This window comes from Manacus vitellinus, unplaced genomic scaffold (assembly GCF_001715985.3).
Source record: "Manacus vitellinus isolate BGI_N305 unplaced genomic scaffold, ASM171598v3 scaffold_31_pilon, whole genome shotgun sequence".
Lineage (NCBI taxonomy): Eukaryota > Metazoa > Chordata > Aves > Passeriformes > Pipridae > Manacus > Manacus vitellinus.
Window position 1 is genome coordinate 8,811,638 of NW_021940379.1, and position 71,423 is coordinate 8,883,060.

General features: G+C 43.2%; 3 protein-coding genes across 5 annotated transcripts in view; 1 reads left to right on the top strand and 2 right to left on the bottom strand.

Moving 5' to 3' along the window:
• Positions 1-2,354: 2,354 nt before the first annotated feature.
• Positions 2,355-37,135, bottom strand: LOC103754863 (septin-2). Of its 3 annotated transcripts, none has more exons than XM_029961123.1 (13): positions 37,104-37,135; positions 31,955-32,006; positions 30,801-30,900; positions 29,243-29,329; positions 28,531-28,654; positions 24,306-24,440; positions 23,726-23,843; positions 19,401-19,502; positions 18,475-18,620; positions 17,397-17,480; positions 16,432-16,489; positions 10,225-10,318; positions 2,355-3,295 (listed from the first exon to the last, which is right to left on the bottom strand). In XM_029961123.1, exons 2-12 carry the CDS (start codon positions 31,979-31,981, stop codon positions 10,250-10,252), a joined length of 1,050 nt encoding a protein of 349 aa, XP_029816983.1. In that variant the 5' UTR covers positions 31,982-32,006; positions 37,104-37,135; the 3' UTR covers positions 2,355-3,295; positions 10,225-10,249. The 3 variants fall into 3 exon arrangements, with proteins under 3 accessions (XP_029816983.1, XP_029816982.1, XP_017931913.2); XM_029961122.1 differs by having other exon boundaries at positions 2,355-3,298; XM_018076424.2 differs by lacking the exon at positions 37,104-37,135 and adding an exon at positions 36,632-36,653 and having other exon boundaries at positions 2,355-3,298.
• Positions 37,136-46,482: 9,347 nt separating this feature from the next.
• On the top strand, positions 46,483-47,168 carry CLDN5 (claudin 5; the record flags this gene model as incomplete). The annotated part of the gene is given in 4 exon segments (XM_029961222.1): positions 46,483-46,529; positions 46,531-46,879; positions 46,882-46,957; positions 46,960-47,168. Coding segments are annotated over 4 exon segments (639 nt in total), but the record flags the coding sequence as incomplete, so codon positions are not given.
• A 16,397-nt stretch (positions 47,169-63,565) lies between these two features.
• CDC45 (cell division cycle 45) overlaps positions 63,566-71,423 on the bottom strand; it is an 11,161-nt gene continuing 3,303 nt past the window's right edge. The window contains exons 7-18 of the mRNA XM_025895525.2: positions 71,163-71,224; positions 70,690-70,740; positions 69,924-70,043; positions 69,054-69,185; positions 68,587-68,685; positions 68,176-68,337; positions 67,840-67,978; positions 67,397-67,480; positions 66,809-66,927; positions 66,303-66,379; positions 64,831-64,897; positions 63,566-64,507 (exon numbers count right to left, since the gene is read on the bottom strand). Coding sequence (XP_025751310.2) covers positions 64,833-64,897; positions 66,303-66,379; positions 66,809-66,927; positions 67,397-67,480; positions 67,840-67,978; positions 68,176-68,337; positions 68,587-68,685; positions 69,054-69,185; positions 69,924-70,043; positions 70,690-70,740; positions 71,163-71,224 — 1,110 coding nt within the window. The 3' untranslated portion in view covers positions 63,566-64,507; positions 64,831-64,832. The remainder of the gene's footprint in view (positions 64,508-64,830; positions 64,898-66,302; positions 66,380-66,808; positions 66,928-67,396; positions 67,481-67,839; positions 67,979-68,175; positions 68,338-68,586; positions 68,686-69,053; positions 69,186-69,923; positions 70,044-70,689; positions 70,741-71,162; positions 71,225-71,423) is intronic.

Below are 71,423 nucleotides of genomic sequence, written 5' to 3' on the forward strand. Positions count from 1 at the left end.
CCAGAAGAGGGAATACAGCGTTAAAAAAATAAATAAATACAAAACCCAAACACAAATGGAATAAATAGGAAATGCGTTTCCAGATTTAGCGCCTCGAAATACAGTGGGAAGTCCTGAATCATACTGCAACCATGCTGCGTGAAGTAGGAATGTGTGCTCTCTTTCCATTAAAAAATTTTTAGAGAGGTTATATGGAAAGTTATTTTAGGTAAAAGCTGTCAGTATAACTCTTAAAGAAAAGGCAAGAGAGAACTCAAATGAAAAGCAGCAGTTGCACATGATTTGAGAACGGCTCATAGAAACCTCAACAGCAGAGGAGACAGGAGAGGGGGATGTGAAGACTCGGGACACTCAGATCCTTCCCCTGCCTTCCACGGCTGCAGGGAGGGCTCATGTCTTCCACATTTCAAGGACAGGTAAATTATCAAACCTGAAACTCTTCCAAATACAGGACAGAATAAGCTTGGCAGGGTGATGGCCGCACAAGTGCAAGGGCACTGCCCTGCCTTGGAACAAATCTGACACCAATGCCACAGTACTAACTTTTCAAATCCTTGTAGTTATCACAGCATTTATCTTGGCATTTCTTCCACCTTCTCATTCAAAACATCCCTCAGATCTAAACAAGGAGACACTTTCAAGACCAGAGATTGGTAATCCCAGGCACATACATTTTAAAACCCCATTAGCTCATTCTGAGTTCACTTTTGGCCATCGATTCAATGCATCAGAAAAAAATAAATCACGTAATTGTCAGCACATTTTCTTGTTTTTAAACACTAGAGAGCCAGAGAGCATTAGAGACCCTGCACCATAGTTAAAGGCACCAACGAGCCAATCAGCCTTTCATGAGTTGGTTTATAGTCTGCCACAGTGTTCAAAGCTAATGAAGACTGAAAGGACCACAGTCAACTCTCCTTGATCCTGCTGAACAGTCATTAAAATAGTTACATATGGGCACTTTGTCTCAGTGCTGGAAAATGTCAGCCTGGAGAAGGCCAGGGTGGAATTCCGAGGAAGTGTCTTGTCTTCCATGGCCCTGGCACTGCTGGCACCATGGGAGTGGAAATGCAAGGTCACAAAAGCAGGTTCTAGGCCATCCAGAGATCTTCAGACTAGCAAAGACTTGGCTTAACAAATATACATTCCCCCAGTAAACTGTGAAGTATTTTAACAAAACCAAGTTCAAATGTAACTGAAAATTAACATCAGACAACATCAAAGAAGTGGTAGAAAGCATATGGGATCAGTAGCACTGCAAGCCCTTCTGGGACAATTATTAAAACAGATTTTGAGCCAAAATGCTCCATCTGGAATCCACAAGCCCAAAGAAGGTAAAGACTACAACTCCTAATCAGTATCCACTAGTAAAAATCTGTTCACTAAGGCTTCCCACATGAGAATTGTGACAGTGACATTAGGCACCTTGCTTTGAAAAGAGGGAGGAAAAAACCCTCTGTTCTCAACAAAATTAAAGACTAGATGCTTTTGAAAGTGCACTTCCCCATTGTCCTAGCTGGCTTTGAAAGGTGGAGCTTTCATGTTCCCTTTGCTCAGAGCTAATCCAGCCCTAACCAAGGTCTGTGACTGCAGCCTGGGTTTCTCAGGAGGGGTGTGGCTGCTCCAACTTCCACAAGCACAAACGGACAGCACATCATTTTCTCAAGGTTGCGAAATATCATGCAAAATTCTGGAAGAAAAACAGTAAGAAAGGTGCAAATAACAGCAAACTACTGATGAGATGAAGTTTCCCATTAAATCTCTCACCTTGGCCCTCTGGACAGACACACTTAAATTCAAATCTTCAAAAACATGAAGAGACTTCGTGTGAACACAAACCTGTCACTGAATTTCTTCTGTCACCTTCATGATAGCAGCCACTGTGGTAACAGTGAAATGTCCAGTTTATGCAGTTCAACTCCAAACAAGGCAAATATGCATCCCTGTGTGTTTGTGAATCCTATCCTGATTAAACACTCATTGCTAGACAGCAAAATTAAGGCTAATCATTACATGAGAGACACCCCAATTTAGTACAGAAGACAAAGTGTCTCAATCCCCCTATTTGCAAAGTAATTTACATTTATGCATATATAAAACACACAAGACTACAAAAGCATGCAGAAAAGAGCTACACAGTCAGTAATGACGGAAAGGAAATACTTTATAAATTCATGCATGTTGCTAAGATGTGCAAACAGATTTTCCAAGGTATTTACCCACCTAAAAGACGTCAGTAGGTGCCTAATGAACTTTGGGAAAAAGTGGATGCAAAGCCTTGCTACCCAACTTCCAGGTAAAACACTTTTAAAGTTGTTTTGAAATGAAATCAAAGCAGTTTATATGCAGAGAAATTTTAGAAAATGCCTTCATTCCTCAGAGCAAACATCACAATTCCTTTGAATACACACCGTGCACGACAGCATTACAGCACTTCATAGATTAGCTTGAAAAAGCCAAAATAAAATAAAACAAAAAAAACCAACTCCCCCAGAAAAAAAAAAATCCACATTTTCCACATTCATACAATTTATTACAAAACTCAAATGAAAATTAGTGTTATGGTATATAAAAAATTGAGTACATGCCATCGCTCAGCTGACAGATAGAAATGCCTGTGACAGTTGTTGCCATCAATACTTGAGACCCTCAGCAGACCCTCAGAGCAGCACATGAGCCGTGGTGTGTGCAGTGTTCATGGACAGTAAGGCACACGAGTCAGAACAGTCAGCTTTGCTGCACCACTGCTGGAGCATCAGCGCTTTGGACATTTTCTCATACAACCACACAAATGCAAATCACCAGAGATGAAGCTCCAAAAGTAACAAAAGCAGAGAGAAAGTTCTGAAAAACTGATATGATACATAATGACTTAAAATGGCAGGTGAAAGTTATGATACTGTGCAAACACACGTTTTACTGTAAACAGGCCACAAAGTCTTAGTATTAACCAGGAAACTGTTCAGAACAACCTATCAGGTACATGATTAGCTCCTTAAACCCACCACAATGACTAGTCCATACAGAGTACTCTTATCAGCTTCTGATAAAAAGATATAGGAAGGATAATAAACCCACATTTATAAGTACGAAGACAGCATTACCAAAAGAATCAAAAAAAGATACACTGTAAGTTGAATAACATTGGATATATAAAACAAGCCGTTTTACAACACGTTCTTCAGACTTTGTGTTTGTTTTAGCAGGTCTTGGTCTGTGGCATCCAGCTTTTGCATTTGAACGGTCCCATTCGGGCAAAGAAAACAGAGCACCCATCCACTTAGAGACCCGTTTGCTGCTGGGGACAAAATGGAAAACAAAGAGCATTAGAAAGGACAAACTGTCAGCACTGTCAGAGCATTTGGGGCAGCCTGAGCCCCTCCAAGGAAAGCAGCATAATCCAGGGAACGAGGAGCGACAGTCCCTGCATCACAGGGACCTGCCTGAGAATGAGATCAGCTGAGCAGCCTGGCCCCAGATGTTTATCACAAATGTCTAATCAGAGCTAATAAATGAGAACTTATTTTTAGCTACATACTTTGTTCAGCACCACCCCCCTCTGCCTGCAAGAACACCAGAAGTGTGTTACAGCTCATCTCCAAAGCACTGCCCACCAGGCACCAAGGTGAGGCAGCACTGCTGCTGGAGCACAAACCACCCGACAACAGGGCTACAGGGGAGCAGCAAGGCTGCTGTCATGCACCAACACTCCTGTGACACTGCTTAGGTAAAACAGGAAAGAAGATTTTTTCCCAGCATTTGTACAGCAGTACTCCTACGGCTGAAAAAAAGGGATACCAGTCTGTACTTTCAAAAGGAACTTCCAGTTTTGGAATTTCTACAGCTACTTGCCAACCAAAAAGGCTGCTACAAAGAAAGCAGAATTCCAGCTTTCCCTGAAAATTGGGTCTTGCTTAGGAAGATGTGTCAGATTTGGAACTCAGGGAAACACCTCAAATTCTCCAGTCCCAAAAATACTCATTCCTGACAGGAAAAAATAGCTTAAACATTCATCTGGATAGAGAAAAAGAAATATCCTAGAAAACACTGTTGTGTCAACTCACTTATAAAATACAGTGCAACACTCATCCAGACTACACCTGGGATAAGGAGCAAGGAAAGTTGCCAACAGGGTGCATTGCTCTTGGTCATTCTCACTATGGGGATTCTGCTCAATGCACAATTCCTGCACCTTGTGAGAAGTCCACCTAAAACAAGCAAGCCAGCAGTAAGGCTTTAAAGCCAGTGCCCATAAACTGCTAAGCAAACTCAAAATTAACTGTTGTGCTACACTGCTGCTTCGAGTATGAAAGAGAAACTTGATTTCTGCCACTGCCTGCCCAGCTCCAATCTGCTCCAGGTACCTCCAGAGGAAACCGTGCCTGGTGTGTCAGACTCACAAAAAGACTGGAATTTCCAGTGAATGTGAAGGCTCAGGTTATAGGCACAGCTGTGCATTTATGTTTCCAGCATCAGCTACACGACACCCACATTTATGTGGTCATGGAACACACTTGGGTGTTGGCAAAGGATGTTTGTAGCGTTTTAGTGTGGATTTGTTTCACTGCTCTTGCTTCCTCATCTCCTTGTGAGACAATATTTCATGATGCAATTCGGTTGGTATCGTTCTTGACAAGTTTGATCTGCATCTTTCTTAGACCAACCTTACAGTCCCCCATGCTCCTTTCACCAACACAGTGTTAATAAATGCCTCCAGCTGCAAAGTGGATTCATCCCATCCTTTAAGAGAGAGGCTACATTTCTGCAGTGTGCCATTCAAACAAGACTTCCTCAGTGAGCAGTGTAACCAGCAAGCACTACGTACACCTGCTCCCTGAAGCACTTGGTCACACTGCTCAGAGTCTTGTATTTTAAACATTTCAAAAACCTGGGAAAGAATGGGTTTGCCTCCCCCTCGGCTGTTTCCAAGAACACGACTACAATGCAGGGCAACTTGACATCTCTACATGTTCACTTCTGAATTCCCAATGAGAGAAATTTGCTTTCTAAGCAGCTACAGTTTCTCACTGACCTAAATTGTTTTTCTTCAAGTAGCACCCATTTTATGTTGTAGGTGCACCCCTCTGAGTGTCCCATCATCAGCAGGAACTTTGGGAAATGGCATCTTCCCACAAGGCAGAGGAGTACTGGACAGCACCAGTGCCTGCTGTGAGGTAGTTTTGACTCATTTTGTTACCTGCACCCCAAACGTTTTGAATTTCTGCTATTTCAGTCACCCTCAGTTGACTTCACTGCTTCAAGTTTGTTCCCTTTCCTTTGCTGGTCTGCAGAAGCCCTTGTGCTTCCCCATAGCAAATGTCATCACCGAGTTCACAGGCAGTGACAAACCCAGCCTCTGAACTCTCTCTAACGTTCAGCAGTGAGGTTTGCTGATATTGATAGCCAGGAATCACACACAAATACCAGACTCCAAGCTTCAAAACTGTAAATGTTCCTCTGTTTCTTTAGCACAAGGTGTCTCTGAAGCATTTTCAGGTTCCCCATGATACCACATCAGGCTTTGGTACAGACCTGGTAGGTCTGTGCACCCATCCCTCGGGCACACTAAATGCCCAAGAATTCTGGAAGCAAGCCAGAAGCCATCATTCAATCAGCCCATGCATCCAGGAGCTGCAGTGGATACAGCAGTGTGTCACTGGCATAGGGGAAGAGGTGGAATATGTCACTTGTAACATGCCTGGGCAATCAAGGCTCTAAGAGGCAGAGTGCCAGGTGCCACTGCACATATGCCCAAGAACTGGGAATGCCACTGCAGCCACCACACTGGGGATTTCATCCTTCCCAAGGCATCCACACACTACTGAAAGCAAATAAACGTCATTCCATTCACCCCTGACAACAACAGTTGCTCTCAGAAGTCTGTTCTCTAAAGGAGACAACCCCTGGTGCCAGCCCATCAGTGCAGGGTTTGCTCAACAGCTCCACAGTCAGAAGAGCTGGAGTACAATGGTGCCCTCCTGCTCTAGTTTCTAAGCCAGAGAAACATCCACTGGCAGTGCCAGGCAGTTGTTCCAAATATTACAAATTTGCCCAAGCTTCACATTCTCCAGGTTCTCAATTTCAGCTGCCAAAAACTACAGCATGATCTCTATTCCCTCAAATGACATTTCTCATCAGATCAATTCAGCATTCAGCAGCATCGTTTGAAGGCTGGTTGCTATGACAATGCTTTTGTGTTGTTCTGTTAAATGATGTCAATTCATTGTCAGAAAGAAGGAGCTGTTTAGTGTCTTCAGCACTGTTCTTACCAAGGATCAGTGTCAGCAAGCTCAGGAGGCTTTAAAATAGTTGTGGAAATTACAACCTATACTAAAAGAATTTTCAACATCCTACAGATATTTGAAGTGCAAGATGCTTGAGTTTCTTTTTTATATGAGCATATTTCCCTAACTATAACTACATTTCCAGATGGCTGTATTAGCTCTCCATAGCCTGGATACTGTCACTGGCTTGTCCCAGTATGATCTTGACGTTGAGTGAAGACAACAAACCAGATTTGTAAGAATAATGAGAGGAAAACAGATTGCAAAGAGATACACTTTCAGAAACAGAGAGGGAAAAGGAAGAAATATCCACCAACAACCACTTAATTTGATAAAATAATTCCAGCTTTTCATAATAATCGCTCATCTGAGATGGACAAGTTCAGGAACTAGTCAATATGCTCCTGGAATTACTGCAGGCTTATTTCAAAAGCATTTTGTATTGGAGTACCCAAATAAAATTAAGCCTGTTTTAGGTTTTGGTAACTTATTCCCCCTTCCATCTTTCTCTTCAAACCTTTATTTGAACTGTCAAGTATAAGAAGCTTTGACCCTTTAGAGCAGTCTTGTGCTTTAGAAGAAAAAAATCTGAAAAAGATTAGTAAGGTGAATCTATCAAAAGTTAGGGTAAAAAAAATTGTTACTGCTTATTCCAAGAATATTTTGGTGTCCAGCTGTGCTCTCATTGCCTCCTACAATCTCCTCCACTGCACTGTCTGTACACAGAAGCTATGAAATGTTTAGAGCAAACAGGTAAAAGGGCAGGTCAGCACCCCTGTTAGGCTGCACTCAAAGATCTTATTCAGCACCCTCTGTGTTCACAGGCCTTTGCCAAGGCTGCAGCTGGGAACAGGAGTGATCAGAGTGCCACAATCACCTTCCCTTCCCACCTCTGACCCAGGCTCCACCAGCGCTCGTGCTCCTCCCCTGTCAGGATTCTGCTTCTCCAGAGCAGGAGATCTGTCTGTCCATCCATCCCTCTGGAAACCTGGGGCACGTTCCCTGTGTGTGATCTTTGCCTCTGTCACCCTCCTCGTACCTCAGCCTTGAGAGCAAAGGAGACTGCTGGAAGGAAATTCTCCCTCTGCCCTTCCCATAAACCCTTTAAAGCTGCCCCTATTCAAAAGGGATCAGGCAAACCAGACCTTCCAGTCATCCCATCTGTGCAGCACCTCATGGGAATACAGACTTGTCAGGCTTTTTGGCAAGGTTTTGAGCTTAACACTTTTTAATCATTCTGCAATGCCCGACTCCTTCTAGAAAACCCCAAAGCATCCAGCAATCTCCTCCCCACCCCAAAAGACATCTGAAACCAGAAGTGGGTATTTCACATACTTGGATATCAGCACATTTCATTACCCTACTGCTTATTCTCCAGCTCTCATCTCTGAAGGTTTTTACACCATACTTCTCTTTTCCCAAAATACCTGAAAACATCTTTATATCTGTGCTTTATGTAGGGGAAAATATTTTAAGGGACTTTTGAATAAAATAAAAAAATATGTATGTATCCAAAATAAAAAGGAGTGAAAATAGTAAATTTTATATAAACTGTCTATAGAGTCACATATTTTTCTCAGTATAAAGATAAGTAAGGGTGCAAAAGAGCAACTGGAGAAGAGACTGTGGATTCAGTAGCAGAGCTGATCCTTTAAAGTTGTCGTAAAACTAGAACCCAAGAGATGTTCAAGATAAGCTGTGATAGAACAAAAAGATTGATATCAAGTATATTTAAATTTGTTGTCAGTTTGGTTCTGTTAACCACTGTGTTAATTACAAGTTTCCTGGTTTCTCTAGAAATAGCGAGTTAAATAAAATACAGCAAATAAATCTGATGGGAATGCTGGAGGTTGAACTCGTCATTCCTCCTGAACTGCAAAGTCACTTAACATGCATGAGAGAAACCTGCCTAAGGGTAAGTTCTGGGTGAGGATTCACTTCAACACGCTGCCAGGATCATATAGCAACACCCTGGCTCAGCAGGACTGCAACTGCAGTTCTGACTGTGCATACTGGCCAATAACTTACACCATCAGCATCTCAAGGGTAACAAAAAATAAGTTCAAAACTCTTTCCTGAAAGCAATCTGTCAAACATGATTTCCACAGCAGCTGCAGAAATGGAGCTCAGCGAATTCCAAAGAAACAGCAGGACCTCCATGTATGAAGATCTCATTCAAATCCTTCCCAAATTTGTCCCCACTCGGTATTTCAGACCAATTAACTTCCTCGAGATTCAGTTCCAACTAAATCACAGCAAGATCATGGGAACACTCAGTTAAATCTGCAAATCTCCCCTGCTTAGCACCCTCAGTGGTCCAAGCTGCACTCCAGGTCAGCAGTGTGAGGTACCCCCAGGGTAACACTGCCCTGGGCACAGCAGCATGGCCTCAACTCTGTTTGCTTCCGTAGCCATGGCTGCAAACTCAGCCTGGGACAAACTGCTCCAGGTCAGCTTTATAAATACCATAGCCAGTACTGCAGAAGCTGTGAAACACAGGGAATCTGGGGCCATCACTGGCTAGCCATCAGTGGGAATACTACATCCCATCAGCCCCCAGAGCCTGATTTCACAGCAAAGCCAGCATCTAGGAACTCAAGACAGAACTCTGAAAGCATTTGCCCCACTTGCCATCCTCTGCTCTGCAAACAACTATGGACAAGGTTATTACACCTACAGTGGGTTTTTTCTGACTGAATACAAGTGTAAAGGTGCCACGTGATTAAACATGATTTGTGAGTTGCACAAAGATTGAGCTCCTTTGCAAAAAACAGTACCAACCACTTACACTGCACTAGCTGTCCTGCAGCAAACAGCCACTGCTGTGCTCAGAGTTTGGCCATGTGATGGCAAAACAAAGTCACCATGAAAACTTCAGTGTTCAGACTGAAACACTTCCCAGTACTGAACAGGCTCCTGCCCAGGGAATGAGGGCTGTGTCAGACACTGCTCCTGCACACACTGCATGGTCAGCCACAAAATTATCCTCAGGGTTTAAATTCCAACTCTGGGAAAGCACATCTTAGATGGAAGTTGGAAAACATGATGTGAAGACTCCTCTATCTTCAACAGTTGGAACTGTGACAGTAAGAAACCTGAGACTGCATTACTTCTTTCCCTTAACTACTTCACTCAAAGATCACAGTGAACATACTAGTAAAACCATCAACTTCTGCTTAAATCAGAATCCAGTGAATAAGTTTATTTCTTAAACTTTTTTTTCTTCTTTATGTAAACAGGAAGACTGAAGGTTCAAATAAAGGCAACAAAAAATCTCCTTATTTTAGGCTTGGAATGTTGGCAGCTGCCACGAGGTCATAAGGGATAATATAATCCATTTTATTCAAGCTTTACATTCCACAAGACCAGCAATCACAACTAGAGTATTAAGCTGAAGTATTAAGCAACAAGACTCCTCATATCCTTCTGTTTTTCCTTCTTGCATTTAAAAGAAGAATTATATCAGAAGGGCTGCATTCTGAAGAAAGAATTAATATTTGCTACAAGAATTTTTTTCTTTGCTCGCTCTGATCCCACCTCATACATCACACACACCACCAAGGGAGTCTGTACTCACTGCACATGACCAGCTCGTAAAATTCTGTTTGGTTCTTTGAGAAAACTGTTATAAGTGCAGCAGCCTGCATACCCCAAAACACCCTAACTTTTGTTTACATAGAAACAAATCAATTTTCTGAGCAGCTTGTGCTAACAGAAACAAAGCCACATGATTCAAAAATAAGGCACTGAGGATAAGCATTTACAGGTCTTAAAAACAGCTGCAAAGGTAACATTTGCACAGATCTTCTTTTCCAGTCTACCCAGAACACCACTCATTTCTCCTCTGTAAGTACTGTGAAAGCAAGTCCAAAGTGCAAAATTAACAATAACCACTGTGCAAGTCTAATGTAAGAGGAGGAAACAGTGAGAAGAGCAATACCTGATGCATCCAGGTGTCAAACACCTTAGTCATCCCCGGGCTTCATCCTCATCTGGGCTTGCATCTGGGCAATCATCTCCTGCATGCGGCGCAGCTGCAACAGAGACACACCCACTGGTTAAACCACGGCAGGAGGAGGCCAAAAATCCAGGACACCAGACATCTTTTTCCTCCATGGTACAATGCAGATCCTGTCTTCTTCCTCACAAGCTCGAAATGTTCAATAATTCACATAACTGAATACTTTGGGTTTCCCCCTCTCACACTCTTCAGTTCATTACATCTAACTTTCACAGAAGAATACTTATAATGAAAATTAAGCCATAAAGTCCAAATCTTTTGCTGTTTACAGACCTGTGAATCCCCATTTAATCTGCAGTAAGAAAGGCATGTCCTTTTGGCATGCAGACATGCACCTGAGCGAGCTGAAGCAGCTTTGCTCTGATACAAGTGCTCAAAGCACAAGACCATGCAAGAACACTCAGCCTTTGGCTATCAAAGAACTCTGCAAATTTTTAGCAACAGGAACAGCTGAACATGCAGCCTGGATTTAAAAACTACTTCAAAAGAGAAACAGAAAGATGTTTCTAAAATTTGAAAAGCCAGACTAAACATATAAAGAACCAATATTTTTTACATCTAAACAATGATTTTTCATGGAAATAATTTTTTTCTTAAGGTATTTTCTTATAACACTTATAAGTTAGTTTCCATCTCATAAAAGGCCAGTTATACATAATGGGGTTTTTTTGTTTGGTTGGTTTGGTTTTTGTTTTTTTTTTTAAATAACATTAATTGGAACAAATGTTCCTAAGAAAGAAGAAAGATCACTAATAGAGATTTTCAAAATGTATATGCAAATACCTCTAATTTGGTTTACAAATGACTGGTACTTCCTTCCAAATGCAGGTGGGGAAGCTTCACATACAGAACTACAAATGTCCTGTTACAAACTGGGAAGGAAATAGGCTCCTATTTCCATGCCCATTGTATAAAGTATGAGTCTATCTCAAATTGGAGGTCATGTAAAAATCTGAGGCTTGTATAGCAAATTGTCATCTTATTGAAGTAGAGAATTGCTTTCAGTTATTTGCAAGGAGGTCAGGGGGAATTCTAACTCAAAACACAATGTTTAAACAATCATACTGTACTTTCATCCAGTGAACCACATTAACTATTGTGACACTCATTACTGCATCAGATTCAATACAAAACAATCTGAGACAAATACTTGATTGCATGTACATGGTGTTGAGCTGTTGGTTTGGGCTGCTTGAAAAAAAAAAAAACCCAAAATAAAAACCAACCACAAAACAAGAAAAACCAGAAAGAAACATCACAGAACAGAAAAAATAAATTGCAGGTGCCCATATCACTTTTCCTTGCCTGGTCTCAGATACAGATTTAGGAAATGGTAAGGAACTGAAGATTAACTAAGGAGTAAAAAACAGATTGCAGCATAGCCAGCAGTAACAGAGCTTGCCCAGAACTAGCTGGCTTATGTACTTATCCTCTTGCTGCAGCACAGGGTTCAGGAGAGGCTAATTCAGGTTCCTGTGACTGCAGCAGAGATGCCCTCTGACAAAAGGAGATTCACACAGCAACAGCATGACATACAGCTAAGTCTGCAAGGATTATTATAAACCCATCTACATCTTTCTGCTAAATACTCAAACCAAAAAGCTCCTGATCAGAAAGATGGCATAATGCTGCAGGAAGGAGGAAAAAAAAGCAGAAAGTTTCAGAAGTGAGAGCTGCATTGATTCCATGATACAATAAAAAAAGAAGTTTCAAAGATCCATCTGTAAAAATGTAAGACACCTGGTCTTTTGAACTGCCTCTCTGCAGATTTACCACCAGAATAAAACTAGCTTTTTGGAAGCTCTCCTACTTGAGCTTTCCCAAGAGCACTCCAAGCAGAGCCATGAAACATTCCCAAAATAGCCACCCAACAGTAATGACAGGGGAAGATATTGCTGCCCAAGTACTATGGGGATTGCTCAAACACAGAACTCTGCTAATAGCCAGCATCACTGTAGGACTTAAATACAGCACTGAGACTTGCATTTTCTTAACCTTCATGGATAAAAATCTGCCCCTACCATGAGAGAAATCAGATGCTGCACAGGACACAAATGTAGGCAGCACAAAAGCCCCATGAGACCTACTCTGCTCTAACAATATTGTAACAAGATTGTCCTTTTCCATTCTCATGGGGAGTTTTTGAGACCTACTGGTGAAGTCTCAGTCTCGTCCATTAGCTAAGTAATGGCAAGTTTCTGAAGCTATTTCAGTGTAATTCAGTAGAAAAACTTCCAGGTACAAAGCCTGTGAAAAAAACTAGGCAAAACCAGGCACACTGTTGTCTCCTATAACCATTGGGAGATAAGTTTCTTTTCCATAAGGAAAGCTGGCAAAAAAAAAAAGAAAAAAGAAAAACAGAAAGGTACTCAAGCACACCTATTTTTCAATGCATCCTGGGCTGCATCAGCATTTTGATTTGGTTTTCACTGAGCATTTCCTATGCAAATGATGGTTGCTTTTTGCTGTGAGACTGTGGTTCTCAAGCTCTAATCAAACTTACAACTACCAGTTTCACAACAGTATTCTCAGCAGACAGCCTGTGAGCAACGATAGTTACCACAGCAAAACCTGGTCCCATAACTACAGGACTGCAGTGCTGAACTCAGGGAGGATGCACACCTTGGGCAGGACATGGTTTGCACAGCAGGAATCCTGGCAGCTCGGGAGTGGAGTTAAAAAAAGAGAATCCAGCTGTATTGTGCTCGAGTGGTAACAATTCCTCAAGTAGAGGATGGACCATAAGAGCTGCTCCTCCACATCACAGTACACACCAAAAGCAGCTCATGTTCACCTTACTGGACCTCCTGCACAGACAGAAACAACCCTGCTATTAATAGAGGAGAATGTAAAGAATCACACCAAAGACTGGCACTGATGTCACATCCACATCTGTGTTCCCTTTGTTGGGGACTGCAAGCATCAAGGCCATAAAATGACTTTGATCTTGCTCAGCAGCAACTCCTCTCACTTGTAAGAGCAGCATTAATAGATTCACATTCAGGCCCTGAAGAACAGATGCTACAACATGACAGCATAGGGCCAATGCACACCATGGAAAGGAAGCCAGGAAATAATGTTTGGAGATCTGGTAAAACAAATCGTTCCTGTGAGTTCTCAGATAACAAAAGGCAAAAGAATAAACTTAACCTTGACATAAACACCTCTTAGTTTACTTATGTCAGGACTAAAATGTAGTTCAAACTGTCATGTAACTACTGCAGCAACACAGAAAGGAAACAAACATTTAAAAATAAGAGTTAAAAATGAACCATGCACCTCCTCAAAGGTATCCGTGCCCCTCACAGGAATCACGGATACACAGCCTGCAGCAGCACTCGTGCTGTCTCTTCACATAAAAGTTTCCACATTATCTTTCAAGAAAATGCTTCCACATGTCCCTGCACTTCCAGGCAGTGACCTGCACACACTCCTCACACCCTCACCTCCCCCAGGCCACTGCTGTGCCCTCTCTGACTCCCACACTGACCCAGAGCTCCTCATCTCAGCTGCCAAAGGGTTAAACACACTCACAAGGTGGAAGGACAGGAGCAAACAGTTTCAGCAGTGTGGTTCCTTCTACCACACTCAGCCCAGTGCTGAGTAACTGCACTGGAAGCAGTGGAGAGAAGACTTGCCCAAAGCCTCAGAATAGCTCACTGGAGAAACCAGAGAAAGCTCAGTCCTTGCTGTTCTCATGTAATCACAGCCCTAACTGTTTTCTGGAAGAACTACCTCTCGAAACTTTGAAAGGTTTTTGTTACGAGATGTTTTCAGAGTAGGAATAATAGGGCACAAAACTACACACCTTAACTTTGTGCCCATTTGCACTACAACATGAAAATAATCTGTACTGCATCTTTACAGTAAGGAACATGAGTATCTTTATTCTTATTTTCACTTCCCATCTCAGAAAAACAGGTCATCACTTGCAAATGAGCAAAATCACAAGAAGATGGAGCAGTAAATCCAAAATGACAGATTAGCAGTTCCAGACTGCTGAACTGGGGACCACATCCTTTGGCATAATAAAAGATCATTTAGCAAAAGTGATGCCTTGATAAAGATGATCCTGGCACTTGCCCAAGCATTCATTCCTTCCAAGGTTATATAAACCTCACAAAACTGTAAATAGAACTGCAAGCACCGTTACTGATGGGAATGCAAAACAGGAGGGGAAATGGATATTTGTTTTCTCTGTGAAGGCCATGGAATGCAAGCCCATTTCCTCTGTGCCTCTTTCCTCCACAGATTTTTCCCAGTCTGAACCTTAGGGATGATTTCGAGATGAAGAGACTTCATACCAGCTTATCTACAGAGGATTCAGCAAAGCCTCTTGATCTCCTTGGGACAGCAGAATGCAGAAGTTAAAATGTATTTGTTTTTTCAAGTTCTAACCTAATCCTCTGCGACTTCAGCAGCAATTATTCAGAGATGATTAGCCCCAGAGGAAACTTCCAAAGACTGTCCTCCAAGAAATTCAAAATTTCACCCCTTTAGCCATGTTACATAAAAGACACATTGTACATTATATATGTATATGTGTGTGTATATACATTTAAAACTCTAGCTATACATTCAGACAGAGTGGTCAGAATAGACCAGTATATAATAATGTGCCTGCCCTATCATGAGTTTCCAAAGGAAATGATTATAGGAGAATTTTTTGAGACATAAATCTTAAAATAAATAGTTCTAAAGGATACCCAAGTTTCTACTTAACTATTAGACATGTATGATTTATAAAGTTCAAATAACAGGAGAAACAGCCATGACTTAAAATCTCTAAGTCTACTGCCTGAATCTCGGAAGCACTAAGGAGAAAAAAGGAAACCAAAAAGCATTTTCCCAAAGTGCTCCTGAGAGTGTGCAGGCCCCTGGACTGCGGGACAGCTGCTGGGGCTGCTGCTCTGCACACCCAGCAGGCACAGGAGGCACTGACTGGGCACACAGCACTGCACAGGAGGCACTGACTGGGCACACAGCACTGCACAGCTCCCACTCCTGGGGGGGCACAGCCAGCCCAGGGCTCGTGCTGCTGGAATGGAGTCATACAGGGATAAACACACAGCTCATTCAATCTCCACTAATTCATATCATTAAATATGGTGATAATGAGCTGCTTCTGCATTTCCTTTTAGGAACATTTCTGCTATTTATGTCAATATGCCATGGTTAGCCAACAGCTAAGCAGGGTTAGCTATTTTTAAATATGGATGCTATAAAGGAAGAAGGAAATGCACAGACCAAAGCAACATCATTTCAAAAATTTCCATGTATGGGAGTCATTCTTTCACCTCAGAAACACACAAAACTGCTTGCAGCTCTTTATTTCTTACTCCAACTCACTGCACATATGCACTGATCTTCTAAATCACACCTTCCTGCATTTATGGACTTGGATCCAAGCTGAATTGCGTAAAAGAAGGATAAACACTAAAAAAACCCCACTATCTTGCAATTGGCAGAAAGCCTTCAGTTTTCACATTGCACTGGCAATGTACTCCTTGAATTTAAATACTGGGCTAAAAGTTTGAGTCTTTACAACTTTAGCATAAAAATACTAAGTTGAAAAGCCTAGCAATAACTTGGAACCACAGAGTGAGAAATCAGAGTTTGGAAACACCAAATCCATAAGTTGAAGATGCAACAGAAATACTATTAAGTCAGGATTAAGATGAAAAAACATTCACATTTATTTTATCATGGAAGTTTTGAGACCCAACAGCCTTTTTCTACTCCATAGCCACAAGCCATAAAAGAAATGTCCTGGTAACATGCTTGCAGTGAGTACCTGCACATCTGAAATGACCTCAGCCTGTCAGTCTGTCCCAACACACTGTTTAAAGCAGCACACGTAGCTGACAAACATAAATTGATTTCAATACTTAAAACAGCAAATATTCTTATGGAAAATCAGCACAGGGATGGGAAGTGATAAATATCCTGCCCAGCACCAAAAGTCCCCAGGCCAGCTGCCACCCACAGTGCCCCTGACTCTGACCCAAACTGTGCCTGGGCAGCTCCCCTGTCCTGCTCTGGGCTGTTCCACAGCTCCAGCTGCACACACTGACACTGCAGCACAGCATGTTACATCAAAGAACAGCTTCACAGGTTCCCTCTTACCTCAGCCTCCTTCTGCTGCAGGATTCTGTCCTTGTCTACCACTTCCTCTTCAACAGGCCTATTGAAGAAAAGAATGCATTGATAGTATAAAACACAGAACTAAAAACCTCTAAGAACAGATTTAAGGCTCATATTTCAATTAATGTAACATTAAAAAAGGCTACATGTCTCTGCACAGGGGAAATTGGGACATTCTTAAACTCATGCTTCCCTTTTGTAGAAGGCCATCTTTACCTCACTAGCTCCTGCTGTTCACTCTCCATTTCTTAAAATTCCATTTCTTCACTGCTATACGGATTTTTTTGCAATTTAATGAAGAGATTTCCCCCACTATCTACCCATGGTACAAAAATCAAACCAATAAAAAGCTGCGTAGGTCATTTCCTTTCTCTTTAAGATCAAAATGCTTTGCTGAATACTTAAAGAAAAGTGGAGTATGGACCAGTTACTATCCATAATGATGCAGGAAAGGTACATGCATTTTTTTGGCATTAAGTTGCCAAGGACAAAAATCTTACCAGGAAGAAAAAAAGAAAAAATAAACTCCATAAAACCCACAGACATTATCAGAAAATTTTGATTGGTCAAAACTTCTCTCTTCAGCTATATATGCAGGAGCAAGAGAACAGCCACCATGGCAGTCCTGCAGGAACTGGAGCAGCAGTGTCCTACCTGATCAGGTAAGCTGGGGCCTATTTAAATGTGCCCACTCGTGTTTAGTTACATCATTTAATAAAAACCTACCTTGCCTGCAGCCCACTGCACAGAGCAAAGGGAATGGGTACAGAACAAGCAGCCATTTGTAAGCACAGCACCCTGCTGTGCATTACTCCTCCTCCAGAAGTGTTTCATACAAGTTTCAGTAATTCCATAGATTGGAATTTCATGACAAACAACGAGGGATTAGCTGGGAGGAAGAGCAAGTGCAGTGTCCCAGTGGAAGGACTCCCAGCAGACCCACTTACTTGCCAGTGTGTTTGAGCCGCTCCGAGCGGAAGTTCTCGTAGTGCAAGTCTTGGGTCACCTCCTGCAGGTCCTGCATGTGTGTTCTGGAACAGGCAAAGGGCCATTGAACACTGTCCATCTCATCACAGGAAAGAAAATCACCCCTTTTATCTTCTATTTCTGTTTTATCCAACGGATGCATTTCCCAGAAAAGTAAACCCTTCCAGAGCCAGCCTGCCACAGAGCCACCAGAGCTCCCTGGTCTTTAATTCACAGCTAAGGGCCCCCAGCATTGTTCTTCCCAGACCCAAAGCACGCTGTCCTGCTCTCAGTCACTGCCTTAGGTCACTTGTTTACACCAGTCTTTGCAGCATTAACAACCTTGCAAAGACAGTTATTCAGAAAAATCCTGTAATTCCTGGAGTATGTTATGAGTCTGAAGTGCTGTTAAGTCTAATTTGTAACAGAACTAGGTGGAGCTGCTTGGCTCACACAACACTGACATTGCCTAACACCTTCCAATTGTCAGGGAAGAGGAAAACCCGTTTGCTCCCAGTGCCCAGCAGAGGGCAATCCCTGCCCAGCCAGACTGACTTGGGAACGACACAATGGAATTCCATGTCCAACAACAGCAGAACATCGTTTATAAAAAAATCCCTGGAAGCGATTTACGCAGGCAGAATACCCGTATCAGCTCAAATCAGAAAGGGGCGGGGCATCACATCTAACAAAGCACTTCCTGCACCGCCAGGAAAATTGCACTTTGCTTTTAAGAATACTTTTCACTTGGAATAATATTTTAAAAGCCTCCCTGCCCACCAACTGTACCATAACAAAACTTCAACTGACAAGTAAAGCCACCAAATCAGTTCCCATAAAGGTATAAACCCACATATATCTGGCCATGTAAAATACAGAAAATATTTTCTGAAGTTGGAGATCAGAGGGTACAGCAGCCCAACAAGCTGCAGGGGACTAAAATGTCACTCTGCACTGCCATGAGAACCAGTTTTGAGTGAAGGATTCCTGCTGTTGTAAGTGCAGTCACTGTCCCAGTGACGTCAGCCCCAGAGAGGGGACCATTGTCCCGTTACTCACACGAGCATCGTGCGCAGCTTGAGGAAATCGTTGTGCTCTGGATTTTCAACCTCCACAACTCCCCAGGGATACAGGCGGCCTCTGATTTTTTTCCCCTTCACCTCAATAAGTTGATTGGATCCAATAACAGCAAAGGGAATGCTTGCCTAGTTGAGACAGAAAAACAAGTTACTGGTTTGATTTCTGGTCGGTTGATTTCTGTACTTTTGTCTTTTTTTTTTTAAAGAAAGCACAAAGACTTAAATAACAGACAGGAGAGAGGGGAAAGAAATGCTCTCTGCTAAAACCCTTCCCCATGAGGAAAGCAATCAATCCTATTCTAGGCAAGGCACCCTCTCCAATGAACACCTGTAGCTCTGTGAGGCTCAGCTGTGTGAGCAGAGGCCCAGAAGGAAATGACGCTGTGCTCTGGGAACACCTGACTGTTCCAGCACAGTCTGGGCACGATGTGTCATCTGCCACAGCCAGCATGGAGAACAGCCAACACAAACACACTGCACACACACTGGAGGAGCTGGAGAGAGAACTGCAGATACATTCTTCAAGCACCTTTGCAAATACCACAGCACAGAGAGGAAATTACTGCAGTAAAACCTTTATTATCTCATCTAACGGGAGGAAAGTTGTTAATCAGTACAGCAACCATAACACACACTCTCTCCCTGCGTGCTGAAGCATTTGAGTCAGAGCACAGACTGCAAATTATAGTTCCTGGTGAACACTGGCTTTTCCCTTAGAAGAGAAGAGAAAGTCACAATACTACCTTTGGAATTCTGATGAAACAGAGATTGGAATAAAAAGAATTATAATTCAGAGTCAACATCCAAAGATAACTGGAATTTTCAACACCTTGTAAAAGTACCCTTAGGCATATTGTAGATTGAAGAACTACTGCAGCAAAATAATAAATTAGGAGGGAAACTTGCCTTTAAAACTCTAGTTTGCTCTTTAAACTCCTCATCTTCATCAGAATCTGCATCAGGGAGCTGATAAATCCTAATGCCGTGTTCAGAAATCTCATCCAGAACCTGAAAGTTCACAAAAAAGGAAGAATAGTAAATTCTTATTTTATGAAGAGGTATTCAGTTAAAAACATCTATCATTGATTTACTAGTCTGTCACAAATAGGCACCTGATTCAGTGTCTAAAGTACCAAACAACACAGGTTTAAAGATTTTTTAAAAGGTACAAAAGATAAATGCATTTTTAGAAAGCATGCCAAGTAAATCATTACAAAATGCCAGAAGATTTACATGGCACATAATACAGAGCAGACAAAAGCAAAGTGAGGTTATATGAAGGAAGAATAAAAGTGATGAACTTGGAGAAGGGATTCGTTAGTTACAGCATCAAAACCACTCAGCCCATGCCAAAGTATATTTTTGTGCATTTAATGTGTACAAAAATTTAAAAGACAGCTTGTATTGCCTCTCCAATCAAAAGAGACAAAAGCTCATTATCTACTTAAAACTGGAGAAAGTCATTAAAAATCCACTAAGAAAAAAACCCTGTTCTTAAACAGTTTTCTTTATTGTAAATCTTTACTGAGATTTACATTAAAATACTGTATCCATATTCCTGTGTACATTCTTTTCCTAATGAAATCACCACAGGGGTGAGCAGCCAAAATAACTCTGGGCCTTGGGCAGTTTCAAAAGGTGGCACAAGTCAATCCTTTCTTCAAAACTGAAGAGAATGTTTCTGCTGCCACACTGCTGAAAACATGACAGTCAGCTCGTGTCCCTGCACCAAACACACTGACAAGAGTTTCTCCCAGTGAAGGGTATGAGGAGAGCATGAGGAATGCTAGGACTCCACAATGGCTCTCTGCACAGGTACCTTGGATGTTTCAGCAGAAAAGGTGGACTCTGCAAACTTCCTAGAGCAGTTTTCCCTAATGAGCTGCTACTGGAACCCCCAGACAGCCCCTGACCCAAGCAGCTGCACTATTGCACTAATGGACTCAGAGAGAGGACAAACTTTGGGAAAATCAGGGAGGGCTTTGAGGTCATTGTAAAAATATTCAGAAAAGTCTGTGTAAGCACTTGTGATGCCACTACTACACATATGACTGGAGATTAACTCAATAACACAAGTACAAGCAGACTTCAAACAGATGAGAGCTCTTAATGAGCTTCTTGGCTGTTGTTGGGTTCCCCCATCCTCTGTCGTGATGGCAACCAACAGCTACAGTATAAATGAAACTTGTCCAACCAGAATGTGATTAGCAAACAGCTGTTTAAAATCAAACAATTCTCCAGACTGTTAGAAGAGGAAAGACCATGTCTGAAGCACAGCTATTCCCCTGACAGTGCTTTCCTGCCAGGTATATAAACATCCCCCGCACTCAATAAATATCATGAGCCCCCACCTACACAGAGAGCAGCACTTTTTAAAGCAGAAAGAAATTTGGGAATAAGTGCTGCCAAGAAGCAATTAACAGCTACATTGACACAATGGCATTTAACTCAATGCACGTTGCTACTTTCTGCAAAATGGAAGAGAACTAAATTGTCACCAAATGATAATAAAAGATGCACAGCTGGGACAGGTGGGGCAGTGCTGCAGTGTGATGCCTTTAAGCTGCATAAAACAAGAAAGCACATTTAACCTGGCTGAGATCTTGAAGATAAAATGCAAGTGAAACAATAACGGGAAAGCCAACAGCAAGGGGTGCTAGAATAATATATTACAGCTGTTAAACCTAGTGCTTTCCTGAAAGGAAAAAGAATTGCAATAAAAACAAACTGTATTTTATGGGCCTAACAATGAAACAGCATTTTGCTTCTTCAAATCTGAATTTTTATTGGCCTCGGAGGATTCTGTGTTCTTAAAGATTAGCCTTCCCATGGGAAATTAAAAAAGAAAAAGTCAAAATATTAGTTCCCCTCTCATGAAGTCATTCTTTTGAGCATGTTTCCTTAGCAGCCTTGCATGGCACAGCTTGTGAAACTGTCTTGCATTTCTTCCCACTCAAGAGTTTTAAAAAATAACTTTGAATTCCAGAAAGACCAAACAGGAATTACTCCAAGCTGGGTTTCCTCTGCAAGCACCATAAGCTAATCTTGCTGCTCAGTCCACAGCGGCAAAACAAAAACATTTGCCCTCAGATTGACGGCCAAATGGCAGAAACATCTAAAAAGGGACGGCTGGAGCTGCGTCAGCACAGCAGCTTTTGATTCCTAGGCTTGATTAGAGGCTCTGCTGGCCAAGATGCTTTGAGTTAGAACAATATACAGTAGCTGTGACTTTCAAAGCTTTGGAACCACATTATACATTTGACTTAATATAAACTCAGTTTGCAGAGTGACCTTTGCCAGCAGTATAAAAATAATGAAAACTTGTTTACCTGTTTCCTAACCACTCCCTCACACTACATCCAACTAGCTGCACTCAGACAATGCATAAATGTGGTGTCCATATGTCCAAGGTAAGACTGTTTTAAAGATTAGTTAGTTAAAAGTAACTTTGCTCAAAGTAGGAAGAGCTGGACATGGATTAGCACTGAATATGGTCACAAGAAGTTGCCTTCAAATCAATCTGTTCATCACAGGATATGTACAGTGGGATTCATCTCCATCTTCCACAATAAATGCACACCGTAAACCCTCAATCTAACATTACTTCCAGAAGTGTACTGAAAAATAAGCAATTCCCAATTCACATGGGAAATGTAAAATGTTTGTTTGCACTACTGCCATGTTTTAGCTAAAATCCAGTGTTAACAACACAGAGAAGTGACTGTCAAACAGCACGTCCACCATGCTGGGCTGGACCCTAAGATAAATCATCCAGCAGCAGATAAAAAGAGCACAGATTGGAGTCCCCAAAAATTACAGCAAGTATTGAAACCTAGAAAGACTGAAAGATTGTGTTCCTCTTCATTTAACCTAAGAACTGCTGTTGTGAAAGATGACTGTAGCTAGAACCTATTTTATTCAGTTTATTTTATGTATTTGAACTGTTGAAGCAGAACATTCAAATTCCCAGTGAATTATACTGGAAATTATTAATGTTCCACTTAAATGCCTCCTTAGAATCTTTCAACACCATTCTGGTCCCAAGTGCTGAGCTAACAAGTAAGCACCTATGAAAACTGAGTTGGAGTTCCCTGCTGAAAGACCAAATACAGTTTCTTCATAAAAAGTAGCAGCTCTGCAAACAATATTACTGTGAGATACAAATCTTTCACCAAGTCGGTACAGCCACAGAAAAAAGAGGCAAAAACCCAGCATAATCAGCCACATTTCTGCTTTATTACTTCCCTATGACTTCTTTCAATTTGCACACAGTGCACCTGTCATCTCCTTACAGCATTTGTGCAGGAACACAATAGAAGCTCAAGAGCCTGGACAGAATTTCTCCCAGCAAGACCTAGAGGTCCTTTTTATCTCAACAAATGGACTGTTTTTAATTTCCTTCCTCTTTTCACCTCGTTCCCCATATGCTGGTCACTTCTCTATAAATACCTCTCCCCCCTTCACTGGATGTTTGTCTTTGCAGACAAGGTTCATTCAGTCACAACTGTCCCCACTTTTAACTTCCTCAGATAGAGGGTTTATTCCATTTCTTGGGCAAGTTTTCTGCCATCACTGAGCTTTATACAAACACAACTGCAGTTGTTTCCAAGCCCATACAAACCATGCTCACACCTGTCACCGTGGCACTGGTTCACCCAAAAGAGCCCCAGACAAATCCTCTAACTTAGGGTGAATTCAGATCATGTGCTGTTTTGCAGGCATGATTTTAACTATACTGTTTTTCCAGTTAAATGGAACTGTAGTCCCCCTTCAAGAAAACAGAAAAGCACTCCCACAGGAAAACCCCTGGAATAAAGATCCAATAACATTCTAAAGGCCCATGGGAAGCCAGAGGATCACAAAACAACTGTCATGAAAAGGTAATATAGAAGATTAAGATGTAATCTTACCATGAAAAGGTTTACTCTGGTGTAAAATACAGACTGCATTTTAGAAGTACTAATTATCTCTACACTACTCAAGGGGTAAGTCATTAAAGCTGTACAAATTCACAGGATTGCAGGGTTCAAATCTGTTAAGACTTCACAAATTAATGCACTGGGTCTGAATCAACTGATAAAGCACATCAGACTCCAGGGAAGATTTCCCACCTCACACTTCCTGAACATTATGTCCTTGGCCAATATCATTCACCCCTCTTTAGTCTGAAATGACTTTCTGTGTGGCTTTAACACGGGTTGCTCTGTTCTCATGACCAGTGTTAGACCTACTCTTCTCTTCAGCCTCTCTCTCTCCTTCAGTGTCAGCGTGTCAGCCTTGGCAATCACAGGCACAATGTTGACTTTGCCATGAAGGGCCTTCATGAACTCTACATCTAATGGCTTCAGCCTGCCAACAAACAGGAGAAAAAAAGATTTAAAAAAGGCATGGAGTTTTGTGTTGTTTGCTTTTTTAACAGACCAAATGTATTAAAGATTATTTATTTCAAGTGTCTACATAAACAGTATCTCCATAACAAATTAAGTCAGAGCCCTTTGCTTATCACCTTGGTCGTGTAAAGCTTGAGTTGTAATTAAAATTGTCACTATAAGATAAATTGCATATTAAAAGTGCTTATGTTTTGTGAGACAAACAATATTAACACTGACTGATTTAAAACAATATTAAAAGTCAAAAAGGGGACAAAGCAGAGGAGAGTATTAATCCCCAAAAGACCATTTTAATTGCATTGGCTTACTGACAGGCTGGGAAGCAACTCAATTAACAGCTAAGTTACCAGTTCAGGTAAGGAACAGACTTATGAACAAGCTATAATACCCTAAAAACCAAAGTTCCAGGGCGTTTTCTTACCCATGCCCAAAAGGAGAGATGAAGTAAAAGCAGCAGTGGACTCTGTTGTCTATGATGTGGCGCCTGTTCAGGCCACTCTCGTCGTGCAGGTACCGCTCAAACTGGTTGTCGATGTACTGGATAATTGTTTTGAAGCTGTGGGATGGCAGGGGAGAGAGAGGCACCTTACATCAGCTTTAAAATAATGAAAGAAGAATCATGAAAAGATAAGAACAGGAGGAGAATCACACTTTTATTAAAAACATTTCTGTTACAAAAAATTCAACTTCCTAGCATTGTATCTAGTACTGAGGAAAAACATTTTGATAATGCCAAAAGATATTTCCCTACTTCTGCCTAGAGCCACTGTGTTCACTGGATAAAAAGTTCCAGTGCAAGCTCAGAAAAAAGCACTCAGTGCGGAGACAACAGAGACAGGAACAGAAGACTGAGGATTTTTCTGCTTTTTTTTCTGGGGGCAGGGGGTGAGGATTTGGTTTTAAACCAGCTGACAAATGACATATCCCGGATATCCTCTTCATTTACAACCCTGACCCTAGAACCAGGTTTCTATAGTTACCTATGAAAATTCTGGTATTCTAGTCTGCTTAAATACAAATACATTTGCAAGTCATGGGCTCAAGCATCACATGATTTATTAAGCTATTTTTGTTACCTTACAGAATCCTTTTCTGTTGACAAAGAAAAGTAATTCCTACTTAGTTGAAGGCAATTTAAAATATTCCCTACAAAGAAGTAAAGGAACACAAAATCTGATTACACTGACTATTGAGGTACAAAGAGCAGTGACTAGAGAGCGAAAACACAATGCATTACTAGGAAGATGATTTTAAGCTATTCCAGAGCATGCAGACACCTGCAAACATCATTAATACAAAAGCACACTTTATATTAAATACTGCAGGGGAAGGGAAATGAACACACAGATGTAGATAAGATTAGGCAGATGATTGTGTGTCATGAACATGTCTTAAACTACTTGGGGAAAAACTACGTAGAGAGCTTGACTTGAAAAATAGGATCATCCATATTTCTGCTGCTGAGAAAGCACCAATTTGACCAAGACATTTAAGAGGGAAACACACAAGAGAACAGAAGAAAAATCAGTGATCTGGCAAATGAACCCAGAATGCTGGCAAATACTGCAACAGGTAGCAGTCAACCCAGCGCTGCACGGCTGTAAAGATGAGAAACAAAAGGAATAAGAATGATGGAAGAGGTCCTGGAGGGAATTTGATTTTCCAGAGTTGAGTAAGCTTTTGGATGGAGAAGGAATAAATCCAGAGCAGCATATATATATATATATATATACATTTACATCTTTGCAAGATCTGGCTGTTCTAAGTCATACTAGAGGACAACACAGCAAAACATGGAATTTACGGGGTTTTGACCTTAGTGCTGCTCTTTGAAAAGCCTGCATCTTGATACCTAAACGGGTTGAAATACAACAACATGGCTTATGTTCCTGTTGATCTTTGATACTTCTCCTCTTAGCTGGTAAAAGGTAATGAGACTGAAGACATACAGGTCAGAAACCAAGCACTAACAATGGGAAAGAACTATCACACATTTCTCTGGCAATATCATTGGTTTACGTGCAGCTCTCTAGCTCTAACAGCTATAATTTTCCCCATAAATATGGTGTCAGTGTCCTGTACCTCCTGACTGCCAGGAAACACCTGGCTGATACCCCGTGCTGTCATTGCTGAGGAGACAGCACATCCTGGATTAGAACAGCAAACAACACAACGCTGCATTTAAACCCACAGGGGGAAAATGAGCCATATTATCAAGCTGCCAACACCCACAGAATATCATTTAAGACAGCTTAAAAACAAACCCAAAAATTTAGCATCAGCCAGAGAGCAGCTCTCAAAGAATGACCTGTGACACTGCAAGGTGACACAAAGCATATGATCAGCAGCATCTAACAAGTTCACCTGCAGGCTGGTTTTGTCAGCCCTCCTCTTGAGGCCAGATTTCACACCAAATCTGTGCATCAAGCAATTTTGTTCCTCCCCGATTAGATCCTCTCTCTTCTATCTCATGAGAGATGTTACTTCAAGGACATGCTCCTCTCATGACCCCTACATACTCATGTATGGAAAAGATGCTGAATGTGTCAAACCTCCAACCACAAAAAACTCTGTTCTCCAAACATGCTTAAATTGCTGCCATGAGCAATTCTAGGTGTGGGTTGATTGTACAGTACAGAACCCCAGCTAGCACTAAAGCTTCACACAGCATCTAAAAAATTATCACTATGGTTAACTGTGGTTCTCCTTCACCTTCCCTTACAGCCTGTTTTAGGTACAAGGACATCTGTTCAAAAATAGCCTTAGTAAAATTCATCACCCTGACATACAAATAGTCTGCACAAATTGCAGCCTTCCCAAAAAAAGGGCTTTATAAATCTTGGCTCACGACAGGCACCATCCACCGGTTACCCATGACTGCAGGAAATGCTCCTGAACACAAACTGGAGTTCAAGAACACAAACTTGCTCCTTCCTCTGAACTACCAAGGAAGGAAGGTGGTTGCACTGAGTTTGCCTTCACTGCAGTTCAGAACAAAGAGTCTGTCCATCCGAGTCCCTGGGACATCCTGGAAAGATTAACAGACTTTGTCAAATGACACTTGCCATGACTCACTGTCTTTTTGTGTGACATAAGAAAATTAGACTAAAGAGCTGTCATTAACTACATCTTCTTGTTTTGCAGTAAGCAAGCACTATTTGTTCCTGTCGTGTATCTTGACGTTCAAGATTTGTCCCAGAAAACCATGTACAAAATGGTAAATTTTTCTCCTGGGTCTGAATCACCATGGACTGACTCTATTCAGCAAGCCTCCAAAAAGAGAGGGGGAAAATCCCAACACGTAGGTCTCTAAGAAACATCTGAACAGAATAAACAAAGGGCATTAGAACACAATCAACAGGAAGAGCTCTCAGTAACACAATGCACAGGCTGCTCAGCTCTGGCTGCAGCGGAAGGAAGCTCTAGTCAACAGTGCACAAAATAAGCAGGACCATGGTGCAGTCCAGAGAGATGCCTTTGTGTTATTCCAAAAGTTCAATTTCTTTTAACTTACTAAAGTAGGAAAAGTGGGAGGAAAATAAAAATCTCACTAGAGCTTCACTTTCAAACTTTCATTTCGTGTCTTATGGAACTTCAGTGCCTTCACTTTTGCTATGTTCCTACATACACACCCTAGAAAGAAGAGAAAAACCCTGGTAACTGTGTTCTTCTGAATGCTCCAGATAACACAGCATTCTGTCAGTGAGAGACTAAAACACAGTCTATTAGCATTATAGATGTTTATTTGATCAGGTATTGGTCTCTTTCCTGACCTTTAACTCATACTGAAGGACTCAAATCAACCTGTATTAGTTTTATGCTTCCTCCCTCTGCACAGTGACACTGTTTGCCTTTGATTTACCACCACCACCAGGAAAAAAGTGTCAAATGTCAATATTTAAGCAAAATAAATATTGTTAGCACTTCTTAAAAGACAGTCATGTGGACACTCAAAATTCAGCTTCTAGTTGCACTGGATTCAGGCATCCTCATAAGCACAGTAATACATCTCACCTTTATTTGAAAAGAGTTGTCAGTTTTCCACAGCAAAAGAGAATTGCCTGAGTATGATTATTTGGAAATTACATTTATGAACTAATTTTGTTACAACCTGCCCAGTTCCTTCCTTGTCTTTTTTCACGACCTTTATGCTAAGGCAATTCTGTATGTTGTGTAGTGGATCTGTTGACAATTACTTCACCCTTGAAAGACTATCAGCAACATTTAGGCCAGAGAGAGTTAAGCAGCTTCATCATAAAAAAATAACAGCAGCTACCCAAATTGCTAATAGTACCTATGAAGGACAGGGAGTGAAAAGTACTGTCTTAAAAACATGGAAACCGGATGGCCAGAGACACAGAAAGTAAAAGACAAACAGAAAATTCCTGCCCCCCATAATTCCACCCTACTGGAATGGCCATGGAGACAAAAAGCTGACTGCAGTTGTCAGAGAGCCTTACAGGAGGAAAGGCCATTGATTCTGGGGCAGAATCATACAGAGCCTAGAGAACCCCAACCAAACCTCTTAAAACCAGGAGAAAGCAGTTAGAAAATTGAAAGTGGAAGTTGTAGAAGGGCACAGACACACTGGAGTGGGGTTTGAGAAGACACACACTCTATTAACAAAGCAGCATTTCCACACATACCAGTCCTGGCTGTTAATGGCATCTCCATATCCTGGTGTGTCAACTACTGTTAAACGCAGCTTCACCCCTCGCTCCTCTATCTCTACTGTGGAAGCTTCGATTTGAACTGTCCTCTCTATTTTCTCTAAAATAAAGGAACATTTGCATTGTTATTATGCCTATCAATTGCTGCAGAAAGCCCTGCAGGATAGAGCAACAGAGGAGGAACTGCCATCTGGAGTGTATTGTAACCTACACAACATCAAATATTTTAGAGGAAAAGAACAAGCTGGGAGGTAAAATTTAACACCACGTCTTTGTAAATAAAAAGCAGCAATAAACTAAAAGGGGGGTTACTCATAACAATATGCAAAAATAAAACTTGAATACTCAAAAGCATGCTGGACTGTCAAAACCAGGATTTAAGGCATTAGAGGCAAAAAGCAAGAGAGGAAATGGGAGCAAAGCCACATTTAGGTATATGGACACCTAAAAGGCTTGGGTGGTGTTGTTTTTAATAACAACTGGTGAAGAAACAAAAGCTGAGTCTTTGAAAGGAAAAATAAATGAGAAAATGACAACTCAACAAAATACAATTTGGAGGATTAAAATACATGTAGACAGCATGAAGAAAGGGTGTCACGGGTGAGGCTATCAGAATGAAGCAATGTTAACTGAAAGAACATGAAGTTTTGTAGGATGTGTGCTGGAGGAACTGCAAAAGCACATTTACCTGCAGCTCCAGGAATATAACGCTCTGGATATAGATCAGTCAGGAACAGACTGTTAATTAAAGTGGATTTTCCTAAGCCAGACTCACCTACAAACAAAACAATTCAGGTTATTAAGCACATAAATGTCTTACTCCAAGCTTTTTAAAACCCCTCATCCTTCTTCAGGTCCACATTATGGAGGAAAAATAATTTGTTCATCAGGATCCACCCTAGCTTTTGATATAAAAACATCAAAGGTTCAGCTAAGCACTTTGAAAACACCGGAAAAACAAGGCTCCAGTGTTTTCATGAATGTTACATGAAAATTTTAAGTTTACTGTAATAGATGTCACAATAAAAGCTGAAAGGTCATGCAGCACTTTGGCTGTAGACCTAGAGACAGTTCAGTTACTTAAGGGAAATTAAAACTTTTTCATCTAAACTTACAAAAATCGGGAGCTGTAGCTCTCCCATTGAAAATTTCTGAGAGCTTCATGGTTTTCCTAAGCTAGGAACTGAACCTGGAACAGTGTTAGGAAGGAGAACGAGTAAAGCAACCCCAAACTAAGAGTCAGGGTTTGCACCCTTACAGCTGAGCCTACGTACGTTCTATGAAACCCAAAACCATTCAAAATTCACCTGAGAAGTTTCACAATTCTGTAACTTCAAGTCATACATCAAAGTAATAAACTTGTAAATGTGACTACTAAATCTGAGTTTCAAAAAATCACTTTTTTCCTAGCCCAAGGAATCAAAGGAGTCAGCATTTAGAACAACTGGCCATGTTATTGTAGATGCTACTAATGTGATCTTGGAGATGGAAAAGTTATATCATCACAGACTACATGAAACAAGAACTCTACACTTAACACAAATTACCTGTTTATCTCACAAACACTGCTGAACACTGCCACCAAATAATCCTAAACAGTACTACAGAGCACAGAGAATAAGATGGAAGTGTTCTGCATCTCTTCTCATTTTCATTTTCAATAACTGCTACAGAACAGTGACAGTACTGTGGGTTCCCTTTGCACTTGGATAACATTAAACTGATTCAATGCAGATATAATTCAACATGTCACTTGGGAGACCTTTGTGCCTAAAGGACTCTCCATCAAAGACACAGGTGCTCACTGACAGAACAGGCAGGGTTTATTACTATTTATTATTTCTTAAATTACAGGTTTATCTCTGACACAAAAGTGAGTCAGTACTGAACAGCAGCAAACACAACAGCAGCATCACCATTTCAACAGCAAGATACTGACCATGTGCATTCATGCCTTGAGTTGGGGAAAAAGAGTCAAAGGAAGATTAAACAACCCCCCCATCATCTGACAATGAGTCAGGAACACAAAAATGTCCTGCTGGCTCAAAGTCATCACCTCTAATCACTACAAATACTCCCTCCTATGAAACAGGACAAAATGGTAAGAGATTTAATTAGAAAGTATAGAGGTTCAAAGCTTTTCTTCTGTGTAACAGTCAATTGCTAAGTAGGAAGAGAGATACACCTCTGAAAGAAATTTCATTGTTGTTGTAGAGCAGTCAAAAACACTTAAAGAGGTGACTTACCAACCACCATGAGAGTGAACTCAAAGCCCTTCTTCACAGATTTCCTGTGAACCTGGTTGGGCAGGTTAGCAAAGCCCACATACCCCGCCGAGTCAGAGAACTGCAAGGAAACAAAGGCTGGGAATAAATGAGATCCTTCTCCCCCTTCAAAGTTGAAAACAACTTCAGCTGATTCTACACAGTAAGGGGCAGAGGTATAAAAAGCACATGGAAAAATAGAGAATGAAACCATTTTTTGCTGCTGTAGCAAGGCAGACCCTGACACAGGCCCATTGACCAAGGTTGATGTATCAACAGAAACCAGTCAGTACCTTGGGCTACACAAACAAAAGTCTCCCCTTCCATAAAATCAACATCCGCAAGCTTGCAAGAGCACACTATTATCAATCTTAAGATGTAAATACAGTTAAAAATAGAAAAAAAAAATCTGTTAAAATTTAGTATTTGCTGCTACTATCTTCTCTACAAACAATGTATATGCTCCCAGGTAAAACACAGGAACATTGTACTCATGTAGGGATTTCCAAGACACAGTTACACAGAGATGTATCTTTGGCCTGTTAAGGTGCTCACCTATCTTCACCATCTTTAACTTCTAACACAAAAGCAGGAAAAAGAAACATGCCTGAAAAACTTATCAAAGAGATTTGGGCTATAAACAGAGCAGGCTGCTTCACCATCTGTTATCCATTGACTGAAAACCTGGTAGGAGCCTAAACAAGAACTGCAGCCACTTGATTTAGGGACCTATGAACTACCTGGAATCAGAGGTTTTCTTCACAGATGAATTTATGATGAGAACATTTTTTATACAATGCCAGACATTTCCAGTGGGGCAGAGGGGATACAGCTGAAAAGGTAATTATTTATTTGCTAACAATCCAAAAACATTAGAAATGAAGGTTTGTCAAATGAAGTTTCCTGAGGTAAAAGTACCAATTTAACTGTGTAAGCAAACTCAGGCAAACACCAGGAAGCCTATTGCGAGAATCACATGCAAGCTCTGTTTCTACTAAACAGTTCCTTTTAAGGAACACATCTGCAGCAATAAGGTATCATTTATTCACAATTTTACCACTTCATTAAAACCAGGAGTATTTTCAGAAGTTGAACAGATTCTAAACAAAATTTTGGCTATGCAGCCATCTCTTTACCTTCACTTTTTCACCTGACTGAGACATGTTTCGTCACTCCGAGTTTCAGACACTGTGGAAAACAAAGCCATAGTGCATGTTAGCTGACTTGAAGATTACACTGATTTTAATTCTGAACTGATCATCTGCTTATAAAAATCACATTTTATTCTAGTAGAATGAAATGTCACATACTCAAGGGTTGCCACAATAAAGAGGCCACAATCAAAATGTCTGCTTCTGAAAGAAGTTACACGGGATTGTCAAAACCAGAATACTTCATTTCAATACTTAAAAGTTTCGAAACAAAGATATTCCTTTAGAATGCAAAATACTAAAATTCAGTATCATAACAAACTTTCATCCATCCTGTCTTTAAAGAAGGAAAATTATCTACTGAAAGCTAATGCTGAGTATGCATGGCACTCCTGATGGAATGCTTTTTTAAGTTCTCTGATTCTGCACTTAGCTAATGAAACCCAAAATTCAAATATTCTCTGTTCCCAACCATGGCTGGGATATAGCAGCGCTAAGGAGGTCATTTTTCTTTCAATTTTTACCCTTTTGACTTATTATATTTCTCTTAAATATGGTTTACAAACCAGTGAACGTAATGTAACTGTTGTCTAAAAATTACACAGTAATTCCCATGAGAACAGGACACTCATGTGATTCCCAGGTAAGGGTCAGAACATAACATTATTCCCAGTCACTTCAAAGTCCTGTTGCTGAAAAGGACACACTTGGCTGACCCATTCTGGACACGGAAACTCACCCTGAGGTGAAGAACTCTCCAAAAGCTTTGTTCTCTGGTTCCAGACACCCCGAAGAAGGGTTTTGGCAAGCCCTTCTCTATTTACAGCTGAGCTGTAGGTGAATTCTCGGGGCAGCAGAGAGGCCCCTTCACCCAGAGCAGCCCCTGAGCAGGGCAGGAAGTGCACAAGTGGCAGGAGCACTTCCCAGCCTGGTCTGTTGGCAGTGCAGCTCCTGGCCTGGGGAAGCAGGGCAGTGACCTGTGCAGGCACCTGTGTGCTCAGACCAACACCTTCCTGGGGGTAGCAGGAGCCATTTCAGCAGGATACAGGCCACTTTCTGAGACTGGCATTTTGACAGTCCAATCCTAGCAGAGACACACTCTGGACTGAGCAAAAGCAAAGTTAGCATAATTACCACTTGGAGTTTTAAAGAAAACATGTTTTCAGCTCCCACAGCATTTCATTTGCCCTGCAGCAGACATTTAAAGTCCTGGCAGCTGTGCAGATGCCAGCCACCCTGGAAGAAAACAAGGCCTACTTTTCCCCCAAACCCAGCTCAGTTCCTTGCTATGAAAGCCTAATAAAACATCCACTGCCTGGAAAATAGGGAGGTCCTGATCCTAACCATCTGCTGGCAGCCCCTAATTAGGTATTCCTCAAAACAGTCTGGGAAACTGTTAAGAAACCCTTAGGAATGGTTTTGAAAAAAAGAGAGCTTATTTTTCTTTGACCAATATGCAAGGGCTCATTCCAGCCTCCAGCCAACCCCTGCTCCAGATCCTTAAAGACAGTCACAGTCCCACTGACAGATGTAACCCATTGCTCTGGCCACAGCTCGTTTCTAAGTTTGCAAACCTCTGCTGTCACTTTGTCTATAAATTCAGTAACATAATTCAAGAGTTTAGAAAAGCTCATAAAAAGCCACTGAGTGCTAATGTAGATAGACCTGGCCTATCTCCCACAGTGATGCCAGATGAGAAACCCCCAAACCAGCTGCCTGCAGATAGGAGGGGGAACAATTCAGGTTTCAATATGTATGCCAAATTGTCTAACTGCTTCTGCTTTAAGCTGACAGGAAAGTCACATCCATTATGGCATCACCCAAGTTACTTGATTAAGAAGCAGAAGAGTCAAAATCATTGTCAGTTGACTATGACACGTTTGGTTTCAAAATCAGTCTCTCACAAGAAGCTAAATTTACAATAATTTGTTCCATAAATACAACTTACAAAACCTGCTTCCTACAGGGCAAACCATATTCACCTTGTGCCTTCCTCTGACCAAAAAGTTTCTGCAGCCAAAGCTGCAGCACAGCTGCTCTGATCACATCATGACTGCAGCCACAGGCAGCCAGTTGGTCATTTCCACTGTACTATGTTAGAATAGAAATATTCTAACTAAAAGTTACCTCAACAACAACCATAAAAACAAACACACAAAAAAACCCCACCCACAGAAAACACCTGCTGTTCCACAACACTTAATAAGGCACGGGGGTTGATTTGGGAGCTCAGCTACTCAGCCACGACACACTTTGCAGTTCCTAATACTGCCCTCGTGAGGTTTGCTCGAAAATCATTCAACCAACCACCCTCACGGATGAACACGTGCTGTCCTCCCGAGGCTTTCCCATACAGCACAAATCAGAAGTTTGTCGCTAGCAAAACGCCACATGTTAAATCTCCTTCCAGCACCAACAACCTCAGCATCGGCGGCGCTGCTCCCAGTGAGAACGTGCTGCTGACCCAGCCCATGCTGGGCACAGTGAGCCCTGAAATCCAGAACTCTGCCTGCACACAGCTGAGGCAAACTGCAAAACCACGGCGAGCTGAGCCTCTGACTACACTCAGGGCAGGCCCTCAACCGGAAATGGGAATATTTCATTTCTCATCAATTTTCCAGAATAAAACGTATAAAAAACATAACTAAGGCAAACCAGAGCCTGTTCTGTTCTCTTTAGGTTTTCCGAGTCCTGTTTCAATCAGTACAAGATAAGCCAAGCAGCACATGCAAAATAGTACACAGAGAAAGGAACAGATAAGATGCAACTGCAATAACTTGCAAAAAGCAGAGAAACTTTATTTGTAAATAATTCTGGGCCCTATCTAGCAGGCCTAGAAGGAGAAAAGGACACTGTGCTCCAGTAGAGCAATGTCCAGATCTGTTTTCCAATGGGGCATAATGTAGCAAAGTTTCATTTCGGATCCCAACAAATTCCTGCCCTGAACAATGTGATGTCTGGCAACCAAAGGGAGCAAACTGCCACTAAGTTCAGTTCCAGCTCCTCCTCTGCAAACACAGAGCCCTGGAACGTGCCATCCCTCCCTCTTCTGCTGAGAACACTATTCCAGTGAGAGAGAAAGAGAGGGGAAGGAAAATGGGTCATTTCCTTTGTTCCTGTCAGGATGCAAGAAGTAAACTGTTAGGAACAGGCAGACTGGGAGCTTCTTAATAAGAACCACACAAAGAAAGTGCCACGAAACATGTACAAAGAGTGTTTCCATATAAGGATATCAAACAACATTTTTAAATCATCACTTTAGAGCAACCTTACAACCATCTCTACAAGCAGAACAGCCCTCCTGATTTCTCAAATGAGGCTTTTCTTTCCATCTGAGATTATACAACTCTGATACTTTTTCAGAAGTATTTAATAACCTAACAAGGAACCACAACAAGCAGTAAAGACTTTAACAGGTTTCCCAGGGCTGGAAATGGTCTCAAAAACATCAGCATTCTAAAGTCACTTTTCAGACTCAAAGCAGACAGAGAAACACCAGGAATATGTCAGTGAAATACCAGTATTTGTGGTTTCTCACAAAAGCACTACAAAACCCCAGGAAGAAATGTCAGAGTCAAGCACTGAAGCACATCAATAAGAATGAAAAAAAAATATAACTTTGCCAAGTGTCTTATACATAGAGAAACAAAGAAGTTGAAAATTAGACATTTTCTCACTGTATTCCAAGCTGGATACAGGGATACAAATACAAAGCAGTTAACTTTTTTTTTTGGTAGCTTACTCATTCCAAGTTGTGTGAATCACTGAACTCTATCAAACAAGTGTGTCCAGCAGAGCCTGCTCTGTGTGCCGTGCTTTGTTCCTGCCACATCCTCATCTCTGAGGGGGGAAACCCCCCATCACTCCCCCTGGATCAACAATCACAGATGATTTCATTTTCCTCATCAGAACCAGGTGTTACCAGTTGAAGGAATTCTCTTTTAAACATTAGCAATTCTGCATTACTCTCACTCAGGAAAATGACTGTATCACTTCCCCCAAGCACAGAACTCACAGCAAATGCCACAACCCAGCTGTGACCTCTGCAGACAGACCACTCCAAGCAGGAGCCACTGCTCTGGCTCTGCACTGGAGCTCAGTGCTCACAAGTCCCACAGACTTCACTCTGGTGCTGGATTTGAACCAAGGACACTCCACACAGATTATTACTGGGAATGCATCAAAACCTGGAACATGCCTGTGACTTCCCAGCACACATGTACAGCAAAAGGAGCAAGGACTGGGCAAGTTAGGGGGACCCACCTGTGTGAGCACTGGTCGAGAAAAAGCAATGTGTGAATCTAAAGCTCTGATCCCAAATATTTTATTTAAAGTTCCATTTCAATAGTAACATTTTACTCTAGACACCTTCTTTCCTTACTGTTATATCAGTGAACACAGTGACTTAAAAAGCACAAAGGAGGCAGTGATACTGTTCTCATAAACGACCAGCTTTAGGAATGATGTGCTTCCTGTGCAGGCAGCTTTGGACTGTATTTTTGCAGTTACTGTGTCAGAAAATTATTGGGTAACAGATCTGAAAACGTGAAAAGCAGGGGCTTTTTCAAACGAAAAAGCCAAACATATTAGCTGCAATCACTCATCAGGACACAGGTAGCTCTGCCTCACACCCACAGAATTTAGGTACAACTGTGTACATACTGGAAACGCATAGCGAACTGATAAGCTGGTATTTTAAACCACTTCCAAATCACGCTTAAGTCCCGTGACACGACGAAGTCTCCGACCTGCACGTGAACAATAACGAAGGACTAAACAAACCCAAACCCAAGCAGCGAAGCCGTGCTGGGTCTGAGGCCGCCCCGGCCCCGCGCTGATGCCCTTGCGGCGAGCCCACCTGCCCGCGTCGCACCCGGCGGGTCGAGGCACCCCGGGACATGCCCGCGGGGCGGGCACTGCCCGCTCCATGCCCGGCCGAGGCCGTAAGCCCGCTCCCCACCGGCTAAACCTTCCGGCCCGAGGGGGCGCCGGGGTTGCCTGCCCCGCGGCTCCTCAACTCCCACAGCGGCGGCACACGACCCTGCCCCTCCACGAAGCACGAGCCCGTGCGCGACGCTGTGCGTCGAGAAGCCCAGCGCCCGGCCGGGCCGGGCCCGATTCCCCCGCTCGTCACCTGAGCTCTGAGCCTTAGCGCTAGAGCGCTCAGCCCCGCAGCCCCGAGCCCAATCGCGCCCCGCGGCCGACGACTCCGCCGCCGCCCCGCCATGGCCGCGCATCCGCCCGCGTTTCCCACACGCCACGCGGCCGAGCGCCCGCCTCCCCGCGCCGCTTTGGTCCGCGGCCGGGCGCGCGGGAAGCAGCGAGAGAGGACAGAGCGGGGTTCCCTGCCCTGGCTGGCGGGACCGGGCCCGGCGTCATCCCGCAAACCGGCAACCGGACCCGAGCCTGCCCTCGGTGCGAACCCTGGGGTAGGCGAGTAGCCACGGGGAAATCCAGCTTTTGGCTGTCACGCCGTGGGGAACATCAGCTGGTTGGTTTTCAGCTGCTCATTCACAGCACAGGGAGCAAATTTCTCTCGCAAGCATTGTGCAGAAGTTCCAGTGTCCTTGTTTTACTGCACTGTGGCCTTTCCTCGCGGCATTCCCTCGGGCTCAGGGCCGGTGTCACCGCCCAAGGGGCTGGGGGGGCTCCAGCAGAACCACCTGGGCTGTCAGCGATACCCGCAGTCAGCACACAGGAATAAATCACTTCCTCACGGGGAAACTGTCACACAGCTCAAACACTCAGCACTGTCCAAGCTAAAACACTGTCGCCTGAAGTTCAGGAAAGGCTTTTTCCAGCCTTCCACCTGCAAGAACTATGTCCAGGAAAGTTCCTGGCAGTCCATCCACACGTTTTGCAGAGGGCAGTTTGTATGTGTGACCCCGCAGGAAATCCTTTGACTTACAATTCTGAACACCAAGCAGCACATTTCTGTTCTTTCTGCATTTCCATCCATAAAGCAAACAGGGTCGCAGCTCACAACAGGAAAACGTGGAAGTGAAACAAATGCTGCTGAAGGCAGACTGGCATTATTTGCTAATTCACATTGTGCTCATATTATCAACGGTGCATTGATGTAATCTGAGTAAGAACCAGATAAAAGCCAACGAAAGCACAACCAAGTCCCATTTCCTGGGACAGTGTAATGTTGTAACACCAAGTTCTGTTACACAGTACGTCCTTGGGGGAGTTAAAAGACGGAATTTCGGTCTTCTTTAGAAATTAAGGTATGATTTAAAATTACTCCATGGATTTCCATACAGGTGTTTTGTACTATCACCAGAGGAACAACCAGGGCAGTTTTTTTCTTTCCCTAAGTTAGAACACTGTGATGGACACAATGTTTTGCACACATGCACTGCTATTACAAGTAACTCCCATTTGAAGAAATTATAAGATATTAACACAGACAATGCCAAACCACAGACTGCCATTGACCCAGAGTCAAGTGGAAGTCCGTGCTTTCCCATGACTGTCACTCCTTTCCTGTGGCAGGATTTAGTGCAAGGGGTGAAGCAGCCCCCAGTGGTTCCAGCAGCCTGTTATTGAGGCAATAGGGGTGGTGTTCCCAGGCCCTGGCTGGATCAGATCACTGACCAACTGTCACACAGAACCTTCAGGGGAGTCCCAGTCCTCCCCAAAAGTGCCACTGTGCCGGACAGTGATGTGAGGGGGAGCAGCTGGGGTAAGAGCAGAGCTCAGCTGCAGGCTCTGCAGGGCCCAGGAGCAGATGCTGAGGAACAGATAAAAGCAGCTCCGTGCCTGTTTCCTCCCTGCACTCTGGAGCTCGGCAGCTTCCTGAGCCAGGGGTTTTATCTTGCTGGTTCCCTCTTCCATGAATTTTTCTTCTTGCTTTTTGAACCCATCTCAACTTCTGGCATTGCAGAGCATCCTGTGACAGTGTTACAGAGTGTTTTGCACTTGGAGAAAATGTGCTTTTGTTATTTTGTAACCTGTTACGAGACTCGTATGAACCCACAGTTGTAGGAACTCCAGGCAGCAGAACTGGAACTATTTGGGGTGTGTGGCTAAGAAGTGCTGAGAACTGCAGGCACCTACAGCAAATGCAGGCCCACAAAACACATCCTGCATGTTCCTTGCTTCTCACCCCAGTATTAGGGGTGAGTCCAAACAGAAGAAATGGTTCTGTTGGAGGCTGTTCTTCCAAATGGTTAAATAGTCTAGAAAAGTTCATGCTGTGAACAGCAGTGACTGTGAGTCACTCATTCCCAGAATTATTATTTCTGAAAGAATTTTGTTTAATTCTTCCCTTGGAAGTTCCAATGCCTTTTATAAAAGTTCCTGATACATCTGGGTTTACATTTTCAAAAGCACAATTAAAGTCCTTCCTTGAATTCAAATATTAACTTTGTGTGGAGTCACATCTTAGCACATTAGAAATATCTCATCCATTCAGCAAAAGACATTATGTGTCTTTTGTTCTGGTCCTTACCAGAGAAAATGGTGTCTTACTGATTATAATAAAATAAATACAACCATATAACTGAAAGCTAAATTGAGTTTTAACAGATAAAACAACTCCACATTCCTTGGCATTATTTCTTTTACATTGAAGAAAAAAAAAGTTATGCTGCTTAGACAAAATAAAACTGTCTTTTTTCAGTTTTAGGATCCCTTTTAAATTGATTATCTTTTAATTCAGTCTGTTCCTCACATAGCTGGATGTTTGAAAGTTGAGCCTAAATTTTGTGTGATTGCTTTGATGGCTGCACTACAAAAGCAATTCATGAAGATATTGGCCCACTACTGTAAGACACTGAGCATCTTGAACTCTCCCAATCCTCCCTGGAGATAAAAATTACTCAAGTCCAGATTAAACAACTTATTCTTATCCATATGCATAAATTCTTTTCATTTCCATAAGGTTTCAGTTGGTGTTTGATTCAGAATATTTGTGTGTGCTTTGCCAAGTTACAGTACATGGCTCCAGGTCCAAGCCTTTCAGAAATAAATACTCAAGAGCTGCACACTGTGGGTGACATCCTCTGTTAAAGGATTACCAGAGAAAAAAGTAGTGGATGTCAGAAACAGTAACTTAGATATTCCCTGGGTTAATTTTAGGATTTGGGTGTGCTGATAGGCAGAAATTTAAGGGCAAACTTCCCACTGTCTGTTCATCTTTGGTAAACTGCTGATTTGATCAAAATGCTCTTCTGTGGGCTTTATCTGGAATCACTAACAGGAAGAACCACTCTAACATCTCACATTTTCTGTGTTTTTACAGATGTGCTGTGTCAGCAATCAGAAATATCAGGCCCACAGAAAGCTGGTCTCTGCTGAGCCCTTTTGAAGCCCTCAGCTCAGAGCTGGAGCTCTGGCAGGGCACAGACAGGAAGCCCCTATCTGTGGATGCACCAGGATCTCTTGACACAAGCTACTTTGCAAGTTATTTACAAATCCCTAAGAAAAGCTGCAGCAGATAAGTATATTCCCTTGCTGCAAAAAGAATTCCCAAACCTCGTTTTCAGTGACACACTACAGGAAATGAAGATTGTGTTTGACTTACAGCACTCTCAGAGTGAGACAGAAGTGTTTCTTTTGCATTTACAAGCATGTACAAACCCTCCTTCTCAAGATGTTACTTGTGGCAATGAAGAAGCAGTAAAAAGAACCTACAAATACTCTCCAGTGTTAGAGACATTTTACATCTTTTCACCAGTGACAGCCAGTGACTTTCCTCTTACTGGTAACCACCTTCACTTTCGAGAAGGAAATCATGATTGACCAGACAGATGTATGTTTTTCCCAAAACCAGGGCTTGACTCAGACATGTCTTGTGAAGAATAGGATCAGCACTGCTGAGCAGTAATCACTCACAATGAGAGGAGATGTGCCAAACCTCCCAGGTGTGCTCAGGAATGCAGATTTCCTGGGACACAAGAGAAATGTAGTACCTTTCCCATCACTAACCCTGAATGGGTTTCAGTAATTTCATGGTCATGTCTTTACCAATTACTTTCAACATTTGCAATGTGTATTTAAAACAATGGCACTTGTCCTTGCTGACTGTTGTTTACAGACTGACATCTGTCTGTCAATCACCATGCAATTTCCCAAAAATTCCATGGGAGAGAGGTCTGCCAGGATCCTGGTACACCACCATCTGTGGAAGGAGGCAAACCCTGGAGAGGACAGAATCAGCCTGCAGTTCTCCTGAAGGAAACGTGCAGTAGGATGGAGCATTAGGCATGAAACAATGTGTATTTCCTACAGCCCCTACCCTGCCTATCCAGGCTTTAACACATTCCCAGGATCTGTCCATGGCATTAAAGAGAACCATTTGAGTGGCATGGCCTCAGCACGTGCATTGTGATCTTTTGGTGAGCAGGATGATCAAACCTTTTCTGCTCACCTGCAGACGTGACATTCCAGGCTTTGGGAAAGGGCTCTCATTCACCACATCAACTGTCCTGAACAGCCTTGACACAGTTATGGTGTCCAGTGACACTGCAGTGTTCTCTGGAAACAAGGAGCTGAAGAGGTGTGTGCACAGCTCCTCACCAGTGCAGCCCAGCTGGTCCTGACTGGGGTGACAGAAAGGTTCCCAGCAGGGCCTGCTCTTAGAACACAGAGACACGGAGATAATTCCAACACTGGGAAGCCTCAAATGCTGATCGAGAAGTTCATGTGCAGAGGAATTCAAGTAGGAAGGTGTGGAACTTGGTCCTGATGATGGTTTAGCACAATTAATTCCCTCGTTCTGTGAGGAAAGTGCTGTAACACTGTCTCAGTGCTCCCACCGCGTGTGGCCCAGCCAGACCCAGGCTCCTGCTGCCTCCAGGCAGAGGGGGTGTGTAAAGCAGGGCTGGGGCAACTGTTTGGAAAGGGATACAAAGCAAATATATGAAGGCTGGAAGCCTTTTTCACCTCTTTCATTACTTTCCCAACTATGTATCTGTTTCCTTCTTTTCTTTTACCTGAGCCTTGTCACATCACCACTGAGGGGGAACAGCAGCGTGGGCACCCACTTCCCAATCCTGAAGGGCAGCAGCAACACTTGTACTAAAAAAAGTGTTGGATTCTTCATCATTAGCACCAGTCATGGAGCACTACTGGTTCCTCTTGCAAAATTCTGGCCTGACTTTTAAATCACTGTTTCTCTTTGCTCAAAAGATGATCTAAGAGAGGAAGTAACAATTTCATGTAAACCACTTCTGCTTGTTTCCAAAATAAATGATCTTTACATAGGTACTATGGTGAAATTGTGCACTTTCATTTTGTAATAACCTGCTCATTTGACAAGGACTCATTCCTGTGTGCCAGTCTTCTGATGTGTAACACTGGTCTGAAGACACGTTGGCACTGCTGACATGCAAGGACTTCCTGCAGCCCTATCTTACTGTGGAATGTGCACTCAAACTCCAACTAAATCTCTTCTCTTAGGAAAAGAGTTAGAGTTTAAAGGATAATTCAGAAAGGAGTAATCTTCACTGAGAAACCTCAAGCTTTCTAAATAAAGAACAGCCCTTGCCTAACCACTCTGTATTTGTAAATCTCTTTGCCTTTATTCCAGCACTAATTAGAATACAAAATATGGCACAAAATCAATCTCTAATAGGATTTCTAATTCTTCACCTTTGCTTATGTCTGATCCAAAAGTTATGGTAAGCTCTCTCGAGATCACTGGGCTTTCAATTAATCCTTTGACTCACACTCCATCTTATTCACACAAACAATACTAGGTTTGTGCATAAGTTTGATCCTAAATGTCATTTTCCTCTCTGTCTTCTAGATGCTTAATATTTTAGGGATGAGAAGGAGCAGAAACACTTGGGTAAGGGACACTCCAGAAGTCATAAACCAAGTGTGCTCTGCAGACTACATTTCAGGTGCCCAAAGGCAAATCTATGCCAGCATTGCTGGTGGGATGCCTTGGGGCTGAGCACAGCCCTGGCAAGGCTGGAGGGCACAGCACTTCTGTGCCATGGGACAGGGTTCATACCCCAGGACAAGCAATGTGGGGAGAGCCCGGACCCCCCTTAGCAGCCCTCCCAGTTACTCTGAGCCTGGTATTTGTCCTGATTATGTCAGGAAAAGAGCAAAAACACAATCACCTCTAATCCCAAAGCCCCTCTTGCTATAGCATGGCTCCTGTGCAATTGTTCCCAGCTTGAATACCACTTCCGCCCATTTTCATGGCTGTAAAGCCCCTCTAAGCATCCCCCCAGAATAATTTAATTAATACACAGCTGGAGCAGAAATAGATGGAATTACATGAATGGTCATTTGTTTGAGTTATTTTGCTGCAAGAACATTGTGCTTTGGAGTTTAAAGGAATCCAGACTTTTGCAGCAAGGATTTAACTTATAAGCAGCGATTTTCTTTACTTAACATCCCAAGGAAAACATCATGCTGATGTGTGTTTCCTTTTAACAAATAGAACCCTTTCATTTCTGAGAGTTTAATTTTCAGTGTTGTGACACTTACACCCATCACAAAGCAGCTGTGCTGGAGCTGGTGGGGTCCTCAGGCCCCCCAGCCTGAGTCAGTCAAGGTAGCAGTAAGTGAAGTGAGCAGAGGGGGAGCACCTTGCACCCTGGTCTCATTAAAGGTGGTCTGTGCAACAGACCTTTGGGATCAGGGAATGGAATAATTGAAAATGGAGGTTGCTGCCAGTAACCAGGATAAAAGCTAATATCTGGGGTAAGGAAAAGGAACAAACAGACAAAGGTGAAATACCAGCACGGGAAATGCCTGTAAGCAGAAAGGTCCAGTTGCTGTGTGATTATTAAGTGTGCATTTCCCCAGAGAAATAATTGCCTTGGATTAAGTGATTTGTAGGAATCAGTTGCTGGGTTACAGGTAGCAAGGAAAGGTGGGGTGAGGGCTGCAGAGGTAAAACAAGCCTTGCAGTAGTTTCCCTTCTCAGCCCCAGGGCCCGGGCAGCTGCCCCGGCCCCGTCAGTGCCTCCCTCCTGCGGCACAGGCCATTTATCGGAGGAAATTCAGAGTTCCGTGCTCCCGGGCGAGTGGCAAGGGTGGGGCTTTCCTGTGCTTGTGGGCTAAGATAACTGGCATTTCTCCCCCCTTTCGTGATTGTTCTTCTGTGCCGTTTTCTATATAATCGTTATTATCATCATAAATACAGATGTTATTCCGTTTCAGTCTGTGCTCTGGGTTTCTTCCTGTTCACCTCTGAGATATCTCTGTCTCTGTGGATGGTTCTTTTGCACATTCTCCCCTCCCTGACACCAGGGACTCTTCTGAGTGATTGTAAGCAGCCTCAGTTTGACAGACTGCACAGCCCCAGTCACACATTCCTCCTGAACTTGCACACTGGAATTTGCAGTTTTGAATAATTGAAGTAAACTGTATGTATTTCATATACAGCTGGAAGAGGAGATAAATCCTCTGAACTCCATTTGCCAGGCAGTCTTTGTTAGGAAGACATTTTCCATGCTAGAAATGTTTACAGCTCCTCCTGCAGAGATAATCAATGGAAGGCTGCAGTCGTCATGTGTCAGCATGTCCTACACCGCAGTCCACAAAGCTGCTGATGTTCTTTGGTTTCCTTTTTTTGGGTGTCCTGTGGCTAAAAGCTTGTCTCCTGGCTGGGAAAAAAAAAAAGAAGTGAAAGGCCACATCCAGTGTACTGTGACCTTGTTGTCATCCTCCTGTTACTATGCCAGGGTCTTCTGCAGAAGAGTCACCACTCAGGATGTATTGGGACACTGCCCCGTGTCACCTCAGCAGGCACATCCTCAGCTGGCAATCCATGTGATTCCTGTAACCTTTGCTTATCCTTCCTTCTGCTGCTTCTGCTTCTCATGTGGACTTTTCCATTCATGCTGCACTCATATCAGCCTCAAGATTTCCATCACAAACCTCTGCATGCCACAAAACATGCTGTAAGTTACTGTGCAACAGAGAAAACCACTTATGTAGGGGCAGGAAATGTGTTATTTTCAAACTCTGCAATCTCCTCTACGCTAGGGTACCTTGGGCTAGTTGAAACTAAATCCACAAAAAGCCAAACCAATTCTAAAGTCAGTGTGAACATAACTTCCAGTTTTGTCTAAAACATTTAAACTTATTGCAATCAGAACAAGCCTTTCTCAGGGCACCCGGTGGGAAGCCCCTGGGGCACAGCTCCCTGTGAGTGCTGTGAGCAGCTGGTGGGGTCGGTTCTCTTTCTCTGGACTGGAACACAGCATTCCCACCACGAGCACTCCCTGCCAGCCTTGGGGGCTGTGACATGCTGCTGCCTGCAGGGACTGAACCAAGGCTGCTTTGCAAGAGCAAAACACCAGTGGGCCATGAAGAGACTGTAGCAATTACAATGTCTGCATGGCCTGACAATGAAACCTCTTGTAAATACACCCTTTTTGATATGGGCACATAACTCATCAACATACCATAAAGATTCAAAATGTACTCGAACTATTAAAAGAGTAAAGTCAAGTTTGGGATCTTTGTGGTGACATATTTAAATGGTATGCTTTGCTCTTGGCTCCAGTATCAGAAAAAAAAGTTTCACACTCGGTGTGAGCAAAGAGCAATTATTCTTCCTGGACCAAACTGAGAATCTGTCTACTGGTACTGACAGGTGACCTGCAGATCCCACGTTCAAAGCTCTTCCATTTTCAGGGTGATTCCTAAGCATTGTAAGTGAATATTTTATTCTGGAAGAGCAACATTAGAAATATGAGCAAAGGTGTAGGCAAATGCCACAGTATTTTAGTTATCTATTTAAATCTCACTTAAGTAGAGAATATGAGACTAATTAGTTAAAAAATGTATTTTGAAGGTATTTTTTCTGTCAGAATTAGTGGGGCTTGTCTGTCTTCAAGTACAGACATCTGATAGTACCATGGTTGTGGGTTCAATCCCTGTATGGGCTATTCACTTAAGAGTTGGACTTGATGATCCTTGTGGGTCCCTTCAAACTCAGAATAATCTGTGAAATCTGTTTGGTCCTGCTTTTTTAATGTTGCCTGTCAGAGTGTGCAGGAGAAAGCTGTGCAGGTCAGTCAGCACACTTAGTGTTCTGGGAAATGATCAATTAGACTCTGATAAGCAGGACTTCCACACTGCTGGGTGCCTGCGTTGGGGCAAGACCTCTCCGAAGGTCTGGCTGCGGACTTTATCAGTAAATAGGAAACACACAGATAACGGCACCGAAAGGAATTCGAGCAGATGGACTCCGCGAAGAGATGCCTGCAGCCCCGCGCTGAGCTGGGAGCGGGCCAGCGTGCGCCGCGAGCTCCTCCGGAGCAGAGGCTCGACGCGTTCCCGAGCTCACGCGGGACCCCACCGGCACGTGTGAGGGAAGCCCCCGCACGCCCCCCCGGCCCTGCCCGTTGCCCCGCGGGCCCCAGGCGGTGCAGCCCGGCAGGGGCAGGGCCGGGGCGAGGCGGGCGCCCCGCGGCCCCTTCAAATAGCGCTGCCCGCGGCCGCGGCGCGCACGAGCCGCCTCGGCCAGCGCGGGGAGCGCAGTCGCACCCCGCCCCGTTCCTGCCCGCGGAGCCCCCGGCACAGGCAGCATGACTACCGGCGGCGCTGGAGATCCTGGGGCTGGGGCTTGCGCATCCTGTCTGGTGGCGTGATCCTGGCCTGCGGGCTGCCCATGTGGCAGGTGTCGGCCTTCATCGACGTGAACATCGTGGTGGCGCAGACCATCTGGGAAGGGCTGTGGATGAACTGCGTGGTGCAGAGCACGGGGCAGATGCAGTGCAAGGTGTACGACTCCATCCTGGCGCTGCCGCCCGAGGTGCAGGCGGGCCGGGCGCTCACCGTCGTCGTGGCGCTGCTGGGGCTGGTGGCGCTGATGGTGACCGTGGTGGGCGCGCAGTGCACCAACTGCATCCGGCCCGGCAAGATGAAATCCCGCATCGTGATCGCCGGCGGAGCCATCTACATCCTCTGCGGGGTCCTGGTGCTCGTCCCGCTCTGCCTTGGTTCGCAAACATCGTCATCAGCGACTCTACGACCCACACCGTGCCGCCGTCCAAGAAGCGGGAGATGGGGCCGCGCTCTACATCGGCTGGGCGCGCACGGCCCTGCTGCTCTTCGGGGGCTGCCTCATCTGCTGCTGCTCCTGCTCCCAGCGCGACGAGACCTCCTTCCCCGTCAAGTACTCGGCGCCGCGGCGGCCCACGTCCAACGGCGAGTACGACAAGAAGAACTACGTCTGAGCGGGGCCGCGCCGCTCTCGGCCCCGCGGGGACACGGACACACGGCCGCGGGCCCGCCGGAGCGCCCGCGCTCCCCTTTGCCCGGAGGCTCTTCCAAAAACGGGCACCCCCGTGAAGCGGCGGCCCCGGGCAGGGCAGCGCCCGGCGGGTCGGGCCGCTCGCTGCGGCAGCGCGTCGCCGGCCGGGGTGACCGAGCGGCCGCGGCACCGCGGGGCAGCACACGGGACATCCCTCCGGGCCGCCGCCCGCCCGGCTCCAACCGCTCACCGCGCCGTGCCCCGGCGATGCCCCGAGATCTTCGTGAGTACTTCGGCCGCCGGTGCCTCTCGGCTGCTGGGACCGGCTGGGACCGGCGTCGGGTGTGCGCTGTCGCCCAGGAGGAGATTCCCATCCGCGTTCTCCCTCCTGAAAGCCCGCGTCTGGCGGCTCCCGCTGCGGCTTTAACTGAGTAGGGGGGTTTTGATCTTCTGTTTGGGCAACTAAACTAGGGATCCTGTCCAAAGCATGGCACTAACCTTGATCCTTAATCCCGCTGTTGTTTGGAGAAAGGTATTTGACTTTCTTCATTTGTTTCAGTCCCTCAGAGAAGTGAGTTGGTCTGTGTGTCTTTGAGACCTTGAAAGAGATTTCAGGTGGTTGCTGTCCTTTAGTGGAGTACAAACCAGATTACACCAGGTTGCCCCTTGAGGTTCTTCATCTCCTCTCCTCCATCAGCTTATGCTCTGTTTTTACTTGAATATGAACTCATTGCCAGAATTATCCGAGGCCTAGATTCAGAGATCTGGGAGATCACTCTATGTCCTGGCTCCAGCAGGGCCTCTGCTCCTCTCATCTGCACTACAGGAGACTGGAAGCATAAAAATTGCCCCAGATACTGATGGTTGGGGGGGGTGATGCTTTTGTGGCCTTCTTGCCAAGCCCCGCTTGCTGCCAATTTTGAATTGTGTGCTCAGTTGGACGTGCACTTGGTTGGCTCCCCACGATGATTTTGTTAACACGTGCTTTCCTTCATTTACCAAATCAAGCAAAAAATTGCTAGAAGAATTTTACCAAAAATATCTTGACTGAGACTTTATGTCAGCTGATCAGGAGATGTGAAGTCCTGGCTCTCACAGCTCTCAGCTCCTGTGCCTTGCCTGGTAACACACTGCAGACTGGAAGGAAGACACATCGGGCAACATAACTCTAATTTTCTGAGCTCAACACCTGCAGAAATTTGCCACAGCCCGGAATACCAGCTTACACTTTTCCATTTTACACTGCAGAGACAAACGTTTTTTCAAGGGAGGGGTTAGGGGGATGTGTGAAACTCCTCCACAGGAGTTACTTGTACATCAGCACAGGATCCTGCTCCCGCCCGTGGCAGCCTCTGCATTGCCATAAGGAGATTTCTGCCAAGAGCCAGTGAGGAAATGTGCTGTTTCTGTTCCTCAGAACACAACACTACAACCTCATGGGTCCCTCAGAGTCGTGTAGCAGTACAGTGCACACCTGACCTGAGCATTAACTCTTATCTTTCTGATATCTCCGAGACTGGTGGACTAATCATAACTGTGGGTCTGTGACAGATTGACATGGACTGTGTTCCTGCCTTGCTTAGCAAACTTAAAACCCCGGGGGTATCAACATGTTCACAGACCAGAATGAGAGACTAAAGCCTTGCCCCTGCAAATTGTGATGTTGAATATTGAGCACATGATTTACCCTTTTAAAGATAACTGCTTTCAGTTTTTTAAGACATAAATAGCAGGGTCTGAGCCCATCAGAGAACACAAAAGCAGAGCAATATGTCTACAGTTAGGTTTTTTTCTATAAAGAGGTGCAGTTCTTATACTGCCTGCATTTAAATAAAAGCTGTAATATTTTTGTTATGATGTGATATGTAGTTTTGGTACAAGAATGAAATATTCCATATTTCATCATTTCAACTTTTTTAAACAGTGTAACCTTGTAAACCTTGTAAAAATGTATTTAAATGCATATATTTTGCAAGAAATCTACCAAAGTTGGCTTGCTATGTGGTTTGGTGCCTTTATTTGTTTCATGATTATTTTTTACTTTAAATGATAATGTCCAACTGCATTTGTCACCCAGCCCACAGACACACTACACCTTCACTCAGAGCTCTCTGATGTCCAGCAGATATCAGCCCAAATCCTGGACCTTGCTCTTTGGTCTCCAGTTAAAGAACTAAACCCCCCTGACAGATGTGTCTGCACGTCTCTGTAGAGCAGAGCCTTCAGAAGTGCTGCAGAATTTGGGGTCTGTCTGAAAGATTAGATCTTTCTGGACAGTGCTGCACTAGAATTTCAAATCGAACCAAAACTGGTGTCTGTGGTAGAGGGAGGGAAACCTACACCTTAGAAGGGAATTTTCTTCAACAAGCCAAACTTCTTGATACGTTTCTTTGTGTCATGGCAGGGCTGGATCCTCTTGTAACCAAAATCTGAACCAATTACACAACAAGAGCTCTTGGAAGAAGCCAGTGCTACCTGTGCATGTGCTGCCAGACACAGCATCATCCTGCCACAATAACTCACTGCTGGTGGAACAAGGTTTTGCTGAGGTCAGTGGGACAGCACCCAACAATACTGCAGGAAGTGGGGCCCATCTTTGAAAATGTTTTTGTATTTAATCTCATCCTGCTTAGTTGTCACTGTGCTTTACAAGATAACCCAGATGTTACTGTTACCAATAGCACTGGCTTCGAGGTAAAAGTCAGCTGGTTTGCCCTATGATTTGTTTTCTAAGAGCAAAGACCTGGACCTGAACTGAAAAGCTTGGAACTGCTCAGGATCAGGCCTGAACCTCACCCCAATGAAAAGCCTATAGCACTTGTTTACTATTTTTATTTTGTATTTATGTTTCTCATAAAAATAAAACCATGTAAACCAATCCCTGAGCAGGGGTGCTGTTTTTTCGTGGAAGACACTGGATTGTTTGGGCTCAGGAAGATGGGTGTGAGTGACATTGGTGCCCAAAGGGCAGCCTTGCCCTGGGCTACCTTTGAGGGCAGAGCTGGGCCACCCCTGGGGGAGAAGAAAGGACTGCTCCCTCCAGAGCAGGCAGCACCTCAGCTCTCCACTGAACCCCAGACAAAAGAGAGCAAGTAGCAGCAGTTGGTCTTGTGATGTGAGCACATTAGGAAGTGGAGTGTGAGCCCCAGCTATTTTCAGAACAGCTCTAAGCTTGAAGCTTTTTAAGCTTTCAATTCCTACACGTTTAAACTAAAAGGCAAAAAAATCCTGCTGCTGCTTGGATCAGCCTCAACCTGACCAATACCCTAATCCTTTCTGCCAACCATTTATTTTTTTTGAAAAGTGTATTCAAGCTGGGGAAAAACATTTTCACAGATGCAGCAGAATAGAACCCACAAAAATAATGACTGGTAAAGGAAACTGTCCAGGCTAATTGCTAGTGGAGAAACTTGCCTAAGTCACATGACTGCCAGGGAGGACTTTCAATATTTTGCAGATTACTTTTTTGCAAGATTTTCAAGCTTTTCTAACAAACTGTAGCTTTAAAAATGAAGAAAAAACGTCTTCAAAGCCTTCATTTCACAGCATTCTTGCCAGCTGGGTTGAGATTAACAAAAGCTCCTTGCCACCCTCCCATTGCTGTGCACATGCTGAGCTGCAAAAAGGGTGTCTGTCAGCTTGGCCTTTGTCCTGCTAAACGAACCATTTCATAGTTATGAATTTGAAAGTAACCTGCAGTTCATACCCTGCAAATCTGGTTAGATCCTGTCTGTGCAAAGAAGGGAAATGCAACAGGCAGAGGGAAAAGGAAGCTCAATCAGTCACGTTTGCTGCAGGATGTTTAAGGAAATGTTTCCTTTTCCTGCACAAAGATGTTTGTTGGGCATCTGCTCTTTAGGACATACTGCAACATTTTACCCTCGCTTTTATAAGTCTGCTTGGTAAGACACTGTAAGTATTCCTGCTGTATTAGATTAACTGGGAGAGAGCAGATGAATTCAGGACAAATACTGCCTTTGTTGTCTGTAGCCTGATTATGGTAGGACAAATCAGTCCAAAAGCAGAGCCTCAGGAGGGTCTCATATTTATATTTTGGAAATAACTGAGTTCTGTCACTCCTGTTCAGATCAGACCTTTGTGTGTCTGTGTGTGTGACTGCTCCAGACTGTTCCTTGCTGACTCTCTGCAGGAACAGGCTCTCTGTCTAGAAAACCCCTCCTTCCCCCTGCAATCTTCAGTTATAAGAAAAGGACAATTTCAACCACTGCCTCACTGATAAAACCTCCCATGGCAACAGCAGGGCCTCTGCAGTTGCTTGGATACACAAGCCTTGCATCACCTTTTCCTTTCCTGAGACACAGATTGAGACATCATGAATCAATTTAAGTGTCTTTTGTCTGGGGCATTTGGGGATTTTGTTTACAGCCCCGAGCCTCCCCCTCCTTCCAAAGCTCACCATGTAGCTTCGAGCCACAGTCTGGCAGGGAAAGGTGGTAGTAGCAGGACTCAACATGGAAGCACAATGTGATGCTGAGGGCACCTGCCCAGGGCTCGTGCCAGTCTTCTCCCTGCACCCTGGCCACTCGTACACTGCCCTGAGGCAGAGCTCTGCCTGCACTTTGGGTGCTGATCACCCTGTTTAAACAAGCTGGGGATGATGGGGGAGCACATCACACAAACTTTACCACTTATAACGTGAAAATACTCATCAGCATCACAGTCTGGCTTAAGAGTTACATAAAAAAATGAATATATGAATGAGCTTGGATGTTAAACATCCTGAATAGAGTTAACTGATACATTTACTGAACTACTGCCTTTAGCTACTTGATTTGAGAGCAGTGAGATCATACAGCATGGGGAACTGTACCTACAGCACTAATTAAAGCAAAGAACAGGCTTTGAAACCACTATCTAGCTGTTTTGGTTTCAGTTTACAAAAGGACAAAATTGAAAAACACACCTAACTCCACAACCTACAGTCTTTTCAACAAGGCATACAAATCTCATTACATTAATAATGGAGAGTAAATAACAAGACCACCTCCAGTACCCAGTATAGAACAGTACAAAAGGACTTTGATTAACTAGAAAACCAGGCAGAAAATAAAATAAGCTGCATTTTGTACTTTGATACTCCTCAGAGCATCTTGAATGGCAAGGGACGCTCCCATTGACTCAAGCCCTGGCAGCAGCTGACAGGGAATTCAAAGCAGGTACAAGGTGTTCCTGAAGCCCAGCTGACATGTCATTCACACAAGTTATTATTTCTTTTGGGGAAAAAAGGCTTAGTTTAGGCAGGCTGAAGTGCCTCAGTGCTATTATGGACAGCAGTAGTGGTGGATCCATCCCTTGCTACACCTCAGCTCCAAAGCCAGGGCAGTTCCCTCCGGGTGGACCCTCCAGGCTGCTCCAGCCCCGCAGAGTTTGCTCTGGTGTGCACAAACACAGTAAAGGACACCAAGCCAGCTCATGTTTATTTACAGTGGAGAACAAAAGTAAATGTTTAAAATAGCTGATTTTTCCAGGCAAACAGCAGATAAACCCTTTCAAAAGTGACTCAGATCCAGAGAGCAAGCTGTGAACTCAGTGCCAGCTGTAACACCCTGTGCATCACTGGCCACATCCTGCAAACGTTCCATGGGGGCACAGGTTAGGTCTTACACATTGTACCACCAGCTGTGCCACAATGAACATTTTCTTTTAAGATGAGCAGAAGATTCCCATGGGTCTAACAAATGCACTAAAAGCTAAGAGATGCACCAAACCAGATCCTTCAACAACAATTTTAGTGTAGTAGCAAAAATAATTTGCAATGTTAAATGCACTTTGGATTTCAGCTGCCTGTGTTCTGAAGCTTCAGCCCAGCAGGTTATCTGACAGAGCTCAGAGTGACATTCCTCTTGGTCTCTCACCAGGTACTGTGACAGCTATTCTAACCACACGTGGGTACCTGTGGGCTCCATTCCCACTCTCAAACACATTCTGAGCTGAATCCATCCCTCTCTGTTACACTGACACACAACTCATTAGCATCAACTGTATTTGTTATCAGAACACTTCCACAGAAGGTTAAACCCTTAGAGAATTTAGGTTTGGGCACAAAAGATCATTCAGGAAAGAAAAATAGGCACTTCTTGACAAGAGCATATGTGAAATCTCAAAATGGTCCGATTCACTTTCAATACAGCTTCACATATTCGAGGGATTGGGGAAAAAACCAACAATCTCAGTTCTTATCGGGGCTAACAAGTGCCTAGCACGGCAGAATTCCTGCTTGTGTGTATTTTTAGATTACTCTTCCAGTTTTAATGTTCTGTCCTTATTGTGTATCTTTTGTTAGAATTAGGATATCTGCTGCAGCAGCCTGGATAACCTTTAGCCTGAGCTACAAAACCTTTAACAGTTTCCAATTATAACAGCAATCTTTCATTCTATAATGCAAATAAACCCAAATGTTATCTCCACACAGAAGACTCACCAGAATACCCAATGACTGCAGAATGATTTCACCATTTTTTTCCTCTATAATTTCCTGCTATTATTTCATTGGAGATGACTGCCAAGATCCAAGCAACATAATACATTTCACTGTTTACATTTACTTTATTTTTGTTATACTGTTGGCATTTTAAAATGTTGACATGTAAGACTGAAGCTTTAAAAATTTAGCATCTACTTGAATCCATTAGGTTCTTGGAACCTCAACTTATTTTTCAGCTGTCCCATTTTCTCCTGATTCGTTTGTCCTGTCCAGCTGAGAATATCTATATGCCCAAATACCTGCCAATTTTTTAAAAGTCCTAACTCCCACAGATTGTGCCATGGAAGAGAGGTTTTTGTTGTTCAAAAAGATATAAGTCACACTGATGTCTTTTTTCAGATACATGGAAATAATTTCTCCATGTAATCTTTGTCTGTCTGTAACAAGGTGGATCGAGGAGCAGTGTAGAGAAAGAGCTATTTGCACTGGGTGTTTTGGAAGAAACCAGACAAAGGCACTACTAAATAGATACTGGATTTTCCCAGAAGCCAAAATCATACTAAAAGGGTAGGGGTAAAATGCTGTTGTTTGGATAATATTGAAAGAGACCCCTTGTCTAGTTGGGGTTATTAATGACCACAACTATCCAAGTCATCCATATCATCATTACAGTGTCCCTCCTAAAGGAAAGCTCTTATCCATGGCATCCTGCCCAGATTCCTCCAGAGCTGATTACATTCTTTGTAACGTGCACTTTTAGTTCAGCCCAGCAATCCTGCCTTCACACCTGGACACTGTCTGGGCTCATTCCATGCTGCCATCTGCCACAAAGGCTGATCATCAGTGCTGGGAAGAACAGTCCCTGTCTCTTGCCTCTCTCACAAGGTGATAGATTTCTTGGCTTGCTGTCTGCAAAATGCATTCACAGCCTTGCAGAAATGGCTTTTGGCAGATTGCAATGCAAGTATTGAGCTCCACTGGTGTAGAAAGCAAGTCCACATCAAAGGCAGGGTGGGAGGGGGCAGTAAATTGTAAGACAAAGTTTTTCACCCTCAGTAGTTACTGAAGTCTGAGTCATGTCACAATATGGAATTGAGAATTTCAGTTTTAGTATCTGTTGCTACCCAGGAATTTGTGCTATGAAGAAAAGGGCAAACTGCAATTCTTCTCCTGAACCAAAATGTCTTGGGCCTGTCCTGACCCAACACTGCATTTTGTCCCTTCTGTAAGGAAAGGATGGGGATGGGCATATCAAACACCTGCAGACCAGACACCTCAGCCACCCTGGCAAAGTCTAGAATCACAAGAATAACAAAGCTACAGAGAAGGTTCCAGACAGAACTGAAGGACCATTGTCTCAGAAAAGATGTGACAGCAAGCAAAGAACAGCAGTGATGAAACCCAAGGGAACAGATCCCACAGGATCAGTCATGGACCAGCCACAGTCTGTCCCCTCCCTTGCACTGACACATTTGCTGCAAGGAGGGCACTGGTTAAGGACACCAGCTGGCTGAGAGCAAACCCACAGAAGAATAAGCAGTGGTTTTCTCTCTGCCCACCCTCTGAGCACTCCACACAGCAACACGGGCAGGCAGGACAACAAACACAGGAGCGTTTCAGCTGCTGGGGAATTTCACTGCACGACCTCAAAGTGAGTTTGAATCAAACAGAAGGGTCTTAATGCAGAGGAATAAAAAGAAAAGTCATAATGAAAGTGCTTCATAATGAGCAAAAGTGGGGTAAGACACGACCCTGCTGTAGGCACCAAGCTGAGTGCCCGGGGAGACAGGAAAATACAGACACTGCACCCTGACAAATGGTAACAGGAATGAGTCTGGCAATGGAGAGTGTTTCCAGGGCAGAGGCAAAAACTAAAGAGCTCAATTAACTTAAAATGCAAACGTAAAACTAAAATTGATCTGTTTCAGAACCGTATCCAAGTTGAAGGTACAATAAGAAAGGGTTTTTAACAGACTAGAAAGCAGTACACAGAACAGTGTGTGGGTAAGGTGGTGAGTGTCCTGGACAGGGAGGGGGCTTTAAGACTGATTTCAGCAACATACATGTTTTTTGTTCTAAAAAACAAAAGGATAGAACTAATATGAGTGATTGGACACCAGATAAAACCCAGCACAAGTTCCTAAATACAGATGGCATGACATGAGACTTGATACTGCTTAGCTAATTACTAATTGATCTGTCACAGTCATGTCCTTTTGGGTCCCTGTCCCTTTGAGTGAGGCTCTCTCTAACATCCTCCCTGATGAAGGAAGAAGGTGAGGCAAAGAGGAAGCAAAAGCAGTTTGAGGTTTAATGAAATAAAAGACCACAAATATGTGCTGAATAAGGAAAAATGAGGGGTCATCACATTTTTTTCCTAAGGGCTGTAATCAGGGAGGAGGAGGAGTAGCAGCAATTCCTAAATAGTTTCTGCCAAGTCAGTGCAGTACTCTTGGAGCCACACACTGTATGCTGTCTTGGAAAGGATCAGACAAGATACCCTTTCTAAAAAGGAATAATTTATTGCTTATTTGGAGATAGTGGAACAGATGAGTGAGCAGATAGATTCATATGTGGAGACTTGTCAGAATGGGACATTGGCCAAGAGCACAAACAATATCTATGTTTGCTGGCAAAAATTCCCCATGAAGAAGAGAGTTGAGAGTTTATTAGATAATATGAGAAAAAAAGAAAGACAAGCAATTAAGACAAACAATGCTGGCATCAGCTTTTAACCATTCCAGAAAAGATATATCTCTTCCAAAAAGATCTTGTTGGCTCCTATCATCCATTTGTGCAAAGAGATGGGGGTTTTCAGACTGGCTGGCTGGTCCCCGTGCTACATTTCATTCCCCTTTTGTTGCAGAGGCAGTTTAGTGGGACTATCCCATTCCCTTTCCTTGGTTATTCACAGCAGAACCTTTCACTTAGCATTTCTAACAGCCATGTAGTGCTGTCATCTCAGGAAATGCCTGGCTGTATTCACTGCTAAATCAGGCAGGAGTCGTGCTGGCAATTCAAGGAACACCTCATCAGAGGGAAAAAAGCAATTGCTGCTGAGCTATTGTTTTCCATTTCATTTCACACACTCAAAGAGCTCTGCTGACCACCCAGTGGGTGCCCTGAAACACAGCTTCCAAGACACCTTCCTGAGCTAGAAAGGCAAACCGGATTTACTGCTGGCCCTCTATTGTTACTCAGTCTCTCTTTTCCTGTTAGTTCTTTATTTTCTATTTTTGCACTTCACCCTGTCATTTTCAGCCCTTTTCAGGTTCCCTTCTCAGTTTTGTATGCAACAGTTGGAAAGCTCTGTCTCTTTGACAATGTGCTGTGCTCAGGGAGTTGGCTGAGGGGATATTCTACAGTAGGAGCCAGCAATTCAGTGTGAGTCAGAAAAATGAGTCAGAATTCAGTAGCCTTTGCAGGGAAAAAGTCTCATAAAGAGGATGTGTTCATTAAGTTATTGTTCTAACTGCTCTGTCCTTAACACTGATATCAGCTAATCTACTCACACAGCTCCACTGCAAGTGGAACCAGCTGAAACAACAATCCTCTTCCCCTTCTTCATGTTCATGGAGCAGCACAGACTGGATTTGCAAAGCAGGTAACCCTATCCAACAGCCCTGCATGAGCAAATGCTGGTTTTCTGGGTGTGAACAAACTACTGCCAAATAACAGGAAAAGAAACCTAAACACTGAGGGAGGTTCAGCCCTTTGGTAGGAAGAATGGAAGGTAGTTCAGCGAAACATTAGAGACGGATAACACGGGCAGGAAAACCTCAGGAGGAGAGGAAACAGGCAGGCAGAGGGAGACTGCAGGATGGTTTGGCTTGTCCTCAGGGTGTTTTAGGGGGACACTCTTTCCCTCCCTAGAACAGACATGTGCATAAGGGTCTTGAAAGGACTGTGCCCAATTTTTCAAAATGCAACTTTTACACAGTCCAGAAGTGGTGCTGCTCTGACAGCACACACTTGCAGTGCCACTAACCTAAAGAGCAATGCATTTTAATGACAACAACTATAAATAATGAAGAACCTACTGGGGTTTTTGTGGTTAGAGTAGGAAACATTTTCAGCCATGAAGATTTTGGCAAATGAGAAAGTGAAGCTTGAGATGACAGATGCTGCCTTTAGTGACTTAAACTTCCCAAGGAAGACACCACTATGAGCACTGAGTGTTGAACTAGTCTAGTACTAGTTATCTGAACCGTTGATTTTAGATTAAATGAAACCTGAATATTGATCTAACCTAGTAAGCAATGAACTCCTAACTGAGGCAGTCAGACATGGGCAGTGTAAATGCACTGAACATCCTCCAGCTCTGTTTAGAAGGCATTTCTCTGAGCAGTGCAGTGTGTGCAGCGTGGCACCCACCAAACCTCACCCCAGAATTCCCAGCTAAAGCATCGGGTTGCAGAATTGTATTACAGCACTAGTTCTGCAACTGTCAAGGTTGAGATCTTGTTTCCATTTACTTGTGAATTCTTCTCCATGCTCTAGGGTCTGCAGGACACCCTGAACAGCCTGGAGAGCAGGCTTGGCTCAGGAGACTGCAGGGCAGCAGCATCCCAAATCCGCCAGCGGGTAAAGGAAAGCTCCCCAGACACCTCCCCACCATGAGGGATCAGCCAGACACAGCCCAAGGCTCTCTTGAGTTTCTTGGAACTTGACAGTTCACCATCGGAAAAGCTCAGAAGAAAACTGTTTGGAGAGCATCTCTTTTTATTTATTTAATTTATTAATTTTAACAGCTTCCATATAATGTAACACTCCCAGTTAAAAGAGACTTCCCTGAAGGAAACACAGCAGCCTCAGGAAAACACTTACAATGCTAATTTTCTTAAAGATGAATGTCATCCTGCACAACAGGGAGAGGAAATTTTGGTCAGTGCCTGTGTCTGAGCAGAGGAACACGGGAGGGGTCCAAGGTCAGCTCAGAGCTCAGAGCATGCTCAGCCCAGAGCTGCTGTTCACAGAGTCTGTTCTGGGGGCATAAGGCACATGGCCTTGCACAGATCAAGAATGTTGCCCTTTTTAAAGGCAGATTCTTCACCATCTCTTTAGAGCTTTGTCCTGCCAACCGCCCCAGCCCAAATCCTGTGACTTTTCAGGTGATCTATTTGTGACAACTGCAACAGCAGACACAAACCAACACGATCCTAAAAGCACCAATAGTTTCTCAACATCATCCCTTGAAGCAGAATAATTGTAGGTATTCATACAGCATTATAAGATTATTTGCTACCTCCTAATATTAAAAATATGCCATGCTGATTAGACCTACTTTGGCAGTATTTTAAAAATACAGACCAGGTCTCTTAGAGGAATGACTTAAATAATCAAGTCCTGTTTATTCCCCTCTTCTGAAATGCCACCAAAAAGGAGGCTGTAACCCACCAAAGAGGAGCTTTTCCCAAGCCACAGAAGGGAGTCATACCCCTCTCTCTACCTCCACTTATCCTAGACTGTATCAACTTGAAAATGAACTTATTTAGAGACAAAGGTCATTCCTTCCAGTTCTGCAATGTTATGTGTAACATAATACAGAAATACTAAGGAATGCATCAATCCTTTGAAAAGAGCTACAACTTCAAATATTCAGGCAGACTGCTATGGCAGACAGTTGCCATAAGACAGTGTAAGAACCTGACATGTATCCTACAGTCTTGTTATTTGAGTCCTGAATTACTACACTGACCACAACGATGCTTAAAGAAAATACCATTTTACATTTCCATTCCTGATCCAGCCAGACTCTCAGATCAGACAGCAGGTCATTATTAATGGCATACTTATTTCAAGAGCCCCTTGGTGACTTCTTTCAGCAACTAAAAACACACCAAGAGCTGACTGTCCCTGTGAATTCTTTCCAATTCAGTGGCAGGTACCTCCGATTTTCCACTGACATGCTGCAAATGAATGATTAAATGAAAGTAAATTCCACTGAGCTAAACAGTGGAAAGAGACACCAACACTCTGTCAGACTTGGGGATGGCAGCAGTTTGCAGACAGTTGAGTAAAGGATCCCTTGCCTGCTTTGTATGTGTTTGACCTTTGTGTTGCTTCTCTAATTCTGCTACCTTCTGAATGACAAAATCAAAATGCAATTGCTGGAAGAGAAGGAGAGTCCAGTCTGAAATGAAAGCTCATATAATTTGCTTTCCCTAGTGAATGTTCTGCAGTATTTCCTGCGGAGAAAGTGTTTATAACCCAAATGCTTGAGCATAAAGGTGGCACTTTTGAGCTCCACCCTGGGCAGCATTTTTTTAGTCCTTGAATCTGATCCAAAGGGAACTTTCAGTACCACCTTGAAGCCAACAATGGTACACAAGAGCCAAGAGGGACTTCAATTTTTCCATTTAAAGAAACAAACATTTCACTGCTTTCTTTCCCTCTGACAAGCCAGACTTACTCACAAAGGAACTTTCAAAGGAATGTTTTCAAGAATATTCCTTCTATGAGGGAATCAAAACCATGGTGACTGACAGGTTACACATAAAATCAACAATCAAATGAGGTTGTTTACTGCTCTGAGAACAGTCCTGGGGTTTTATGTTCTGATTCCTCCTCAGCTGTGATTACTCCACTTCCCTTTTAGTAAATCCTGCTCTGCACTACTCCCATCTTCACAAGTTAGCACACCCTGAGTGGTCAATTCAACTCAAAGCCATCTTCAAAGAACTGCCCTACAAAAGAGACTTGATTTTAAAACTTCCTCTTTCAGACCTTACAACTGAGGTACTCCAGACTAGTGATTAGTGATCTCTCCAGGAGAGATGTGATGTTTTATTTCTTTTGTATTTATGGACAAGAGAGGAGTGGAAATGCTGTCCTGAAAACATGAGTGAAAAAAGCGAAGCCGAAGAATGAAAGATGTCTTGGAGCATTAGTCAGTTTTCCCTTTATATTTAAGACATTGGGATCACAGATCCAACCATGGCACTCCTAAGGCCCTTTTCCTGCCAGCACTCCCTTGGGGACGTTGGATTTTACCAAACCAACGAGCTCTCCCACAGGCCAGTCAGCATTTCAAGGCTGCAGCAGCTCTCTGGGATCCTGTCAGGTTTGTAAGTGATGATTGCTATCCACTAACATCAACTCAAACTGATGACAGAGCTGATAAAACATCAGACTGAAACATCTCTGATGTACTGCTTCTGCCAGAAAAGAAGGGTAGAAACTACAGAGCATCAAGTAAGTCAGCAGTTGGCAGGGTGGAAGAAGCACTAAAAAGCTGTAGTTTTTCCCCCAGTTTCTGGCCAGGCTGCAGATGTACTCACTAAAGATATTGCACAGGCCAGAGTTGTGCAAGGATCTGGGAGGAAGTCATTCAGATTCCCAGATAACCACTGACAGCTCCCAAACCCACAGAAAGCACACCTGGCCCAGGATGTCCTTGAGCACAAGGACTGGGAGAGCTCTTGTTTGTCTCTGGAAGGAAGCAGCACGTGCAGCTGCTTTGTTTCCATACATTTCCCCAGCACCTGCTTTTGACATTAGAGAGGCAGCACTTAGTGGCCCACTGGCCTCCCCCCATGCCTGTTACTGCCATGGTTCAAGTGGCACAGACCCAGGGACTCTTTCAGACAAGAAACTTCTAATATCCTTTAATTTTTCTGTTTTTTTTCCTGAAGAGAAATAGCAAAGGAGGTAAGAATTAATTCTTACCCACTATGCAACCATGACAAGGTAAGTAAGTCACTACAATTCTTTTGTGGAGTGATTCACTTTAATTCCAATCAAATGAGGTCCTTACTGTGCAATTTCAATTATGTTCAAATTTATCACCCCATAAAGAAAACTGCCATGAATCACTGAGCAGGAATGGTATAAATCAGCTTATTCAGCTACTTCAGTACTTTGGTATTTAAAGATTTTCATTATTTTATTTTGCTAAAAAAACCTAAAACCTTTCAAAGGATTTGTTTCATACTTTTATTGGTCTCTAAAGCAGATTAGCAGTGCAGAAATAATTTGAAGAGCTGATTAGGAGGCTACAATTACAGCAAGCAAATACAGTGAAAGAAGGAGTTTCTGCAGCTTCAATACAATCCTCAGGGAATGTTTCTATCTGCATTCAGACACAGGTGGAATATCACTGTACATTTAGAGGCTAAGTTGATTTCTTAGTGCTCTATTTCTTTTAAAATGACTTGTTAGAGCCACATTTTCTGTTTGGGAAGAATCACTCAAACCCATAATTATCTCTTCATGAAGAGATGTCAAGAGTTCTTGGCACAGTCTCTGTCCAGCACTGAGCTGTAAGAAATGCTCACTTCACCCAAGCTACACAACAGTTTCTATGGGTCACTCAAACCACTGAGTCACTGTTACTGAGCAGAACTGCTCCACAATTTCCTCATACAGTGATTCTCCAGGTAACAGTAACATTTCAATCTACAAATTCTATAGCACAGAACAAACTACATAAGGACCATCTGGTTCCACTGCACATATTGTAAAGTGCTGGCATGCAAAAGTTTTATCTACTGGCAAAAACTTCTTCAGGTGTCTGTGTAGATTTACTAACTTTCTTTTCACACAGCATTCTACATTCCTGACTGATTTATGGCCACATTTGGGTGGCCTTGGGGTCAATTCCACAGCTGATCAATTCTAAAATTTGCAAAAGCATTCTCAGCACTTCCAGTACTCTTGGGGAAAATAGAACCTTAAAAACCAGCAACCCCCTGAAAAAAACAATAAAGAAGGGACAAGGAAAGTTTGTATTTCACATTACACATCTGTTTGGTGAGAGAACCTGCCAGGATAGCCATTGCCAACACATCCCAGCATAAAAACCACCTCCCACTTCTCATCCTCCCAGCATGATGCAATATGCTGAAGAGAAAAGGTGCATGTGCATGAAAACTGTTCATTTCTCAAACACAGGAAATATCTGTATTTATCACAACAGCAGGAGAACCCAGACATGCCCTGAAAGGGGAATGGAGTAAATGCATAAAGTCCCAGGACAGGGACAGGGCAAGCAACAGCAATGAGTGATTTGCTGAGGTGAGATGAAGGGGTTCACACAGATTCTATACAGAGGGTAGAGGAAAAAAAATAAGATAAAGGTAATAAAGATAAAGCTTACTCAGGTACCTATCAAAACTACTCCATGTACTGAAAACACAAAGATTTGCAGTAACTAAACTGAGATGTTATGTGCCCATGCCTTTTGAGGCCTCCTCACAACAATCTTTTACTGTCTAAAAGTCTTGTACAGGGAGAAAATTGGCAATTTAGGTGTTTGTTTAGGATTTCCTGATAGATGGCCACTGAACCATGAGAGTTGCAGGATGTGTGAGAGCTTTCATGCCCTTACTGAGCACACAGACTGTGCAAGTGAGACCTGAGTACACTGAGAGGTCTCTGAACACATTGTGTTTGCTTGGAAGCCACATTGTATTTATATTTTTGTCTGATATGTACTTCTAGAGGCATGAAAGTCCTACATATCTGATGGGGCTGAACTAGTTACAGTCATTCAGTGCTGTGGAAATGGCTGTGATTCTGCTGTGACAAATAAATGATTTTCCTCCGTTTCTCTTGAACTTCACCCCCTCAGCAGTCTGCAACTGAGAGATAAAGTGAATATATTTCAAAGTGCACTTCAGTGTCACACAGACTCCTACTTTTTACACTGCTGTCAGTGTTCAAAAAACAACAGAAACATCTGTTTCCACCTGCAGAGACTCAAAGCACAGTAAGTGCTTCAGAAATGTGGCAGAATTACTGTATGCTGTGTACAGGCAAACCCCAAACTGTGCTGGTAAGGAGGAATATCATTTATTGCCAGTGCTATCTAGTAAATATACAAAACCAAAGGGTAGCATTATGTTTCATCTTAGGAAGCACAATTTTTTGGCCATCTCAGCTTGGCACAGGGATTTTATTCAGATAAGATGACAACATATAAAAAATTAAAAAATCACTTTTGTTTGAATAAAAATATATAGTTTAATTAGGTTTCTGTTGGCTACATTTAAATCATGTGTAATATTAAATTAATCTGTATTAAAATATGTACAAAATTGATGTAATGATGCATAACCTTTAGATACTCCTTATAATACATGAAAACATTGAAGTCACAGAGAATTCAAGTAAACATTGCAAGAAGAAAAGAATTCCAAATGTACACATTTACACACCCACCAATGCACAGCAGGTTAAGGTCAACAAGCCATTTCATTTCATATGACCAAAGTAAAATGAAATCTGTTATGGAACAGAATCATCATAGTACTTTAGACTCTTTCCAGGAAAATTATTCCCAAAGTCAAGCTACAATACCCTATCACAATGCACGACTAAAAAGGCTTTATTAACACTGGAATTCCTCAAATTTTTCATTTGGTATTTGGCAGTTACTCAGTATTTGGATTTTAAAAGCCCTAAAATCTTAGAACTTGTCTCACAAGACAATTCTTTTAACTAAACTACACGAGTTCAACCCCACAGTACCAAAAACAGTTTCAACATTCTAGAATTTCAAGTAGAGTCTCGAATAGTTCATTTAAAAAATAAAAAGCATTGAAGCCAATTTTAAAAGTACATTTGAATGGTCATATAAATATGGAACTTCTTCAAAACCTATTTTTTATCGTCAGTCACCAACTAAACATCACAGAAGCATGTCTGTAATGAAAGCAAGTTTGACAAAGAGAAGTCCTATTTAGGAATCCCCCTTACAGGGGTGAGATGTTCACAAAAACAAGTGTTCAATATCTGTGTGCTGAGGTCAAAATCCTTTTGACCTCCCAAGAGGCATAAAAACAACAGTCCAGGCCTGTACCAGTTCCTAAGATAAAGCAAGATACATCACAACTGCAGCACCATGAACTTTGGAACATCCCAAATAACTGCAGAGGGTCTGATCCTCAGCTTCCAGCACTGGGAGCCAAAAAGCACCACTGTGTAACAAGGGCAGAAGACAAAAGGAAACCATCAGTAGTCAAAGTGCAAAGAGAGAAACAAATGGATGTAGAAATCTTGGAAGCCATGCATGACTCTGTGTAACAAAGAGCCTGGAACTAGTGCTCACAGTGTACCAGCCTAGTGAACTGGGTAACAGTCACAGCTACAGAGAGTCTCGTATCTCCCCCTCTGTTCCAGATAAAAATTACACACTGGCATAGGCTACAACCTTAGCACTGTGAAAGAAGAATAATATTCTACAGGTTACTAGCTTGAACTGTAATTCATTTTTTAATTAATCCTCCTTATAGTGTCTTACCATTAGGACAAGAGGGAAATGAGGGCATCCAGAAATTTGCTCCGATCTTCTGTTTTCAATTCAATTACTAAAATATGAAATAATTTATTACAAGATGTAAGCAATTGAATATGTCAGATGTCACATTTGAAGAACAGTAATCCTGAGTATACTAATTTATATTCTTACTTGACTTTAACAAGGAAAAAACCCACCTATTTACTTGGACAAAACTAAAGCACATGATTTTGTGTTTAGACTTCAGCAAACTCTGATTGCTAGGTGCTCATTACACAATATTGCAGGCACTGTTTAAATCTAAGCATGTTTCTTTTCCTGTTCAACACACATACATAAACATGTATGGTTAAAAACTGCCTCTTTTGTAAGCATGTACAAAGATGGGCAAATAAGTGTCTCATCAATACCACGGTTGGTTTGGCTGCTAAACATAAACCCCCTGAGAGATAAACTTGCAGACTGCCAAGGGCACGTGTGAAAACCATCACTGCCTGCAAGAGGGAGATGTTCTCACAAAGATGTGCTTTGGGGTTCATAGTTTCTGCACAAGAAGACAGCACTTGGAAGAAAGCCTGACAAATTTGTCCCTCCATGCTGGCCCATGCTTTCAGCTGCTCCTGCCCCTCAGCACAGAGGATTTCCCAGAATTTTCCCAGAATCTCCATGTGTGAGAGGGTGAAGGAATCTCCTGGTTTATTTTGGTTGGCTCTGAAGCAGCATGTCCAGGGTTTTGAGTAACTTGTAAGTTATCTGAATTTTTTTGAAATATTGCCAACACTCCATCCAGTTTTATACAATCCTGTTTCACCTGCCAGCTGGATTTTTGGTTCTTTTTATTTCTTTTTTTTCCCATGGTTCTCCCAAGGTCCACTCGGGCATTAATTTCAGTGATAACGTGTGGGCTTACAATTCTGTATCAGAGAAATGCTGCTTTGAGTTTGAAGAGCAGCTTATGGGAGAATTCCCTGTGACGCAGCTGGAATTAGGGGCTTTGTGTTCCCAGGATTGTCCTGTTTGAGGGAATGTGTCAGTGGTGTTCATCCCACTGTTTGAACCAGATGGGGCAGGGTCGCAGCCCCGCGGTGTCCCACGAGAGCCACACCAAGGACCCGCAGCCGTGCCCGCAGTGCCCCCTGCGGGGCTGTGCCCGCCGTGACCCCCGGCAGTGCCCTTCCAGCAGTGCCCTTCCAGCAGTGCCCTTCCAGCAGTGCCCCCTGTGGGACCATGCCAGCAGTGCCCTTCCAGCAGTGTCCGCCAGCAGTGCCCCGCCCAGCAGTGCCCCCCAGCAGTATCAGCCAGCAGCCCCCAGTATGCCCCCTGGCAGTGCTGCCCCCTGGCAGTGCCCCCACGCATGTCCCCCAGCAGTGCCCCCCAGCACATGCCCCAGCCAGTAATCCCCCCAGAGTGCCCCCTGGCAGTGCCCCCCGGCAGTGCCCCCCAGCAGTGCCCCCTGGCAGTGCTGTGACACTCACTGGACATGTCGAAATGGTTGTGCAGTGTCCTGGAGCCGGTGCTGTCGGCCGCTTTCTCAAAGGCCCTCCCGAAAAAGCTGGAACACAGATGAGCGTTACAGAAAAGGATATATTTTCTGAGGTAGGGATATGGAACCTTTTCCTTGCTGAGAGCTGGAAACAGCTCCTAGATGTGCTGCAGGTGCCATGTGTTCAACACACACCTCACCGATGCACATGCAAAAATCCTCACATCGGAGGCTTTTAGAAATGAAGTCGTGGGTCACACAGTGAACTATTTCCCTCTTTTAGCGAATTATTTCCCTCTTTTAAGAGGGAGGGAAAACAACCACCTTGCAAGGAAGGTCCTGAAGATCTGTATCCTCTGCCAAAGTATCTCATTCACATTGTATGCAAAAGACGTGTTCTTCTTGACACTTCAAGTCAACAAAATCAGTGTTAAGTAGATACAGCAAAGATATATTTGTGGATAACCTTTAGTAAGGCCTTCTAAACACTGTGCTTACTTCTTTTTGTCCGAGCTCTCTGTCTCTGGAGGGATGCCCACCATGATCACAGTTCCCTGTTCCACATCCATGGGTGCAGCCATGATCAGGGGCAGCAGTTTACAGCGCTTGTTTTTTGTCTGGAAGTCAGAAAGCCTTTGTTAGACAAAGCTCAGGAACCAATTTAGTATCAGCTCTCCACACGAGATGGTACTACAGGCATTCATCTAAGGGTACAGCTCTAATGACTTCAACAGAAGGTGGTTTCTTTACAAGATCTCTTAATCCCCTTCTTCCTTCCATCAAAAGTCAGTTTAAGGACCAATAGAAATTTCAGTGATCTGCTCCCTCAAAACTTAGAAAATTACACAAAGATTTAGATTGTAATCTCAGCAATGAAAACTCTCCCTAATGCTGTGAAGTCTCTCAGATAGGTATCTTTCCTAGAGCAGCATTGACAGATATGCCAAAATTATCCAATCAATTAGCAGAAAAGCATTATTAATGTTTTCATATTATGTTTCTAGTAATCAACTGCAAGTATCCAACACAACAATAACTACTACACTGGTCAGAAGCTTGTGAGTCAAAAGATTTTAATTTACTTACAGAGCAAACAAATGATTTGAGTAAGTTTTTACTAAGCAGGCACAGAGACACAGGTTTGGAAAACAGTTTCACATCTGGTGTGCCCTAGGAAAAGAGGAATTATTTCAGTTGCAATCCAAGATGATTCTTACACTTATTTAGTTTTACTATCTACTGCCAAGTCTAGAAGCTTTGTATGGCTCAAGGAACATTACAAGAACCATCAGGACCCAGGAGTTTGGGCTCCCCTAGCTTTGCAGTGATCCCTCTCCCCTCTGTGAGGGCTGGTTCTTCCTTTGGGAAGTTCAGGGCACATGTCAATATTGACCCAGCAGAGCACAGGATATGAAACAGGTTCTTTCTCACAGTAATTCTTATGGAATTAGCAGTTAGGAAAAGTGTTATTCAAGGATGATACAGACAAAAAGGAGAGTCAAATGAGCAGCTGAACTTAGAATGCTGACCTCCATGAGGGAACAATAGAGAAATGGCCCCTGAGAAATGACCAGGTTGGTGCAAATACAGCTGGCCACTGTCTGCTGAATGGCACGGAGCTGCTTCTTGGCCAGGTCCAGCCCTTGGTGCAGCTTGTCCAGGTTACCCCTGCAACAGAAAGGATAAAAATAGACATGTCCTCACAAAAATAAAGCTTGTCAAACAAAAATGAAACCTAAACACTATTCACAAAGATATTTGGATTTTTCTTCAATAGCTTGTGAAGCAACAATGCATATTCAAGATACATAATCCATGTTCCCTAAGTAAAACAGCAAAAGAATGAAGAGACATATTTTTAGTACCTGGAGAGACTGTCCAAAGCTTTAATAAAATTAGTTGTTTCAGGTTCCTCTTTCTCTATATTCTCCATAAGAGAAGTTGTTGCATAAACTATATCACTTGCTGAGAACTTGTTCTTAAAGCCAAAGTGAATGCTGAAGGTCTGAACTCTTAAATCTTTCATTCTGCAAAATGAAATAAAGCCAGGAAAGTTAATTAACATTGTCAACATTAACATACTGAGGAGACAACTGGCCGACGTTAAGAGCATGAAGACAAAACCTACCCTAACATTTGCAAGGAGCCCAGTGTTACTTTGTCAATCAAAAAACTATATTTTTTAAAACAAGATATTAGAACTTCTTCATACAAAAATATATGAACTTCATTGAAAACTATTTTCAGATAAAGCCTCTGTATTTTAAACAATTTACCCAAATTTGTTTGCAGATTCTTCAATCATTTCCCGAAGATTTTCTTTCAAAGACATGTCCATGGAATTAAATTTCTGTTTCACTTGCTTCAAAGGCAAACTAAAAACAGAAGGAAAAAATACATAAATAGGTATGCCAGAAGAAAAAAATATTTTGCCTTGCTTTTTAATAATATTTTCTTAATTATTAGGTAATTTAGCAAGTTTAAGTCTGACTAAACTTGTTCACATTAATTTTTCTTTAGTGAGAAAGCAGAGGTTATTTACTAACCTGCCATTCCATAAAGGCATAGAGCTGAAGTATTCCTTGTAAACCAACACACAAGCTGCATCACTGCCACCTACTCAGAGCCCCATAATCATTTAAAAACTAACAAGTTGAGTATTTACGAGCTATATTCTGAATATTTTCCCATAATTCATTGAAAAAACGATCCTTTAATCAAGACACAGATTTTTATAACTCACCCCATGTCTGCCAAAAACTCCTGGAGCCTCTTCTGCCCTTGTACAGACCACAGCTTAAGTCTAGCAGAGGTGTACGAGGTATTACAGAGACTTTCATAGAGAGACCAGTGCTGATACAGGGCCAGGCGCAGACTGGACAGGAATTAGGGCAAATAACTACCAACACAGTCATTTGAAGCTGCAAACCCCAACAAACTCCACAAGCAGTAGTTAAGTGTTCAGTTGCCCTCACATGTCACATCCCTGTACTACAAGAAATGCAGGGAGAATCACGGAATCAGCTGGGGTGGAAGGGACCTCCGAGGTCATCCAGTCCAACCCTTGATCCAACCCCGCCGTGGTTCCCAGCCCATGGCACTGATGCCACATCCAGTCTCTTTTTAAAAACCTCCAGGGATGGAGAATCCCCCACTTCCCTGGGCAGCCCATTCCAATGGCTGAGCACCCTCTCTGTGAAGAAATTCTTTCTAATATCTAACCTAAACCTCCCCTGGCACAACTTGAGACCGAGCCCTCTTATCTTGCTGATTGTTCCCTGGGAAAAGAGACCAATCCCCACCTGGCTACACCAGGTGGAGTTGTAGAGAGTGAGGAGGTCTCCCCTGAGCCTCCTCTTCTCCAGGTTGAACAGCCCCAGCTCCCTCAGCCTCTCCTCGTAGGAGAAGCTGCAGGTGATGTAACAGGAGTCATGTCCAACAAAACACCCAAACCTCCATTTACTGCCATTCCCTCTCAGCAGCAGAGACGTGCAGGGATAGTTTCCCTCCACCAAGGCTCAGGAGGGGCTCACCCAGCGGGCAGAGTGCCCTGCCCAGCCCTGGCAAGGGGTTCACCCAGCGCAGGGGGCACTGCCCAGCCCTGGCAGGATACTCGTAGTCGAAGGCGATGCGGGTGCAGTCGATGGACAGGGCGTGCTCCTCGTCCTCGTTGCGGTGGTTGTGGCGCGACACGTGGCGCTGCAGGGCCCCCACGTCCGTCACGTACTTCATCCTGGGCAACAACAAACCCGTCACTCCGCCCTCTCCAGGGCATTTCTGGTCTTGGGTACCAGACAATGTTTCACAAAGTCAGCAGCGTGAAAACACCTGAACCCCCCCAACTTGCTACATGATGACCCTTCAGTACTCAGCCATACACCCGGGCAAGGAAAAGTAAAAAAAAAGTGAGAGACAGACTGACCAACCAAATCAGTTATTTATCACATTTGTCTCCTTAAAGTAACAACAGAACAGCAGAATTAAAGCCTACACTTGTAATACTAGAATTCTGATGTATCTAGCAGGAAATAAGAAAAAAGGAGAAAAAAATCTGAAAAAATCTAAACTAAAACTGTAAAGGAAGCTGGAAGATCCAGAACACACAAAAGTTTTTTCCTTTAATAAGATTGTATTGAGTTCATACTTAGGTAAACTACTATTAAACACCATTTCTTCCCAGATCAGAAATGACTGTTTTATTATTTTGTGAAAAATAAAGTTGGTTTAAAAATTCTAAATAGTAGAAAGTACTTATTTCCTTACGTTTCCTGATCTCTATTAATTGCTATTAGTTACTCCCAAACCCAAAATTTTAGAAGGTAGACAAATAAATATAAATAAGAAATAATAATAAATATAAATTAAAAATTCTTCCTTACTGTGTGATTTTATCTTGGACCCATTGGTCTGTAAGGCCAACAATCGCCCACCTAAAATTTTTTTGGAAAAAAACGAACAGAAAAAAAAAGGTTAAAGCAACAAATATTCCAATATAGTATGTTATATTTAACCCTCTAAGTGTGTAACAGAAAAACAGCAGCACTGTTCCCCAGCAGCACCCAGAGGTTCATAACAAAGCTGTGTGCTGTTATTCCCCTGAGCAGTGGTACACACGTGGTACCCACAGCACCTTGTGGTACCCACAGCACACCTTGGGGTACCCACAGCACACCTTGCTGCTCGTGACTGACTCACACAGCAGTGACCTCTGGCTGAAGATGTGCATTCACTCACACAGGTATGGGCTTCACTGGACCCTCACACTCAAGCTGAGTGATTCTGGGCAATCCTGCCTGTCTTTGGTGCAGGTTTAAGCTTCCAGCCCCTCTGGAAAATGAGGATGGGAACATACCACAGCATGTCGTTCAAGTCCTTAGACATCACCCAGGCCAGATCAAACATCACCATGGCAGACTGCAAGGGGGAGAAGCAAAAAGGCAGCACAAACACGGGATTCTCACCTCAGTACACAGACAGAACACAGGGCAATTTGCCAAGTCTTAGCATGTTACTAAAGCTCTGGAAATCACACTGGAGTCTGACAATCTGCCAGAGTCTTACTAAGTAGAAAGCAAAATGTTTCAGATTGCTCTGTAAACCTGCATTATATACA

Coding starts and splice junctions, on each gene's coding strand:
- LOC103754863 (XM_029961123.1), bottom strand. CDS start 31,981: ATGTCTCAGTCAGGTGAAAAAGTGAAG. Junction 24,441..28,530: donor GCCATTAACAGCCAGGACTG/GTATGTGTGGAA, acceptor GCCATCCCACAG/CTTCAAAACAATTATCCAGT. Junction 16,490..17,396: donor CGGCTCAAACACACTGGCAA/GTAAGTGGGTCT, acceptor TTTCTTCAATAG/GCCTGTTGAAGAGGAAGTGG.